Raw genomic sequence first — 72,089 nt, forward strand, 5'->3', positions numbered from 1 at the left:
GTCGACTACAACCGATTCGTCGCCCGTCTGGTATGGGAGGTAAAATTCTTTCCACCCACGAATCCCCTGTCAATGGGTTTTTCTTGTGTTGAGGCTTTGAAAACACACGTGTGCACACACCAATTGCATCGTCAGACTACCGAGTTTAGGAAAACTCGTGGAATAGTAAGCTGAACCCGGTATCGTGGGCCTGATGGGTGTTACCAGCTGAAATTCCACAAACCTCAGCCTCGTACCTTTGACCAGTCTTCGATTGTAGGTATATTTTTTTTGTGGTAACCTGAGCTTACCTCTTTTAATCAATCCTGCATTTGCACATGCACTATAGAATATGTTGAACTAGTATTGCAGTAGCCAATACAATGAATATTTGACTTATTTTCAAAATGGACGTTACAACTTTGACCATAGTGTGAATAGTGGTTGGGAACATCAACCTTTTGAAGGTTATGGCTCAAACCATGGTGAGCCCAATTACTATCCACACATGCACCGGCCATACGAGCAAGAAAATAAGGAATATTATAGCACTAGTTCCTCGTCTTTGGAAAATATAATGAAACTGTTGAAAACTAGTCCTTATTATGATCCTTCTGCTCCCATTCTTCCTCTAGAAGAGTTTCTCAAGTAGTCAACTGAGAATGCAAATAGGTTTGTGTTAGAAATGAATCAACAAACTGCACTCATGAGTGAACCTTTTACACAGGATACCATAAGGAAGTCATGTGAGTCGACTCAGAAGCTTTTGTTAGAGGCCCAGAAAAGAACTGCTCGAAATAATCTTAATTTCCAATATTAGCCTTGAGAATGTAGATAGATATTCATACAATCAAGATGACGAGGTTAGAATTGGTAACACTACTTGTTTAGATGAGGTTCGACCATTTTCATGTTATTATAACGATGATTATGATGAGGATAATGTTGATGAAGAATCTGACATATATGCATAATGATCAGGAATTTGTTACTCCAATTGAGATTTATAATGATAGTGTTATTTCTGGTTCAAATCTCGATAATTTTAATGATTATTCACCTATAAGAAAGGACGGGGATTTGACTAGAGATAACACTTCTTTAGATGATGTGGTATTTCCTTTTTATTACGAAGCCGATGATTTTTTAGATGAACGGGTTTATCCAGAGAAGGCTGTTTTAGAGTCCAAGGATTTAGAAACGATAGTCTTACACGAAGAAGATGAACTCGTAGAGCTTTTAAATATGTGTGAGGATGTATCACCTGAGTATAACCTATAAAAAGCAATTGACTATTTTCAGGATTACGATGATCTAGAAATTATGGAAATTGTAGCTAGTCTATCTAGAGACACCCAAAACTCCAAGTTTGGAGGTGATTATCATTTTCCTCGTGCCTTAGCTTTATCTCTTAGAAATATCCCTCACTTGGTACTTAATATATGTACCTCAACCATTGTACCCAATTACCTTTATATAAGCTCTCCCGAACCTAATGATGTCCAAGAATAAGTTCAGTTGTTAGAAACCCATCCTCTGATTGATGTGGTTTACCCAGGCTATGATACCGAGATTGAATTCGTTTTCTCACCAAAAAATTTTCTTCCAAATGTGGGAACGTATGAATTTGAATGTGTCAATTATTAAGTTTTGAGACTAAGACTAAGTACTTTAGGAGATTAGAATCGACACATTTGCTCAAAAATGACCACCACTCTCATTGTGGTCAACTGTGTTAGTCAAATATGATTGACTTTGAGGATCCTCAATTATTCAGGTTATTATTATGTGCTTCTAAGTTTTTCCGGACTCCACAACCTAATCATTCGGATCTTGCCTATGAGGAACGCAATCCCAAACAAATTTATTTATACCCTTTTATAGAATCTGAACCAAAACTAGATGTAGTTGTCTTAAGCAGGAAACTAGACAAGGGTGTGATATGTTTATTCATTTTCTTAGCGTGTTTCCTTTTATCTGTGATAACACTTTTTGATACAGATGGCCCACAATTGTTCCGACTATTGATTTATGATATGAGGTGATTAATTCTTTCTTATGTCTTGCTGAAGACGTTAAACTTAGAACTTCTTGGGAGGTAACCCATGCTCATGCAACACAGTAATATCCTTCCTTAACTCATTTTCATCAAATGGTAATAATTTCCCCTTTTTCATGCTTTTAATTTCATCTTTAGAACATTGAGGACAATGTTAGATTTAAGTTTGGGGTATGTGAGAAACTTTTTAGTTGCATCATTACACTCCAGAGCCTAGAAATTCGTGTCAATTAAGGATAACACTGACCAATCTAAGTGGATGAAAGCATCTTGGTTGTAGAAGTTGATGAAACCAATAATATAGTTTATTCATAAAATCACAGAGCTCAGGTGTTAGAAATAATATGGTAGTTTCGCCATATCTTGTTGAGTCCTTTTCACCTTCTGTTTTTATTTTGTTTTCTTGAAAATATGGTTCTCTAAGTGATTTGGTGGCACACACGCATCGAATTGTTACCTTTGCTAAGGTGAAATAGAGTGATTGATTTACAAAAAAAAAAAGACCATCAGACCGACCGGAATAAATTATTCAATAAAATCGACTATTGGTTCCCTTGTATATGCCAACTGAGTTGATCTATAATTAGGATTATCGGCCACTGGTTCCCTTGTATATGCCAGTTGTGTTGATATTAGTTTAGCCCAGTACCTCAGTCCATTAGGATAGGTTCATCTTGGCAGTAACCTTCATACAAATATGGGAAACATCGTTCACCTTAGTCAACATCGTAAACCATCTATGTTTTTCTCTATATCCATCTTCATAACCTATTCATGTGATTTGTTTGATTCCGAGAATGGATGTGACTATCTGAGTAGAGATTTGTGACTTATATATGAATTTTAGTATGTGAGTGCAAACTCGTGTACAACAATTAGAATTTCGCATCAAGTTACTTCCTCCTATGGTCAATGAGAGTATGCCAACCAAGGAGATTCTTCAGTGTCGTTCCAAGGTTCTAAATAGATAGTTATGGTTTGGAGTAAAGGTTTTGTGGGTATACCTCTTGTTAACCCTTCCAAGACTATAACTCGGCCACTAGGGGCACCTAGAGGTTTAAAGGCTTGTTGCACAAGCTAAGTGCAATCGACGCCTACGACAGTAAGTTAGGATTTTATTTTCTAGGTTAGGTTTGCTCGAGGACTAGAAAATAATAAGTTTGAGGGTATTTCATAGACACATAAATGTGTCTAATATGATCTCAATTGTATGTATTGTTAGGGCTCGATTTTGTATTTATTATGACTTTTTATGTCTTTGTAGGTGTTTTAGGAGAAATAAGCTTTTACGGAGAAATTGGCTCGAAAAGTGGTATTTGCACTGCCTAGGAGAAAGTACTAAAGGCACCCAGAAGATGTGTTAAAGGCACTCCAGAAGTATGTTGGAAGCACCCAGAGAATTTATAAAGGCACTCGAACAATTGATAAGGGCGTCCCGGGAATTTGGCTAAGGCCACCCCTGAATTATTATTTACACCTTGTGGTTAACAGCACCCGCATATTGGTTTCAGGGCACCCACCTTCTTCTCCCTTTTGAATATTATGTTGGCGGGAAGAACTTCTTTCACCTGTATAACTTGTTGGGTTGATTTTTATGAATATTTGATCGCACATTTTGCTGGAATTGGACTTGGAATGGATTGTTACATCAAAACACGCTTGCTAGTGGGATTTAATTCGACGAATAAGGGATTTTTCACGTTTATTTCCTAAAACAGAGACCAAGATATCTCAGGATTTCCCTGGTCTATATTTGGGCTTCACGGTGAGTTTGGAGAGTTCAAGTATATATGAGACTCGAACAACATGGCTCAAACTATGACTCCAAATCCGATTTGGAAGAAAATTTGGGACCTGAACATCCTACCTCGTATTCGTTCTTCGTGTGGAAATGCTATATTGGTATCCTACCGGTTAGCAATTTAGTGGGAAGATGTGTAATACCACGATATCCGGCAGTGGTTGGCCGACTGGAATATAAGTAACGATTTGTCGTTTCCTAACACCAAGGCCTTTTCAAACTCTGCAGTTAAGCGTGCTCAGACGGGAGTAATCCAGGGATGGGCGACCTCCTGGGAAGTTGCTGTCGGATAACCGCCGGCGATGCCCGTTGAAAAACCTCATACTACCAGATAACCGCAGTGGCTAAGTGGGGACAATATCGGTAGAAGGGACGAGTCATTACAAATGGTATCAAAGCCGACGATGGGTCATCTGTCGAGGGTGGGAAGGTACGTTGGACGGGGTTGGTCCAGGTGCTTGTCTCATGAGGAGCAGGAAACGTCAGATATCTGGGATTGAAAATATATTCCATAGCCGAGGGATCCAATTTAAGGTGGTGGTATTGTTATACCCCAATATTCGGCAGTGGTTGGCCGAATGGAATATAAGTAATGATTTGTCCTTTCATAACACCGAGGCCTTTTCAGCACAGTTGGCTCCAGAATTGGCAGAAAACTCGCCAGTTAAGCGTGCTCGGGAAAGAGTAATCCAGGTATGGGTGACCTCCTGGGAAGTTGCTTCCGGATAACCGCAGCGATGCTCGTTGAAAAACCCCCACACTGCCATATAACCGCAGTGGCTAAGTGGGAACAATATCGGTAGAAGGGACGGGTCATTACAAGATGGGTATTGTCAATAAACACCACATGTACTATGTGTGAAAATTTTATAGAAACAGATGATCATACTCTCCTAACATGCTCTTTTAGCAAGGCTATTTGGTTAAGATTGAACTATACAATATATAAGAAATTGGATAGACTCTTGGATCACAATAGGCAAACCACCCAGTTCCCAACTATTCAACAAAATCATATTTTTGCTGGCATATCTGGAAAGCTAGGTGTTTTCAAAACATACAACAGACCCCCGAGACAACCATCACTCTTACAAAAAGCCATCTCAAAACATGTACCAATCTCCCCACCCATCTTATCTGAAAATGCGGGGGTATGACAACCACACCCAACAATTCGTTTGGCAATCTGAGAGGACTTACTCCAATATAATTTCTAGAGAATCGACTAGACAGTCAGAGAAAAGTATATACAAGAGTTTATATCTCTATCTCTCAATTCAATCTGCAATCAACAAATAGAAATTTGCGAGCCCGATTGAATATAAGAGAAGTAACTTGAACGGTACCAAGACCAATGTTCAAGGATCAATCAATTTCAATCAACAACCAAAGGTTGGATTTCCTAATTGATCGATACAACGCACAACCTGTGATATTTCAATTAAATAATAAAATATAATGCGGAAAAGAAATAACACATATACCAGAATTTTGTTAACGAGGAAAACCGCAAATGCAGAAAAACCCTGGGACCAAGTCCAGCTTTGAACACCACACTGTATTAAGCTGCTACAGACACTAGCCTACTACCAATGAACTTCGGACTGGACTGTAGTTGAACCCTAATTAATCTCACACTGATTCAAGGTACAGTTGCGTTCCTTACGTATCTAATCCCAGCAGGATACTACGCACTTGATTCCCTTAGATGATCTCACCCACAACCAAGAGTTGCTACGACCCAAAGTCGAAGACTTGGTAAAAAAATCTGTCTCACACAGAAAAGTCTATTGGAATAGATAAATCTGTCTCCCACAGAAATACCTTTGAGTTTTGTTCCGTCTTTTGATAAATCAAGGTGAACATGAACCAATTGATAAATCAGTCTTGTATTCCCGAAGAACAGCCTAGTATTATCAATCACCTCACAATAATCTTAATCGATTAACAAGACAAGATATTGTGGAATCACAAACGATGAGACGAAGGTGTTTGTGACTACTTTTCTATCTTGCCTATCGGAAATATAAATCTCAAGCCAATCTTACGATTGCACTCAATTACGATAGAAGCAGCAAGATCAGATCACACAACTACAGAGAAAATAGTTGGGTCTGGCTTCACAATCCCAATGAAGTCTTTAAGTCGTTAACCTACAGGGTATCATGAGAAACCTAAGGTTAAAGGAGAATCGACTCTAGCTATGCAACTAGTAACACACAGAAGTGTGGGGATTAGGTTTCCCAGTTGCTAGAGTTCTCCTTTATATAGTTTTCAAATCAGGGTTTGTAATCGAAGTTACCTTAGTAACAAAGCATTCAATACACACTGTTAGATGAAAAACCTGATTCAACCAAGCTAATATCTTTCAACCGTTAGATCGATCTTATCTTGTTACACACAAATGAAATTTACCCTCATTTAGGTTTATGTAACCGTACCTAAACGTGTACACCATGTTGGCTCAACAATAGTTAACCGAGGTTAGCCATATGATCACTCTCATATCAACCTTATTCATCTTAACCATAACTAGTTAAAATGACTCAAATGAAACTAGTTAAAGAGTTGTTCAATTGCTACATTTTCATAGAAGTATACAAGAACACAATTGAAGCAAAATCGGTTTGATTCACTCGAATCAATTCATGAATATTATAGCCACGGTTTGCAAAGATTGCATTCCATATTATATACTCCCTCCGTTTCAAAAAGATTGTCCGGTTTGACATTGTCAGAATATTAAGGAGACCATAATATTTTACTTGACTACCCTTAGTTACTTACCAATTTTATATTAATCAAAATGCTAGCAATAAAAACTAACCTAAAGTTGTTATGAGGTTTATAAATATAAATACGAAATATAAAAGGAAAATTAAAAGATATCAAATTTATTAAGTATAAACTTTATAAGTAATTTAATTTTTGGAGCCAAATATATATTTTCTTAAAAGGAATGAAGGATATATTTGTTTCCTTAATTATACAATCTCGTTAATAGTTTAGATCGGGTCCGGTTAAAAATGAATTTACGAATTTAAAAAATTTAAGGGTATATAAGAGAGTTTATTGGAAATATATGACTATAAACAGAAGCTGGACACAATTTTTAAACTGACTAAAATGGAATAGAGGACAGTCTTTTTGAAACGGAGGGAGTAAATGTTTAAGTTCATGTACACAACCGATTTAGAACTTTAACCTTCAAGTATGCAACGGGTACGCATACCTGAAATACCCGGACCAAGATTGGGTTTCGCTAGTATGCAAACGGGTACGCGTACTTCCAATCCCAGCAGAAATATTCGGACATGAACCTTACGCAAGTACACGGACGGGTACATATACTTAGGTTCCCGGATTTCTCAAGCCAACAGGTACGCCTACGGGTACGCATACTATGGTTCCCGGACATGGATTACATATGTGCAAGAGTACACAACATGTCATATCCAATAATGGTTAAGTGTTCTAAACTCTTATTTCAATCATTGAAACTTTCTTAGAGGATGACAATAGCCGTTTTCACACACTATTAGCATCAAAGCAATTTTCAAGTTATTGAAATAATCATAACGAAACATTCCAAGTTTACACCAAATGATTGTATCACACAAACCATATAGATGTTACTCGGAAATTTTCAAATTATCATCTTTTGACTTGCGTCAAGAATATAAGATGAATTTGGTCGAAGCGAAAGCTTTCCAACATATATTCCGAGAAACATGTAAGCGAGTTATACTCAGCTCGAAATCTCAAATGTGTATAATAGAAAACTATATCATAACACGACTTATGTCTCAATATATGAGATAGAGTAGAAATAAACTTTCCAAGTGATAGATGAGTTTCAGTCTCCACATACCTTTTGTTGATGAAGTTCCACAAGCTCTCCTTAGTAGTTCTTCGTCTTCAAATGATGAACACCGTGAAGTCTAACGCTCAACTACACAATCTATGTCCTAGTCCGAGACATCTGTAAGTAGACTAGAAATCAAGACTTATAGTTTTGATCACTAACATTGAAAAACATACTTGAGATAGCAACGCATGCGAGTTCGACCGAGCAGTGCTCTAACAATCTCCCCCTTTGTCAATTTTAGTGATAAAACTATCAATACATATGGATTACAAAATAAATAAAACTTTGTAGCTTCTCATCCAAATGCTTGATCTCCTTGGCATATTCAACACGACTCGAAATCTTCGTCACTTCCAAGTAATCCATGATTCTAAACGTGTTCAACTCATCATCATAGTTGTTGAAGATCCATGGCGATAACAATGAGAAAACAGTTGCTCTCAATCATTGTTATACAATGTCATAGTATCATTACACATCATCAAAGTTCAATTGTATCACAACTTTGACAACAATACTATGGTGATATGTATCAACCCCCCTTAGTCACTACTTCATATCAACATGAAAATCACTCCCCCTTACATAATGATCCGTAAACCATATGTATTTGTAGTATGAAACTATACATTAATTCTACCCCTTTTTGTCAATATAAATTGGCAAAGGTACGAAAACTAATGGTATCCTCATGAAATTTTCATAGAAATACTTCATGACCAAAAGAGAATAACATTCCAACTTATTTAGATGCAATCATATAGCTGAAGCTAAATGCATTCACCAAGGAGTTTATAAAAATACAAGATAACCCCTATAATATTCCACAGCCGCACTCCCTACAAAGATTTTGCAATTAATCACAAGTTCAAAAAGAACTCTCCCCCATAAAATGTCATTCCCGAAAGAACAACAAGAGAAACCTTACTTTTACGATAAAAGAAGGATTTCTTTGGACATAATCAAATCACATGAAAACATGAATTTGTTTCCAAAAATCACAATTGAATTAGCCACAAAAATGATCAATTCAATTGTCCATGCTCGACATAAGAGAACTTACGGAGCAACACTGTATATGCACAAAGATGTGGATCAGGGAAAGACCAATACTACGGAATAAACAAAGATTCATTCTATTTTTCATCATTATTTGCACAATGACATATAATAGACTTAATCTGTGTAAACAAAAGTTCATCCTTTCTTCCATCAATATATGCATAATGACATGAAAGGCTTAACTTTTGTATTCAAAAGTTCATTCTATCTTTTATAAATACTTTCATATCGATATATAATAGAGATAACTTTTGAACAAGTATGAGACAGTCAAGGTTCACGGACGTAAACAACATATCCCATAAAAATTTGTAATATATGAAACCATAAAGGTTAATACTGCAAAAATCATCTTCCAAATAACTTAGAATTTAAATAAATAAATCTAAAAAATAAAAACGTTGGACATAGCTATGTGTACTCACAATAATGGGTATTCCAAACCCTAGTTATCCTTTTTTTAAAAAACAAGAATAAAATTCTCATAAGAAGTTTCCTAGACATCAAGACAAACTCGTAATGCACATAAAAGATGATTTGTCGTTAGAGGGCAGAATCAATCTTTTTCGCATGGATTTACACCAAGAATAGCTACCAAAGGCGTATAAAAATATTTTCTTAACAAAGAAGAACATACAAAGTCATTAACGACCATGCACCATAGTTCACGTAAGATGATTGTGAACATTCAAGAATCCCATAACAATGCATACTACTGCCCATTCTTGAACTTCTTTCTTTGTGATTCACCAACAACATTCTTCTAAAAGCTACAAATGAGCTTTGAAGAGTATTACTCCAAGAATCCAAGTGCCCAAGTCCAACAGAAGTGGAACAAGTGCGACGAAACGGAACAAAACACTCAAAAACAAGAGACGGGACAAAGAACAATCTTAACTCATCCAAATTCAATAATTCTCATCTCCAATTTGAAGAGAATTCAAAAAGGAAGAGAATGCAAAAAGAATGAGGTCATTCCAGTATGCATACGGGTTACCGAATATAGACGTCTACATGCCAGTATGCATACGGGTTTGCAAACGAATTTTCGTGACCTGGGGCCGTATGCAAACGTGTATGCATACTAAAATCCCTGGATTTTGATTTTAGATGATGGTATGCATACCTGATATGTGTACCATGAAGTCCAAACATCCCAAACTACTATTTTCATACCTAAACATTTAAGAACCTTAAACAAAGATCAAGTTAGGTAGAAATGAACGATAATCAAGGTACATGAAAACACAAAACTTTCTCAAGTTTATAAACATACCTTTTAGAAGAATCCAGTCGAATTCTACAACCTTACCAAACATAATCTGTGTGCCCCAATTCTCGTGCTTCCCTCACCGTATACATAACATGGCATTCCTTGGTGAGGATGCACTTACAACACAATCAAGTTGTGTTGAGGTGAACAATGTCTTGCTCACCACAAGTGACCATTGTATTATCATGAAAGAGATCTCTTTTAGAACCTTTCACATACAAATCCATATTTCCAAAGAACTTTTTAAGTTCCAACATTATGGATACTGCCTTCTCCATAGTCATGGAATTTTCTGGAAGGTCATTCTTGAAAATATGGGGGTCTAACAACCACACCCAACAATTCGTTTGGCAATCTGAGAGGACTTACTCCAATATACTTTCTAGAGAATCAACTAGACAGTCAGACTCAATCTAGAGTTAGAGTATATCAAAGAGTTTAATATCTCTGTTTCACAATGTAATCAGCAAATCAAACAGATAGAAATCCGTGAGCCTGATTATTATATGAAACAACTTGAACGGTACCAAAGACCAATGTTCAAACGTCAATCAATGTAAATCAACAACCAAAGGTTGGATATTCTAATTGATTGATCTTAACGCAAAACCCGTGATATTTCAATTATATAACAAAATATAATGCGGAAAAGAAATAACACAAAAACTATAATTTTGTTAACGAGGAAACCGCAAATACAGAAAACCCCGGGACCTAGTCCAGTTTGAACATCACACTGTATTAAGCCGCTACAGACGCTAGCCTACTACCAATTAACTTCGGACTGGACTGTAGTTGAACCCTAATCAATCTCACACTGATTCAAGGTACAGTTGTGCTCCTTACGTCTCTGATCCCAACAGGATACTACGCACTTGATTCCCTTAGTTGATCTCACCCACAACCAAGTGTTGCTACGACCCAAAGTCGAGACTTGATAAACAAATCTGTCTCACACAGAAAAGTCTATAGGATTGAATAAATCTGTCTCCCACAAAATACCCAAGAGTTTTTGTTCCGTCTTTTGATAAATCAAGGTGAACAGGAACCAATTGATAAACCAGACTTATATTCCCGAAGAACAGCCTAGTATTATGAATCACCTCACAATAATCTAAATCGTATGATGGCGAAATTAGATATTGTGGAATCACAAACTATGAGACGAAGATGTTTGTGATTACTTTTATCTTTCCTATCGGAGAACTTAATCTCGAGTCAATTATTTCAATTGTACTCAATACGATAGAATCGGGCAAGCTCAGAACACGCAACTACAAGAGAAATAGTTGGGTTTGGCTTCACAATCCCAATGAAGTCTTTGAAGTCGTTAACCTACATGGTCTCGATAGAAACCTAAGGTTAATGGAGAATCGACTCTAGTTATGCAACTAGTAACACACAGGAGGTGTCGGGATTAGGTTTCCCGGTTGCTAGAGTTCTCCTTTATATAGTTTTCAAATCAGGGTTTGGAATCCAAGTTACCTTGGTAATAAAGCATTCAATATTCACCATTAGATTAAAAACCTGATTCAACCAAGCTAATGTCTTTCAACTGTTAGATCGAACTTAGTTTGTTACACACAAATGAAATGTACCCTCGTTTAGGTTTATGTAACCGTACCTAAACGTGTACACCATGTTGGTTCACAAATAGTTAACCGAGGTTATCCATATGATTGCTCTCATATCAACCTTATTCATCTTAACCATAACTAGTTCAAATGACTCAAATGAAACTAGTTAAAGAGTCGTTTAATTTCTATATTCTCATAGAAGTATACAAGAACACAATTGAAGCAAAATCGATTTGATTCACTTGAATAAATACATGAACATTATAGCCACGGTTAGCAAAGATTGCATTCCTTATTTTTATATAAATGTTTAGGTTCATGTACAACCGATTTTAGAAAGCAACCGCTTAAGTATGCGTACGGGTATGCGTACTTAAGTAACCGAATTTGAGTTTGTTTTATTTTTCAAACTCAGCAGAAATTCACGGGCGTGAACTTTCCACCAGTATGCGTACGTGTACGCATACTTTGGTAACTGGTTTGAGTTGGTTTTGATTTCCAAACTCAGCAGAAATTCACGGACGTGAACTTCTGCCAGTATGCGGACGGGTATGCATACTTAGCCAGTCTCCATCAACCATTTAGTACACACACAAGTATGTATACATTTGGTTCCCGGTTTTGGACTTATACACAAATGTGCGAACACACTATATGCTTATATACAAAGATGGTTACATGATTCTAAGCTCTTTATTTCAATCATTGAAACATTCTTAGAGGATGACAATAGCCATTTTCACACACTATTAGCATCAAAGCAATTTTCAAGATATTGAAATAATCATTATCGAAACATTCCAAGTCTACACCAAATGATTGTATCACACAAACTATGTAAGATGTTATTCGGAAATTTTCTCATGATATAAGATGAACTTGGTCGAAGCGAAAGCTTGCAAACACATATTTCGAGAAATATGTAAGTGAGATAAACTCATCTCGAAATCTCAAATGTGTATATAGAAAACTATATCATAATACGACTTATGTCTCAATATAGGATATATAGTAGAAATAGACTTTCCAAGTGATAGATGAGTGACTTTCCAAGTGATAGATGAGTTCAAGTCTCCACATACCTTTTGTCGATGAAGTTCCACAAGCTCCCCTAAGTAGTTCTTCGTCTTCAAATGATGAACGACGTGAAAACTAAGCTCAACTACACAATCTATGTTCTAGTCCGAGACATCTATAGATAGGCTAGAAATCAAGATTTATAGTTTTGATCACTAACATTGACAAACATGCTTGAGATAGCAACGCATGCGAGTTCGACCGAGTAGTACTTTAACATTATCCTCAATAAAAACCCAAGCAATGAACAATTAGCCCAAACACACACCATGATCAATAGACAAACTCAAACCATGTTATGTTACATCTTGTGGTACCACATGTTATCTATTGCCATTGTGGTCATTATTCTAACAGATGAATGAGGATTCTGCAGGGGACAAAGGGCCTTCCACTTTGAAGTGAGCTCTCTAGAAGAAAGCAACACTCTGGGAGTGATTACAGCAATGAAGTGGCATCAACAACAAAGGAACAAGATTTTTAACATGGAGATCGAAGACAGTAAGTCGATAAAAAAGCTTAACCTCAAATGGAGAACCCTCAAGAAGCAACGAAGTCTGAGCACATTGATGAAAATGTGGATTTATTTTGTTATTTTAGACGTTTTAATTGTAATTTCCTAAGGCAAGTGTGGAGCCAAACCTTATTTATATTGCTAAGTCATATGCCCCAACCTCTGAAAATGGTGGCACCTTTTTATCTGAGATAAATTGTAATATGCTCAGGCAAAACAATGCTACTCAGACCTGTAAACTGAGCAGCTAGTCTTTTTATGCACACTTTGTTTCAAGAAAAAAAAACTAAAAGTTTATCAAGTTAACGGAACCGATTAAATATTGTTTATATATCTCAACAAATGAGTGTGATGTTGCTAAATATACAATGCTTATACAAGCAATGCTTGAGTAGTGCGTGAAAAAAAATTATATAAAAATGGTCAATGATTAGCTTAAACTAAGAATCGGAAAGAACATGCACAATAAGAGTGTGGTTACGTTTCTTAAAAAAAGTAAAAAAATAATAATTATGATGGGTTACTTTCCCATATGTTATGAACATGGTTGAGTATTGTGTAACTTTATTCATTATCCTCCCTTAAGTTCCAGTCCCAATGCCTTACCTAAGTTGTCAATTTCTATAACGGCTCTATTTTCCGAGTCGTTAGATATTAATGGTTATTTTTTATGCAGGAAATTTCTCTATATATGAAATAATTCACTTTCATACTACATATAGTCGTTAATTACTTGGACCCAGTAGGTAATGAACTGTTAATAGCATCTCCAAATGCCCGTGATAAAAATCGTACGTGAAATTTTTTTTTTGAAATCTTTTTTTAAAAGAATTTGTACATATAGTAAATATAGGACTCCATGACTAATAAACCATTTCCAACAGTATTGAGGTTTAACCCTTAGAAAATCATATGTGATGAAATTTTAATTCTTTAAATTGTTTTTTAATTAATTATTAAAAATAAAAAATATGACATGAAAGTCATTCCGAAGGTCAAGATAAGACTTTCTTCAAAACCTTCAAAATTAGTATTTCATCCCTCCTGTTTTATAGGACCTTCTGCTGGAGATGTATTTCATTAAAATGAAGGTTTAAAATCTTATGTGTCACTGAAAAATAAATCTTCCATCTTCTCTTGGAAATGCTCTAAGCTAATAAGAACAAACTAATAATAGTAAAGACAAAAGATAACTTAGAGAAATAGAAACTTCATTCATGGGAGAGAAGTGGGAAGTCCTTAGCTCAGAGGATAAGGTTCCATATTAACATGGATCATAAAGACGTACCTCCATGATTTGGTGCTTCTCGAGCCTATGGTAAATTACTACTTAATATAGGCCTTGAGGCTCGCTGTCACTATACTTGTTTAATAGGCCTCTATATATGTACGTCAAGTATATTATCCATATTTTATCTTTTTTAGCTTGATGCGAGGAGTAAGGTAATAACTGAGTTACATTTCTAGAAAATGGAGTATTTTGTTTTTGTATCTCCGGTGCCTTTTGATCTTTAGTACGTTGTTTTCGCCCTCTCTATTAGAACACTGCTCGGTCGAACTCGCATGCGTTGTTATCTCAAGCATGTTTGTCAATATTAGTGTTCAAAACTATAAGTCTTGATTTCTAGTCTACTATAGCTAAGTCTCGGATTAGGATAGAAAGTGTAGTTGAGCTCAAGAACTCCATGACAATCATCATGCAAGACGAAGAACTACTCAATGAACTGGTGGAACTTCATCGACTAAAAGGTATGTGGAGACTTGAACTTATCTATCACTCAAAAGTCTACCTACTCTATCTCCTATTTTGAGACAAAAGTCGTTTTGCTATATAGACTTTGATTATATACATTTGCTATTTCAAGCCGAGTTTATCTCGCCTATCTATTTATCGAAATACGTGTTGGTAAGCTTTCGCTTTGGTCAAGTTGATCTTTACCTAGTGACGAAAGTCATATTATGTTTCAATCACTTTGAAAATTGCTTTGACGAAAAATAGTTTGTGAATAACAACTATACAACGTCCCTTAAGAATGTTTCAATGATTGAAATGAGAGTTTAGATTATATAACCATTGTTGGATATAAGCATTGTATGGTAACACATATATGTATAAGTCCTTATTCCTTGAACCAAAGTATGTGTACTTTTTTGATCAGGAAAACCGGAACAAGAGCTGTGAACTCAGTCCGCGAACCTAGTCCGCGAACTGGCGGAAGTTCTCATCCCGAGTATATCTGCTGGAGTTTGTGAACTCCTTCCGGGAACTTAAGTCCGCGAACTAAGTCCGCGTACTTGAGTTGGTTATATCTAAAGACGATTATTTGTGAACTTATATTTATATTAACTAAGGAATGCAATTTGCAAACCGCGGCTATAAAGTTCATGAATCGATTCGAGTGAATTAAATCGTTTTTGCTTCAATTGTGTCTTGTATACTTCTATAATATTTATACAATTGAACAACTCTCTAACTAGTTCATTTGAGTCATGTGAACTAGTTATGGTGAAGAAGAATATGGTTGATATGAAAGTGCTCATATGTCTAACCATTTGGTTAACTATTGTTGAACCAACAAATGTACATGTTTGGGTACGGTTACACAAACCTAAAATCGCGCATTTCATTTGTGTGTAACAAGCTAAGTTCTCGATCCAACGGTTAAAAGATATTAGCTTGAATCTAATCAGGTTTTCATCTAACGGTGAATATTGAATGCTTTGTTACAAGCTAACATTGATTGCAAATCCTGATTTGAAAGATTATATAAGGGAGAACTCTAGCAACTGGGAAACCTAATCCCCACACCTCCTGTGTGATACTAGTTGTATAAGCTAAAGTCGATTCTCCTTTAACCTTAGGTTTCTTATCGAGACCCTGTAGGTTAACGACTTGAAGACTTCATTGGGATTGTGAAGCCAGACCGATACTACTTTCTTGTAGTTGTGTGACCTGATCTTGTTGATTTTATCGTGTTGAGTACTGATGAGTGCTAAAAAGTGCATATTTCTATATATTTTTATTGGCATTTAACTCATCCTTTGTGCATTAAATTATACATTTTACCCCATATTCTGTATTTTCCTTGTTTTCAAGATTAAATATTTTTATTAACTAATTTTGCATTTTTAGGTAATAAATAAAGTTGGATGAATTGCGGAGCGGAAAAGAGCAGAAAAGTAGTGAAAGGCCGGGAGGAATTACGCAAATATCTCAACCCAAGCCCGCCTCGGTTCTCAGCCGTCAGATCGAAGCATTTCAGCATCCTACGGTCGCTCCATTATCGCACATCAAACTCCGAAGTCCTCGCTTCATATCGCAGCGCCCATCTCAATCTTGAGCCGTCCTTTTTGCTGCATTTCCTCATCCTACGGTCTCTCCAATATCTTCCCATCTCACCGTTGGATCCACCTACCATCTTCACATCCGACGCGTTTCCTCGCAAATCATCACCCCTTTCCACACCCGCTCAACACCCTAACTTCCAAACCCATCGACCTCAAGCCAAACACTCCCTTCTCCCCAAACTGTCGACCTCTTCTTCCCTTCCCCAAACTTCCTCTTTTCCATCACCTGCAACTCCTTCACCATCATGCCCCGACATTACCAGACCTCGAGCTCCATCACCACCTTCTTCCCCGACCATCACAGAAACACATCAACCCTAGATGCTACAAACAAGAAAGGCAGAGCTAGAGTTCAGTTACAGTGGAGAGAAGACCAACTTGGAGCGTTGTTCGAGTTGACAGGAGCAAGTGGAAGCATGGGTCAGCGCTCAATTGCAGAGGAGACAACGAATTCATAGGGTACGGTGAGTTTTCCCCAATTTCCCAAAAACCCTAATTTTATCAAATTTGGGGAAAATGCTTGTAAACCCTAATTGAATGTTTTGGGTATAAATAGAGATGAAGGGTGAATGTCAGAATCATCTCTGGACTAGCCAGTGAACATTGTAGTAGTTTTATTTCCAATTTCAAATTCAGTTATTTGAGTTCAGTAAAAATTTGAAGTTATGTGTCAATTATCTGTTAAGATGTATGATATTAGTAACATGTTAGTTATGAGCTAAGTTACATTAGCTAAGGTTTAGATGAAACCTTAGTACACAGTTAGGTGGTGGAATGTTAGGTTATAACTCATGTAAGTTGAACTGATTGAGGAATGGAGGAAATTAGTGTCCAACTTTGCTTGTGATTGATTGTGCTGTTAAAAGACAGTCAATGCTAGGAGTAAAACAGTTGAACTAGCTTATTATTCTTCCATTCCATCTATGTATGCCCTGGAACATAGGCAGGCTTGAACCTTCACCTAGCTCCATTAGGGATAGGGATTTAACCTAGAACTACACTATCTGGCTAGGTCACTAGGTGGATTCAGAACCTTAGTTTAGTCCACAAACTCACTTCACTGTCACTTGAAATTCTCTGTTTTTGGTTTTTGCCCAGCTACTTGTTTCTTCACTGTTTTGCTTAAATTGTGCAACTTAAACCTTGTTGTGCACTAGTTATAGTGCACTGTCCTCCTCTGCCTTGCACTGTTGTGCTTGAAATCACCCTGCAGTTTGCTTACTTTCCTGTTTTAGTTTGAACTCTTAGTTTCATGATAGGTTGTATTTAGTTACAATTTATCTCCCTTGCTCTTGGCTACTTGCCTTGGTTCGTAGCTTAGCTACCATCACTACACACCACATCCCTGTGGACTTCCCCTTACTCATCCCTTTACTATAACTTGGCTCTATATACTTGTAGGTTTTTTGTGCGCTTTCGTTTTCGCACCAAGTTTTTGGCGCCGCTGCCGGGGATGTGCGCTGAGTAGTGCTTGTCCCTGCTGCTGGCTACCTCCTTCTCTGGCTTCAGCCTTGCTTACCTACCTTGCCTGCCAACTCCCTTTTTAACCTGCTGTAACTTAAGCAGATACCTGTTCTGTGCTTTGCTGTTGCATCACCCTTGCTGCTGTGTGCTACTGCTGCTGTGCTGTGTAGCTGGTGCTGGTGCTGCTGCTGTCTGCTTCTAGCTGCTGCTGTTCTGCTTTGCTGCAAAGCTTTGCTGCTGCTTGTGCTACCAACCTCTACCTTCTTCTCCTGAGCCAGTGCTGCTATTCCAGCTTGGTGAGCTGAACCAAGGTGCTGTGGGCTGCAGTGAAGCTGAGTTAGATACAAGCCCAACTGGGTTGATGCAAAGAAAAGCTAAGGATGATCCAATCCCAACTGGGCTAGTGCAACAAAGGGAATAAAAGCCCAACTGGGCTTCCCTCCAAAACCAAGTAAGCCTAACCCATGAGTTAACCCAACTGGGCCTCATTAAAATTCATTTGGGCTTGTAATAATTTATTCAATTAATTTGGGCTTGTAATAATTTTTATTTGTTTTTTTCTTTTCTTTTTCTTTTATGGGCTTGTAATATTTTTTACTGTTGTTATTTTTCTTTCTTTTGTGGATGTGTGACAATTTATATTAAGCTTCAAATTCGTGTGCCAAAATTAACCCAAATTAGGCTTAGTTCAAACCCAACTCAACCAAAGTTCCCAAACCCAATTTTAACCAAAACCCATCTTAAAACCAAAATACCCATTTTTGAAAACCAAAAATTCCACTCCTTAAAACCAAATTCCACTTAACCCTTTCAAAACCAAATCTTCATAATCCTTATGGGCCCTGTTTTCTCCATTATCTGTGGGCTTGTTATTTCATGAGTGGGATATGATTGTAACCTTTAGAGACCAATCAAATAGACTAGTTAGAGTAAATCAAATAGACCCAATTGACATACCCACAACTTCTGAGGAAAACACACCGGACCAATCTGAAACAATGGGAGAACACCGTACCCTCAAGGATTATATGTACCCAACTAGAGCAAGTCAACCCTCTTGCATTGTCCTACCCGAGGCTAATGGCCACTATGAGCTGAAATCGAGCACAATACAAATGCTCCCTATTTTTAGAGGTGTTGAAAATGAAAACCCTTACCACCATGTGAGAGAATTCGAGGAAATTTGTGGAACTCTGCGTTTCACTCAAATGACCGGCGAAACCCTAAAGTTAAGGCTCTTTCCTTTCTCCCTGAAAGATAAGGCAAAAGCCTGGTTGTATGCTTTACAGCCACAATCCATCATGACATGGGATGACCTCACAAAGGTGTTTTTCAAAAAATTCTTCCCAAACCACAAGACTGCGACAATTCGTCAAAGTCTGAATAGCTTTGTGCAATTAAAGGGTGAGACCTTAGCTAGATACCTGGAGAGATTCAATGAATTATTGCTCCAATGTCCCCATCATGGTTTTGAAAAATGGAGACTTGTGCAAATTTTGTATGAGGGTCTAGATGTGTCCACCCGAACAACGGTTGAGTCGATGTGCAATGGTCTTTTCGTAGACAAAACTGCTGATGCGTCTTGGGACTTTTTAATTGAGGTAGCTGAGAAGACGCAACAGTGGGAATCCATTCGTGAACCCAGAAAGACTACACCTGTAGCTAAGGTTCTTAGGATTGAGTCAGATTTTGAGGGAAATGCAACGATGGCATCGTTAGTTAGGAGAATAGAAGAGTTAGAACTACATAAAAATGCAAAACCTTCCACCACTACTCTCCGAGAACATGTCGAAATGTCTGTATGTGCTGCTTGCCATGATCCCAACCATCAACTCAATAGTTGCCCAGATTTACTTGCAGTCCAGGAAGCTAGACTTGAGCAAGCACATGCGATGTTTCAAAAACCAGAGCATAACCCTTATTCACAGACCTACAATCCAGGATGGAGGAACCACCCCAACTTTTCATGGTCCAAAGGCCCCACTCAAGGAGGACCATATCAACCCACCCAAAGCTATCAAAACAATCAGGGATATCAATACCCTAGGAACCCTCAACAACAATCATATCCTCAACAAAATACCGACAAGAGATTATCCAACATAGAGGAGATTGTCCAGAGTCTGGTGCAAAGTCAGAAAAATCTAGATCAAAAGATGGGTCAAATGTGTGATTCAATAAGTGAGAGAGAAAAGGGTAAACTTCCTAGCCAACCCCAACAAAATCCAAAGAGGATATTTCAAGCAGGCACATCATCTTGCGAAGAAACCTCACCCGATCAAGTCCATTCCATCACCACTCTCCGAAGTGGTAAGATTGTTGAGAACAACGTAGGCATGCCACAAACAAGTGAATCCGAGCCAAACTTAGCACTGCCTACACCACCTAAGGAAACCTCCAGTTTAGATAAAGAGTCCGAGCACATTAGTGAAGCTGACAATCCCACTGCTAGGAATGTCCCTCTACCTCCTAATGCTCCTGTTGCTCCATATCCTCAGAGGTTAGTTCGCCAACAGATAAGCACCCACTACAATGAGATGTTAGAACTGTTCAAAAGAGTCAACATCAACATTCCTTTTCTTGAGGCAATTAAGCAAATCCCTGCATATGCCAAATTCCTCAAAGACTTTTGTACTCAAAAACGCAAGATTAATGTACACAAACGTGCTTTCTTAGCTGAACAAGTGAGTTCCATCATTTTGAACAAAACCCCACCTAAGTTTAGGGACCCAGGTTGTCCAACAATTTCTTGCACTATAGGAAACCACATGGTTGATAAAGCTTTATTAGATCTAGGTGCAAGTGTGAACCTCCTGCCATATTCTGTTTATGCGCAGTTAGGTTTTGGAGAGTTGAAGCCAACACCCATAACTCTCCAATTGGCGGACCGATCTGTCAAAATCCCTCGAGGTGTGATTGAGGATGTTTTGATTAAGGTTGATAAGTTCTACTTTCCTGTAGACTTTATTGTCTTAGATACTCAACCTGTACAAAACCCGGATAGCCACATTCCTGTCATTTTAGGGCGTCCTTTCCTGGCGACGTCTAATGCGATCATCAATTGCCGTAATGGAGTGTTGAAGCTGTCTTTTGGAAACATGACTGTAGAGCTGAATGTGTTTAATGTTAGTCAACAACATGTGAATCTTGATGATGAGGATGTACATGAGGTCAATATGATTGAGAGTTTGATACAAGACTCATTGACTAGCATGATGTCAGTCGAACCCTTGCAAGCATGTCTGGAATAAGTTGACTTGGAGTTGTATGATGATGAATACCTTGGTGAAGTCCAATCTTTGCTCGAATCTGTACCTCATATGGACATCACTGAATGGCAGACTAAAGTGGAACAACTCCCACTTTCTGAGAAGTCTGTCATATCTTCGGATGAGTCTCCTAAGGCCAAGCAGGAATTGAAACCTTTACCTGATACTTTGAAGTATGCTTTTCTAGGTCCTTCTGATACTTTACCTATTATCATTTCTTCCCAATTAAACATAGAACATGAAAACAAGATTTTAGAAGTACTGGAGGAGCAGAAAGAGGATGGACCATCTCAGATCTCAAAGGAATTAGTCCCACCATTTGCATGCACCACATTAACCTTGAAGAGAATGCCAAACCATCGAGGGAAATGCAAAGGAGACTTAATCCTAACATGAGAGAAGTTGTTAAGAGTGAGATCTTGAAGCTGCTTGATGCGGGTATCATATATCCGATTTCAGATAGTAGATGGGTTAGTCCCATTCAAGTTGTGCCTAAAAAGTCAGGCATTACTGTAGTTCGGAACGAAAAGAATGAGTTAGTCCCTTCACGTACAACCACAGGATGGCGAGTATGTATCGACTACAGGAAGTTGAACACAGTAACAAGAAAAGATCACTTCCCCCTTCCCTTCATAGACCAAATTCTAGAACGTGTGTCTGGACACAATCACTACTGTTTTCTAGATGGCTTTTCCGGTTATAACCAAATCCACATTGCACCGGAAGATCAGGAAAAAACTACATTCACGTGTCCATTTGGGACATTTGCTTTTAGACGTATGCCCTTCGGGCTGTGTAATGCACCTGCTACTTTTCAGCGTTGCATGATGAGCATTTTTCAGACATGATAGATAGTTTTCTCGAGATCTTTATGGATGATTTCTCTGTGTTTGGTTCTTCTTTTGACGAATGTTTGGACCATCTAGTCCTTGTCCTATCAAGATGTAAGCAAAAGAATCTGATTTTAAACTGGGAAAAATGCCACTTCATGGTGAACTCCGGCATAGTTCTAGGACACGTCGTATCGGAAAAAGGAATTGAAGTAGATAAAGCTAAAGTCGACCTCATTCAAAATTTACCCCAACCCCACTCTGTGAAGGGGATTCGATCATTTTTAGGTCACGCCGGATTCTACCGGCGATTCATCAAAAACTTTAGCCAAATCTCTCGCCCTTTGTGTAACCTACTTGCCAAAGATGTTGTCTTTAACTTTGATGCTGCGTGTGTGAAGGCGTGGGAAGAACTCAAGACTCTCCTTACCTCAGCTCCTATTGTCCAACCACCCAACTGGGAGCTACCGTTCGAGCTCATGTGTGATGCCTCTGATTATGCCGTTGGTGCTGTTTTAGGACAACGTGTTGATAGACTACCATGTGTGATATACTATGCTAGCAAAACCCTTAATGATGCCCAACTCAATTATTCAACTACCGAGAAGGAATTGCTTGCTGTCGTTTTCGCATTAGACAAGTTTAGATCTTATCTCATAGGATCTAAGATCATCATATACACTGACCATGCGGCTTTGAAGTACCTTCTTTCCAAGAAGGATGCTAAAGCTCGCCTTATTCGATGGATACTCTTATTACAGGAATTCGATCTCGAAATCCGTGATAAGAAAGGTTGTGAGAACGTAGTTGCTGATCATTTGTCTAGATTAACCATTGAGTCTATTGATGAGTCTATACTAATCAGAGAATCATTTCCTGATGAGCAATTGATGTCTGTGTCAGACCTTCCTTGGTTTGCCGACATTGTTAACTACCTTGCTGCAGGTAGAATGCCTTCACATTGGTCTAGACAAGACCGTTCTAAGTTCTTGGCTGAAGTTAAACATTTCCTTTGGGACGACCCATATTTGTTTAAGTACTGCCAGGACCAAATCATTCGGAGATGTGTCCCCAACAATGAACAGAGAGAAGTGATATCTTTCTGTCATAACCAAGCATGTGGAGGCCATTTCAGTGCCAAGAAAACCGCTGCAAAGATTCTGCAGTGTGGGTTCTATTCGCCATCATTGTTCAAAGACTGCCATGATCACTGTGTGGCTTGTGAACGCTGTCAAAATCTAGGAAGTATTTCGAGGAGAAACATTATGCCATTGAACCCTATTTTGATAGTGGAACTTTTTGATGTTTGGGGGATCGACTTCATGGGTCCATTCCCTATTTCTGACGGTAGGTTGTATATCCTAGTCGCAGTTGATTACGTTTCTAAGTGGGTAGAAGCCATCGCAACCAGAACAAACGACCACAAGGTGGTACTTTCATTTATAAAGGAAAACATATTTGCACGTTTTGGTACCCCTAGAGCTATCATCAGTGACGGCGGTTCACATTTCTGTAACAAGTACTTTGAGTCTTTAGTACGCAAGTATGGCATAACTCACAAGGTTGCAACTCCGTACCACCCTCAGACGAGTGGACAAGTAGAAGTGTCTAATATGGAAATCAAGCACATTCTAGAGAAGACGGTTAACCCGTCCCGGAAAGATTGGTCATTACGACTGAATGATGCTTTGTGGGCCTATAGAACAACTTATAAGACACCGATTGGCATGTCCCCCTATCGTCTAGTGTATGGAAAGACGTGCCATCTTCCTGTGGAATTAGAACATCGTGCTTACTGGGCAATCAAGAAGCTTAACTTCTCTCTGGACGAGGCTGGTATTCAAAGGAAACTCCAACTCAACGAGTTGGAAGAATTGAGAAATGAGGCTTATGACAGTGCCATGCTGTACAAGCAGAAGATGAAGATGTTTCATGACAAGCGGATTCTCCGCAAGTCATTCATGCCTGGTCAGAAAGTTTTGTTGTATAACTCCCGGTTGCATCTTTTTCCGGGAAAACTGCGTTCCAGATGGACGGGCCCATTCTTAGTACGCACAGTTTTCCCTCATGGGGCTGTGGAACTGGAAGATGTCGCCAACAGAAACATTTTCAAAGTCAACGGGCAGAGATTAAAGCCATTCCTTGAACCAATCCCACTCGACATTGAAACAACCAACCTGGAGGACCCCGTCTATGTGGACTAAGCTGATCCACCCTTGTACATAAATCAGGTTAAACATTCCATGCTCTTTCTTTTCTTGTGATTTTTGTTTCTTCATGTACAATTTTTCTTTCCTTTCTAAAACATTGAGGACACTGTTTATTTTAGGTTTGGGGGTAGATTTAGGAACCCTGATAACATGCTATAATAGGAAAACAAACCTCTTTCTTTTTGACATAATCCCGTCTAAACCAAATTTATCCCAAGAAACCAAACCCATTAAAACCAAAGAGTTTTATATAAAAAAAAAATTATTAAAAATTGAAAAAAAACATAAAAATGGAGCTCATTTACCTTGAAATGTTGACTCTTGTGCAAATATGTAATTATTAGGAGTCTTAGTCTAGATATTTAGGCAACCTGATTCTAGCACAATTCACATAGTGATAAGAAACTTGCACGCGCACGATCTACCAATACATGTATAGCCTCGATCTTCAAGGTGTTTGATAGGAAGTCACGATTGCCAATCACTTTAGAATACTGAACGAAACTTGACTAGCTTGTTCTTTGGTTGGTTGGGATAGAAGGTGGAGGTTACATTAAGAAAGACAACCATCGAATTTAACTGGGTGCATCAAAAAGGGCTACCTCTTGCAAAGTGTCATGTAATCTTTTGTTTCCTTTTGTATATGTATCAAAAGTGTTTCCTAGTTAAAAAAAAAAAAAAAAAAAAAAAAAAAAAGAAAAAAAAAAGAATGAAAAAAATGAAAAAATCAATCAAGTATTTATCAATTCCATCCTCTCTTGTTCCAAAAATAAAAGAGAGTAGTCAATATAAATAAGAGTCATGTAAAGAGTCATTTTGTTGTTTCATTGTAATAAGCAAGGAGGGTGTATGCCATTGATGTACAACGCGAGTAATTGTGAAACACCTCCTACTCATTCACAATTCTCGTAAAGTCCGGACAACTAGCTAGATTTCGACCTTGGTTCTTAGCCTGAGAAACTATCTCTTGGTGATTAGTAGTCATAACATCCGATCTTTCTTTACACATGTGTAGATACACTTTACACTCTTATCACATGTCTTTATTTATTATCAGTGCTAGGATTGTGCCTTGGATAGCTAGATTGACATCTCCATTTTGCTGTGAGCTTAAACTGACTTGCACATGTCACATTTGATGGAATCTGAGCTTATATTTTGTCCTAGAACTTTGTAGGTACGTTCTAAGCAAACCTTCACGAGACTTCAACTCGTCCACTAGGTACACTTAGTGGTTTAAAAGGCTTATTGCATTCGCTAAATGCAATCGAGAGACCAGCGACAGTGGTATAGGTAGGATTTCCTTAGTTTTGTTTTACTTGAGGACAAGTAAAATTCAGGTTTGGGGGTATTTGATGAGTGCTAAAAAGTGCATATTTCTATATATTTTTATTGGCATTTAACTCATCCTTTGTGCATTAAATTATATATTTTACCCCATATTCTGTATTTTCCTTGTTTTCAAGATTAAATATTTTTATTAATTAATTTTGCATTTTTAGGTAATAAATAAAGTTGGATGAATTGCGGAGCGGAAAAGAGCAGAAAAGTAGTGAAAGGCCGGGAGGAATTACGCAAATATCTCAACCCAAGCCCGCCTCGGTTCTCAGCCGTCAGATCGAAGCATTTCAGCATCCTACGGTCACTCCATTATCGCACATCAAACTCCGAAGTCCTCGCTTCACATCGCAGCGCCCATCTCAATCTTGAGCCGTCCTTTTTGCTGCATTTCCTCATCCTACGGTCTCTCCAATATCTTCCCATCTCACAGTTGGATCCACCTACCATCTTCACATCCGACGCGTTTCCTCGCAAATCATCACCCCTTGCCACACCCGCTCAACACCCTAACTTCCAAACCCATCGACCTCAAGCCAAACACTCCCTTCTCCCCAAACTGTCGACCTCTTCTTCCCTTCCCCAAACTTCCTCTTTTCCATCACCTGCAACTCCTTCACCATCATGCCCCGACATTACCAGACCTCGAGCTCCATCACCACCTTCTTCCCCGACCATCACAGAAACACATCAACCCTAGATGCTACAAACAAGAAAGGCAGAGCTAGAGTTCAGTTACAGTGGAGAGAAGACCAACTTGGAGCGTTGTTCGAGTTGACAGGAGCAAGTGGAAGCATGGGTCAGCGCTCAATTGCAGAGGAGACAACGAATTCATAGGGTACGGTGAGTTTTCCCCAATTTCCCAAAAACCCTAATTTTATCAAATTTGGGGAAAATGCTTGTAAACCCTAATTGAATGTTTTGGGTATAAATAGAGATGAAGGGTGAATGTCAGAATCATCTCTGGACTATCCAGTGAACATTGTAGTAGTTTTATTTCCAATTTCAAATTCAGTTATTTGAGTTCAGTAAAAATTTGAAGTTATGTGTCAATTATCTGTTAAGATGTATGATATTAGTAACATGTTAGTTATGAGCTAAGTTACATTAGCTAAGGTTTAGATGAAACCTTAGTACACAGTTAGGTGGTGGAATGTTAGGTTATAACTTATGTAAGTTGAACTGATTGAGGAATGGAGGAAATTAGTGTCCAACTTTGCTTGTGATTGATTGTGCTGTTAAAAGACAGTCAATGCTAGGAGTAAAACAGTTGAACTAGCTTATTATTCTTCCATTCCATCTATGTATGCCCTGGAACATAGGCAGGCTTGAACCTTCACCTAGCTCCATTAGGGATAGGGATTTAACCTAGAACTACACTATCTGGCTAGGTCACTAGGTGGATTCAGAACCTTAGTTTAGTCCACAAACTCACTTCACTGTCACTTGAAATTCTCTGTTTTTGGTTTTTGCCCAGCTACTTGTTTCTTCACTGTTTTGCTTAAATTGTGCAACTTAAACCTTGCTGTGCACTAGTTATAGTGCACTGTCCTCCTCTGCCTTGCACTGTTGTGCTTGAAATCACCCTGCAATTTGCTTACTTCCTGTTTTAGTTTGAACTCTTAGTTTCATGATAGGTTGAATTTAGTTACAATTTATCTCCCTTGCTCTTGGCTACTTGCCTTGGTTCGTAGCTTAGATACCATCACTACACACCACATCCCTGTGGACTTCCCCTTACTCATCCCTTTACTATAACTTGGCCCTATATACTTGTAGGTTTTGTGTGCGCTTTCGTTTTCACACCAAGTACAATCGTAACGATTGGCTTAAGATTAATATCTCCGATAGGAAAGATATAAAAGTAGTCACAAACATCTTTGTCTCATCGTTTTTGATTCCACAATATCTTCTTTCGCCGCGTCGATTAAGATTATTGTGAGGTGATTGATAATACTAGGTTGTTCTTCGGGAATATAAGTCTGGTTTATCAATTGGTTCCTTTGCACCTTGATTTATCAAAAGACGTAACAAAAAATTGTAGGTATTTTTGTGGGAGACAGATTTATCTATTATCGTAGACTTTTCTGTGTGATACAGATTTTTTTATTAAAGTCTTCGACTTTGGGTCGTAGCAACTCTTAGTTGTGGGTGAGATCAGCTAAGGGAATCAAGTGCGTAGTATCCTGCTGGGATCAGAGACGTAAGGAGCACAATTGTACCTCAGATCAGTGTGAGATTGATTTGGGTTCAACTACAGTCCAGACCGAAGTTAGTTTGTAGTAGGCTAGTGTCTGTAGCGGCTTAATACAGTGTGTGTTCAATCTGGACTGGGTCCCGGGGTTTTTCTGCATTTGCGGTTTCCTCGTTAACAAAATTCTGGTGTCTGTGTTATTTCTTTTTCGCATTATATTTTGTTATATAATTGAAATATCACAGGTTGTGCGTTACGATCAATCAATTAGAATGTCCAACCTTTGGTTGCTGATTTACATTGATTGACACTTGAACATTGGTCTTTGGTACCGTTCAAGTTATTTCACATAATAATCAGGCTCACAGATTTCTATCTGTTCGATTTGCTGATTACATTGTGAAATAGAGATATTAGAACTCTTTGATATACTTTATTAAGATTGAGTCTAGTTGATTCTCTTGAAAGTATATTGGAGTTTGTCCATACAAATTGCTAATCGAAATATTGAGTGAGGTTGTTGTACCACCGCTTTTTCACTCTCCATTGATTGATTTTGGATGCTTCGAATATTTTTTGTTCATATATCCTGGAAATACTTAAATCATATTATTCCCCTTATTCCTCAATTTATAATTTATCTTTTTCTTTTCCAAAAGTATTTTTTCATTTTCTTTTAATTCTGGCTTATTTTGTTCACTATTCTTCTACCATGGATTTCATTGTCGTTGCTCCATCTTTATCTCGAGCTACTCATAATTTTATCAAGATATTTTTTTTTGTCTGTTTGAATATATCGATGACTTGTTCTGACTATTTATATGTTGTTCTGATTGATGTTTGGTGGTACTTCCTTCCCTTTTTTTTGTAGATGTGGAATATTATGTTGTCGACATCATTTTTTGTTTCAGTCTTGTTGGTGGCGAACATGTTTATCCAAATGTATATGGTGATTTTTCGATCAATGGAAAAATGGTTATTTTATAACCACGGGAAAAATAGCCATTTTGAAAATTATCTAACTTAGCTCAAGATCAATTACCCAGCCAAGGAAATAATTGAACCTTATGAGTGTGGTTCAATTTCGAAGACAAATGAAGAAATATAAGTTCAAGATGGGTGTTGAGCTCTGCTACCCTTGTTGAGCACTAATATGCCTGATGAGCCTTGCTTCCCCTGTTGAGCCCTTGCATATCCTGTTGAGGCTTGCCACCCTGCTAAGCCCTTCTACCCTTACGAAGCTTCGTTTCCTTAGTAAGCCCCACTATACCTTGCCGAGCCTCATTAACATGCTGAGTCTCTTTACACGAATCCTTATGGATAGTTATACAACCACCACGTTCATTAAATTAAGCTCGAGGCTTTACATCCATACATACGTCCGAAGCCAGAACATTAAGTTCATGATATCTGAGATTTATTCGAACTTTTCAAGAGTGTTCCTGGCTATTTTACCCTCAAAGCTCATCAACTTGACTAGGAGGACCTTTACAGGGATTTAGGGTTTATGCTTTCTTCTATGATAAATATCCAGTCTTCTTCCAGTCATAGACGAAAGCTGTATTGTTCCGTCATAGAATAACGACGTTGCATTCGCTCTTCGCTCGATGGACGTACTAGGTTGATGCTCGACCCTTCCTTGCTCTTATAATTGGACAAGAGATTGTCAGGCTCCTCTAACTGGACAAGCAACATCATACCTTATCTTCTCTACATATTCAGTCATGTCTCTGCTCATCTAATTAATAGACGGCAATCCTAGGTTAATGCTTGACCTCTATTAGGTCATAACCTCTCTACAAAGTCGGCCTTATCTTTCTTTTATCTAAAAAAACTATTATAGCAAGGTCATGCATGACCTTAACCAAGCTTGTGCTCTCCTCATGACACACACGGTTATAACAAGCCTCTTTAATTAAGATCTCCACATGACTTAGGCTTTCTCGGAGAATACTACCATGTCATGCGACATATCATACATAAAAGTTAATTACGTCGTACATGGGGGGGTGGGGGGTAAACTCATAGTTTTTTCCTTAAGGTCTACGACGTGTGTGAGTATCATCCTACTCACAAATGGGATGATCGGTCACCAGAGATCAGATTTACATGATAAAATCAACCCTTGATATATTCTTAGTTATTCCTGAGGTTAAGGAGGAGGTGCTTATATTCCTCATCCATATCTCGCCGACTAGATATTAAAGTTTTTCAAAGGTATAAATAAACCGACCAGCTCTCGGTCATTCTTAACACATCAACAATATCAGAATAATAGTTCTCTGCAACCTCTCTCTCTCTTATAGCTTCTTCATCTGCAATATCAGTAACCAAGAACTCTAGTTTTACCTCTCTTATATTTCCTCCCTACAAAAAATCTTATCTCTTCATTTGTGATTGAAGAAAACCGTGAACGACCATTATCTTAGTTTAGACAATGTCTGTTCATATCAACCTTCCGCACTTATACCATATATTTTAACTCTTTAAACCTAACCATTTTTCATCATCTACACCGTAACATATGTGAGTCCTCAATTTTTCCCACCATGGGAAACTTCCTTCCTATCTATCTTAGATTATGATGTTCAGATCTCTGTTAATGACTTTTGTTTTTACGTCTTTTGTTTTTCTTCATTTGTTGGCATATGTTGTTTCTCGTTTCTCGCAGGCTGGGCTGGATAACAATCGTTCTTGTTTAGCCAAGGAGGTTTCCAAGATTAACAAGAAGCTTAAGTCTTTGGAAATCGCGCTTAATGTTTTATAGTCCCTCAAGATCCATTGCATGACCGCATGGGCTGCTGCGAAGGCATCTGTCGCGGACCTTCGGGCTGTCATTTTTGAGCTTCATGGTGTTATTGCCTTTATGTCTCGTCGTGTGTTGAACGTTGCTCGTGGCACCTTTGTAGAGCAATATATTGAGTTCTCAAAGTTTATGAACCGTACCATTAGATGAGTATTCCTTGAAGTATAATGACAATTTTATGATTAAATTATTGATACATTCAAATGATTGTTTAGTTTCCTTATATTATCATCATCATACACGTTAACTGATTATTCATTCCTAGATCATCGTGACATCATTCCAGTAATATACTCATGTTTTGTATAATGATCCATGGCTCGTAAGTTTTTCTTTTTATTTTCTTTTCATGCTTGCATTTACTTTACGCTAAAACAGGAATAATATTGTTAACGACGAACTTAGTAATTCTAATTTTTATATCGTTACCCATTTTACTCGGGGGAGCTTGCAATGGATGGCTCTGTTGCCCATATTTCCCTTTTCCAGTTTCCTTATATTGAAGGTGTCATGACTCATAAACCACAATGAACGGTTCTGGAGTTATGAAGGAAAAAATCATGACCAAAGAAATTTTAGTTAAAAATCCTCATCTTATGAAATTTTTTATTATTTTGATCTGGAATTTGGATGCTTGAACTCATAACAATAATGGCATAAGGCTCTTTGTTCATGAAATAAAGAACTATCTATTCCAGATGTAAAAAAAAATAGTTTAAAAGCGATAATGTGCTTTTGCTTCTTCCTTTATCTTAAATGAAAAATTATCCTTGGCAACATGATTCAATCTTTATCATATCTTTGAATTTTAATCCTCACTAAGCTACTTTTTAGACCATCAAATACGTTTCATAGCACAGAGACACTTATTGTTTTGTATTTTATTTTTGCTGATTTTCTTAATTAATTTTCAATTTTTTGGGGTTGTTCTTAAATTTGTGTTAGAATCATACCGATAAACAGAACAACATAAGATGTATTAAAATAACTAGAAAAAAAGATGAAGTGGTGGAAGACAAAGTTACTTGTTCTATAAGTTGTCCTTTAAAAAAAATGGGACATATTAAAATAATAATAATAAAAAAAATATCCAAGATTTGATAAACAGATCCCCAAAATATCGAAAATATATCGCTTGATCAAACCTCAAAAGTGTAATGCTAATGGCCAACAAAGCACTTATGTTCAAGATACAACTGCCTGATGTAACATATGCATATCACATCATATATTACCTATTCAAATATTTTGGCAGCAAGATGAAAAGAAATGTAAACACATATTTCACATTGTAAGAAGAAGCAAGAAAATCGAGAAGAGATCAAGAAACGAGAAAATCGAGAAGAGAGCATAGGATAATATTCTAGTTGTAAGGTAAATAGAAAGGGAATTCAACTTGGGTTTTATAAGCAAAGGAAATAAGTGTGAATTTTTACATGTGGGTCATATACTCCCCCGTAAGACAAAACGGTAAGAAAATAAAGTATTGATTAATATTTTATTTTAAAAAAATCAAAAAAGGTTTGTCCAAAAAACAAGATCTAGTATACTCCCAAGACCGCACAACAATTTGTATGCTTCCGTGCAGAGCATCACATTTATATGAAAGAGTGTTTATCACGTTGGTAATTGCTAAGTCATCTTCTTCGTATAAGGGTATCGTTTAAAACCTTGGATTGCTAGAATTTTAATAGTAAGGAAAACTATTTTAGTGATCTCAATTTAGAGTCCCACCAAGACCACAAAGTACTGCATCAAAAATCTATTCTCGACATCTCGTAGTTAAGGTGATTTGTTTGGTTGTTTTCGTCCGGCCTTCATTTTTAATGAATTTTTGACTGCTCCGTGAGAGCATTTGTATAAATCGATCCTTAGCTATTGTTTTTACACGCTTCAAAAAGAAAAAGAAATCTTTTTTACTGTTTTTACATCTACATGGAATATGGCTTGCAGGGTCTAAATCTGTAGGGGTCTCATTTTACTTCAGGAGTGTAGTAATCCAGTGGTGACTGGTGAGACATATTTTTTCTTATATGAATTTTAATACACCACAAACAAAATAGCATCCCATTAGTCATTGGCAGATATCAGAACTCGTTTTTGGTTGCAAAACTAACAATATCTGAACTGATTAAAATGGGTGAAAAGCGAAATAGTTTCCGACAAACACCGTATTTTGGCGTTTTGATTATTGGCTTAAATGCATTAATAAGAACTATTATTTTAATATATTCTTAGTTGTTCTTACATTAGTTGAGTCATGAAACGATTGTTGCAAACATACTTGTAGCAGTATTTGTGAATAATCTTGATACATGAAATCTGCAATTTCAACTATACACTCACCCGTATAAATATATAATGGTGAAGAGGGGAATGATTCTACCATGGATTGAGGGAAAATGCTTTTAATCCCCCAACAATCCTCCCCACAACCTTCCCCACACTCACATAACAAGTAATAGTGGCCCCCTACTATTTTCTGGGATGGGCACAAAGCAAAATATAAAGTGTAGATGATATCATCATCCCTTTCATACCGGACATCCCGATAAATTAATCATTAAACTTTATTCATATTTAAAATGCTTTTCTTAATTTACTTTAATAACATTTATAGGCGTTGCAACATCAAGAACATAAAAATAGTTGATGCATTAGCGAAGTCCCTTGGTGGTTTACATCCTGTTTGTTTTCTCCTGACTCACCTGATTCGTCTGGATCTAACTGAAATCATCTAACTTATCTGGATCTGACTCAATAAGTTTGTTTTTTGAGTCAGATCCGACTCATCTAACTCAAAAATATGAGTCAGTGGTCTGTTTCCATGAGTCAGGGGTATTTTATTACCCGACTCAAATGGGTCTGAGACATGGGTTAAGTCTGACTCAATTGACGAGTCAAGTCTGACTCAATTGACGAGTCAAATCTGACTCAAAAAATAAAAAAAAAGAACAGTCTGACATCTGAATCGGACCGAGTCAGATCCAGACCCGAGTCAGTAAAAAACAAACAAGCAATTTTAGCCGACTGGGTGCTGATTCCTCCTATTATACAAGTACTTCAAAATGAATATCTGAACATATAACAAACATCACCAACCCTAATTAAGAATTTACACTCTTAATATTTGTTGATTCAGTCACACCCAAAGTACAAACACCAACACAGGTAGGGTTCAGTCACTTCAGTCATCAATGGCATCAAATTCCTTCAGCGAAGTAATTTTATGCAGAAAAGGACATGGGAAAAATTGTACAGTACAAATATTTTATATGATCAAGTAAATATGCAAAATTACATATAAAAACAGAGAAAAATTATTAAGTGCAAGGGAAGCCAAAAGACATAATGTTTGTGGCGTTCTCTGTTGCCTTTTAAGGCAAGATAATAACAAGAGAATAGTCATACAGGTGAGAGAGCAGCAGTGTAAGATCCATTGGAGTACTTGAGACCACTTAATGTAGCAGAGCGCAAATAAGGGACTATTACGGCTTCAGAAACACCAAATGGACAATCAATTTTAGGTAGGTCCGATTCATTTGGTTCAATGTCGCAATTACTGGAAACCGAATCAAATGCCACATTCAAGCCAACTGCAGCAGGTTCATCCGTAAAGCTGCAATGAAACATTAAAAGCCACTGCCATAAGGAATAATTCAATTTTGCAATACAATGTAATCAGAAGAAGCAGGGAACCTGAATTTCGGATACACCGGTAGTGTGTATCATGGTCAAGTTCTTTGACGAATTAGGTCTCATGCTTGAAAGAACTACAGATAGATGGAAGCTTATTATTCTGTATTTTACCTTGCCCCAAAGCTCCTCCCATCTGCGCCCATAGATGCACATAACCCACTGATAGTCCATGGAGGAATAATCGTATCCTTTATCTCAATACTATAACAGACTCCAGCGACTGAGCCTTCAGCGGTAACATCTTCCAAAGAGGATCCACTTAGACAGGAAACAACTGCATCGACTGTCTTCAGTTCCCTGCATTTCACCTAAAAAAGGAGACCACGACAACACCAAAAGGAGTACTGAATACATGAAAGAAGTGACATAAAGTTAATGTTTTCTCTAACGCATCAGCTATTAATCAAATTCCACATGAACTGCATCCAGTGAAGTAATTTGTACAGACTACCAACCTCTGGAGCAAAAAGAGAAGCACTTTGGAAAGGCACTGGTGAATAAAGTACAGGAACATCAACACCATTCAAAGAAATCAAGAAGGACCTGACAGCACCAATGAACAACAAACTTAAATGTTGATGCTTATTTTAATTGCCACAAATACGAGAAACGTCAGGACAGGCTTGTGGTAATGATATAATAATAAATAAGGAAGCTTCAGAACTGCAACATAACTGTGTTGTGTGATATTACCTATAGTTTAACAGAAACTCGTATAATCCATGTACGTCCTTTTCAGAAAATGCAAGCAGAGATTGAGAGTTATTGTCTACGCCAGACATGGAGTTCAGATGGCGGGTCTGCACTACATAGTGAGATGTCAGAAAGCTATATTAGATGGAATAGATTGAAGAAGCATTCTTTCACCAAAGAGATTTTGTGAACAAACATTTGATCTAAGCAGATGATCTAACCATCTAATCCACCACATGCTCGAAATATGGAATGGATGGTAGAACCTTTAGCTATCTAGATCATGTGAAGGTCAACAAGCAAAATCTTGATGGGAACCACAAAAATATTATCGCCAACTCAATCTGGCAGATGCGGAAGAGAGGCCTTCTACCAGTCCACTTGCCCAGACATGAGTAGTAACCATAAGGAAAACACACAGATAGTAAAGGTAAGAAGCCCAGAGTAAGACCTGTCCAACGTTATGTTTTCCAATCTCCGAGAGTTCAACAAGATCTTCCATTGTAGCCTGCTCTACTTCAGAAAGGCAAAGAGGCATGGAGAAAGAGATATCCTAGTAAGATAAAAGAAAACAAGCAAAGAACATTAATTATCAGTAGAAGCATCAAAGAAGTGAAAATATAGCATAACGTCTGTTGCATAATACAAAAACTGCATACAACAGCATCAAGTAAGCTTTTAATTCAAGGTGAGTTCAATGAATATAATTTACTTAACAAGCACTACCGTGGAGAAAACACCCGGAAAAGAGAAACAATTAGAAAGAGTATAACGTAACACTACTTACATGCTCTTTTAACAACGACCGTAAGCCTGTAGTGGACCGAGACATAAACGCATTGCAGGAGCGTTCTGTTTTCCCTTGGATGTGGCCAGCAGTGAACATCACCACAAACTGTGAAGTGAACACTTAGAAGTTGAAAAAAGACATCCAGATGTCAGTGACTAAGTTTTATATGCAGGACATATTAAATGTGAATGAGAATGAAAGCAGTAAATTTGTGAATTTTAAAATTCACTGATGCGGACACATTATTCTGAGAAGAATTAGAAGAAAAAAATTTGACTCCAAATCACCAAGTCCGACAACCAAAATTTATGGACTGTTTCTTGATTAAGGATACGCCAGTTTGACGTAAGTCTCCAATACAAAGTGCAAGAAAGATACACTCCCTTGCACCTACAAGTTGATACTTCTTAGTCATGGTGCATCTAGAATCTAGCCAATTCTTACATAAAAGGGGTTGTTCTGTTAAAGCAAGTAAAGCCATTTCAAACTAGACATCCAATAATTCCGGTTGGACAACACAAAATATATTTGCTACTGGAGTCTGAAGAAGAATCTGTAGTAGAGACTCCGAAAAGAATGTGCTGATAATGTGCTGCAATGTACTTTATCTAATTGCAGAAGATCAAACAATTACCATAGAAAATGTTGCACAAGCTCTTTCGTAGCATGTAATAGAGACTCCGAAAAGAATCCTCCCAAGCCATTTGTCGCTTTGATAAGAAATCGAGTTCTGCCAATGCAAACATCATTCAATTTATAAAGATTACTCATAGTTATGGGCTTCTTGAATCTAAGCCCATCAATAGAAAATTTAGCAGGCAAACCTCCACGTGAAGACGTCAAGTTCAAGGCTGATATGACAGAAGGTGGAAGCGAAGATTGAGGAAACACCCAAGAATGTAAGGCTTTGGAAAACAACACTTCAGCCGCAGTAGTGGATCCTGATGTGTTGCAATGACTCTGATTCCCAGAAGATCCAATTTGAGGCATGAACTGGGTAATACCGTAAAAAGTACTATTTGTAATTAACCTGTGACACCTACAAGATACATGCAAAATGATGGTGTTAGCTAATGAACTTAACAAGCCGAAACGGGCATATAACATTGGCCAGATTCATGGAACAAAAGCACGAGAGATTAGGGAGCTTTACCATACTCACCAGTTCACAGAAGACGAAGAGACCAAGCGCAAGCTAGATTTCAGTGTGAGATCAATAGGGGTTTTATGACCAGAAATCTGGAAGTTCGAACGAAATCTTCCTGAATTTGCAACCTGAATGTTGTTAAGTTGATCCAAAGACTCGGAAAGAGATTTTGATGTTGTTGGAGCATCACGACCTAGTCCTTTTAGCACTGAATTCTATTTAAATCATTAATTAGATCATATTATTAAATGGAGATGGAGATACTCCTTACATCATTGTAATATAAATATAATCACCTTCACTTACCATGTCGAGAGTAAGTTGACCACATGAATTCTCATTGCCCTTCGAAAGCACAGCAACATTCAGGAACGTGTTCTGGCTGCATTTATCAGTTGTGTGTCTGCTTTGGCCCTTGATTTTATTGTCTTTGGAAGTTGGCGCTGAAGCCACTGAATCATTGGGACTAAAAAAGTTGGAGAAAACAAATCAGTACATAAAAGAAAATCTAATTGTCTATCAGTACAAAACAATCCTTAAAAAAATATAAATAGGTAAGTAAGTTTACCATGAAACTTGAGGTAGACTCTTATCATCCAAATCAGACCTAAATGGGGGACTTTTCGAATTGTTATTCTGCCCACGTGAATAATTATCCTGCTTGTAACAAAAATGGTCCCGTTTATATACTCTTCAAGAGAATCTAAGAGTTGAAACATGAAACTCTACGCTATAAATCTGGTCAAGGAAAGTTAGCAACCTTAACATTTCCAGTATGCTTTCTTGTGATGTTAGATTTTCTAGCAGGGTACACTTCATCCAAGCGCGTATCCACATATTTTGTGTTTCTAAGTGCTTCCAAATTCTTAACGCCATGAACCGTCCCACTGGAGCTCCTACCCAAGAAGCAACAATGAAAGCACTCAAACCAAATGTAAAATTAATAAACAAGTATGGTAGAATTCAATACACATGAAGAATATGGAATGAGTAAATACTTACTTCTCTGTTCCAACAAAATGACCATCCGACCCATTTCCAACCTCCATACTACATTTTCGCTTCAATTGCTCGCTCTACCAAAAAATTAGACCCCCCAAATAAAAAACTTTACAACTGAACAGGTTACTATGAGTAAATGCAAAAGAAAAATCATAATCATAGCACCCAATATAATCATAAACACTAAGATACCAATTCTTGAAAACGGTAAACCTAAAATCGAGAATAAGAAGGGTTAGAAACTTACCCTAAGTTCTGATGGTGTTTTCCTTTTAATCGGAGCAGATCCAGCTTGAAGTTTGGAAGCATCTCCTCCTCCAACTCCAAAAGGATGAGTATTTGAGGTCAAGGAACCAGGCATAGCCACCTTTGCCATCCTCACTCACTATTCTAAATTCACATTAACCCTCAATCTCTTCTTCTTCTTCCTGTTCAGTCAAAGATTTCTCAGTAGCAAAAAAAAAAAAGACCAACATTTTTTGACTCCGAAATTCCGGAACCTAGTGAAACCCTAGCGAAAAGAAACTTCACCAACTATCATTAGGTTACGCCAACATCGATTTCTCGAATAAGTATAAATATTGCATAGATGTATAAAATATAAGAAACCAGAAAAATACCTAAAGAAAGATTGAAGATCTATTATTGAAGCAAACCCTAAGAGAAATCCCTTTAAATCGCTGTAAAAACCCAGACTTGATTTGCCCCTATAGAAAAGCGATTGGGCTTCTGTGAAGGGCAAGAAAGAGAGAGAATGGGTTTTTTGTGGAGTTTAAATGCGGGAAACTAATAAGTTAAATTAGATTTTGGTTCTCCAAAATTTCGATTTCAAGTGTAACTTGAGTTTTCCCTCCTTTCTTGATGCCGTTAGTTTATACTACTAGTTAACGACCGTTAGGTAGCAGTACCATTGAAATAACAACAAAGTTTTCGGGTGGTAGTGCATTGAAATAACAACAAAATAAGATTTCATTCATTTTTAACTCCTTTAAAATTCTAAGCTCCCTAAACTCCAAGTTGAAACGGTGACCGTCATCAACTCACAGAATTACTCCGTTTCACTTTTGATCGAAGGTGAGAAAAATAAGATTTTTCCTCGCAAAATAAAGAAATTTGTTTATTTATCCCGGAAAAAGAAAACGAAAAAAAATCGAAAGAAACAAAAAAACTCTTCTTCTTCCTTCTTCACCCCTATTCACCGCAAAAAAGAATTCTCTTTTCTTCTCCGTCATTTCTTCTTCTCGATTCTCTCTGTTTTTTCTGCTATTGGTTTTATTGTGCAGGTGCGGTTTTTGAAGAAGAGATAAATAACTAAATCCAGTTCTGTATTGGTAAACCCTAACTCTTGAGAAGCTGAAATATAACCCTAACCCTAACTAAATATGTGGAATCGGAGTTGAAATTGATATGGGTTTGTTGAGATAAGGGTTATGGAGAACTAAGATTGATGATTAAGTTAAGAGAACTGAAGAATTTCAGAAACTAGGGCTTGGTTTTGGGAAGAGCAGCTGAAACTGATTCTTATTAATTCGTTTCCTAGCCCTGATCTTCAAACGACTTCAACAAATAAAGATGTGCAAGAGCATCATCCTTCTGACATTTTATATCGATTTGATTTCTTTTAATTTTTCTTTGTACTCCTTTCTGTGAAAACCCTGTCTTAACTCTATGCCAGGTATTTGCCATTGATTTTTTCCAGACCACAGGATTTGGAAGTGCAAATAGACCTTTTTTTCGATGATTACACAAATTATTCAGGTAGAATTCAATTTCCAATACAGCAAAAAAACCTAAATTTTGTTTTTTGATTTGTTGTTTTTAAGAAAACCCCAAATTAGGGTTCTTACATGCCAAATTTGGGGCTTTGTTTATAATGTTTTAGATTCATGAATATTGCTTGAATGAGTTTACAGTAATTTCATTGAATTTGTTGGTTTAGAGTTGAACTTCTGATCTCTTTCTTTCTCATCGTATATTGTGATCAATGCCCCCGGTTGATTGATAGCTAACCTTAGAATTTTCTGAGAACTCTAGACCTAGGAATTTTTCTTCTGTTTTGCTCAATGTTGTATCTAATAATATCAAGCAGTTTCTGGATTAATGTGAAGGTCTAATACATTTAATCCATAAATTCTTACCTATCAAGGCTTATTGCATATTACCAGGATGTAGGTGGTGATGAGTGACGCAGCTGGATGTCATGGCACCATTAACATGGATATGATCTTTAAGATGATGGACTGAATAAGATATGGTAAGATTTACTCCAGGTGATAATGCATTGATATGGATTTGCTATTGATTTTTTTTTTCTTTGTAATACTTGAACCGTGAAACAAACGCGCAGGTTCGGTTTAGTTGTTGTTTGGTTTTCAAGCCACAGCAAAAGCCCCTTCCCGCGGTTCACAGCTACCACCATCAGCAACACAACACCTTCTTAGGCTAATACCACCAGTACCTTGCATTCGCAACACCATCCATCACATGCAGCTGCGTATCCTTTTGTTGTATTTTTTGTGCAGGTAGAGATTAATAGTTTAAGTGAAGAGTTAATTTTTTGATGTGAAAGTAGAGATTTTTAAGTTAAGTGAAGAGTTAATTCTGTTGAATGACCATATATGGATAAGTATATATATTGTATTGAACTCGGGACTGTGGTTATATGGAAATTAGGTGTTAACAAGTTAAATGTTCCATTTCAGGTGCACAAATTGAAGAAACGATATCGAGAATCCAGTGAGAACATAGATATTGATGAACTTCAGGTTTCTTAATTCTATCCAATTTTAATTTCTATGTCACAATTAAATCTGGTACTTTTAGTTTTTAACCGATATCGAAATATTCATGGGATATCTGCGCTACAAAACAGTACATAAGAAGTTGATTATTGATCAAATTTATAGACCTCATATCAACAAACAGAAAAGATAATGGCTGCTCCTTCTGACCAGTTCACATGAATATGAGTCATGTTCCTTGAGTTTCCTGTATAACTATGTTTCTTGATTACAAACAAACTCTTTCTATCTTACAGCTTTCTCTTTCCCTGTTGCCTTTCAATCTGGAATGGATGTGAACTAAAACCCGATGAGACAACATAGACGTGTTAAAGTAAAGAAGAAGAAATAATCTAAACTTGCTAGAGAATGGTGGAGGGAAGCGAATTCTACTGGTGGTAGTTAGGAGGATGAGATAATTGGTGCAGAGATGAAGGTATGAATGTTGGTATTAAAAAGAAGAAGAAAATGGGTTGGAGTAGAAAGTAGTACAGGGAGATGGAAGTATTAGTCGAGATTGGGCAAGTGGATTAATCCATAAAAGTGGCTTGAGGTATTAAATGCACAGTGTGTTACATCGTTTCTGAATATGGTTGTGGGGTGGACTTTTAGAGAAATGTGGTGTCATAGGCCCAGCTATATGGCCTGTTCACCTATTTCAACAACATTTTTTTCTGTTAATTTCTAAGTTTTTATTTTAAGAGCCTGTAAGGACTATAAAACCTTATGTCCTGCACTTATTTCACTTTCTAACTATGTTATGGAATCTTTTCTTTCAGGGGGATTTTGCCGGAATACATTTTGGATTGTCGATGGAGTTCAACATTAAGGCATTCTTGACTATTTATTTGGTATCATTGGTTTTACAGGTAATTTACGCTTTTCTTTAGCACCATGCATATTGTTGTCTCATTTTTTGCATCTCTATGAACTACTGAGATTCTCAATTGTCTTTTTTGACAGTTCTTCCGATGAATATTGCTTTGGCGCCTTGATATACGTATTAGAGGCTGTGAATGTAAAGGATTTTATTAGTCTGTATCACCTGCTATTTGGTGGGCAGGCACTAAGAAACTTTTCTATATTTGGATTTGTATGATTTGGTTCATGTTTTCGCAGTTACGGTCTATGACTCATTTTTTGCTGGTGTTATTTTTACCTTGGCTACTGCTGATAATCCCGGCTTCTTAATTTTTCATGGACATTAGAGTTGTCAGTAGTTGCGAGTGCAAGTTGAATCAATGGCAACATCGTGTTCGGGATCAGGATGTGAGGTGACGATAAAATTTCAGGTTGAGACTGAGTTGGAGTGTGAGAATCAAGATACTATGTGATTCTGGAAACTTCGGTTTTGGGCGTGACTTCCTGGTGCATAAGAGTTTCCAGTATTACATCGCTTCTTGGTTGCTCATATTAGATGAATACTAAGTCCCCGAGCCTCATGTTGAAATGTTTGTCTACCAGGTTTGCCAATTTGATTAGATGTATGTGTGTTCTCATGGCGATGTGAAACTCCCATTCCAGAGATATCATAACTCCTAATATCACTTCCCATGGAGTATTGTTCATGAAAATTGAGGAAAGAGAAACAGAAGGTGAAAACTTCGACAATCTGAGATGAGCATCCATACGAAGGTGTCCATACTAAGGTCATCAAAGACAATGATAGGGAAGAGAAGTAATTTAGGAAAATTTCTTCTCCTTGACATCTGGAGAAGAATGACAAACCAGTTGATCTAAGGTGTCCAAGGGATGGATTATGTGCCTGAGCTGGTGATTTAAATGATGCACTTGCATTTTTGTTCACTTAATCTTTTGATCTCCGTGAAAGGTATGTGCTAACTCTTTTAATGCAGATGGATAATGCTTTAATTGATGATCGGTGGATCAGTCAGACTGTTTCTAAGCTGTGGTCTCAATACAGGCGTAAAGAGCATCAAACTGGTAAAGGTATGACCTTGAAGGAAAACTCATTTTGTAGCTCATAATGTACAGTTGCTCTTAACTTGCAATAATAGTGGGCCATATGCTTAAAGTAACTTTAGTTCATTGTCCCTTGGGTTACTTATTAATTATACGTTCTGGACAATGCAATTGATGATTTTCCAACTGAAATTCTTTTGGGGTTGAACATGTACGCGAAGTTGATCAAATAATGTGATTTTTTTGTTGTCAAATTGAAGGTTGAGATACCACTGCCGACTTTGATGGTGTTGTAGATAATAAAAGTAACATAGACCTCATGCAATGATTTTTCGTAGGGGGATGTTGAATGTGGATGAGCTTCTGAACCTCCAACTGTTATCCATGACAAGTTGAAGGAAGATTGAACTGATGCGCTACAAGTATGGTACTATAAATGTTAGGTTAAATTTTTATGCGTGTGTTGATCGAAATTCTACAGGGAAGGAGCTGTGTTCTAGCATAAGAATCAAATTAAACTCATCCCATCATCACCAGCTTCAGTCTGGACCTATTGAGCAATAAAGATGAACTTAAAAGTGTGTCTGTTACTTAGAAATATGAAGTCCTAGATCTGCCAAGTCTGTTGCTGGACTGGAATTTTTTCTCATGTAATGCAGGAAGCATTTTGGAGGAAGTATGAATGGAAGTTAATGAATTTTCTTGAGTTTTGGACAAGTGTTGTATGTGCATAGAGTTCTGAACCTGACTTCCGGCCCCGGCTTATCCCTTTGCTCAATCACATTGTTGCTCCTTTGGGTACTTTGATTCCTGGATTTTTACTGACGATGAACAACCATCTAGATCAAAGCGTACTACGGAGTCCGGTGATGATGTCCACGCGGTTTCTGGAATTGATGCACAGTTGCTCATTAAGAAATGCACACACTATGAAATTTGAATAACACATTAGTAGTTTGTTCTTTTCCCTGTTTTTATAACTTCCGAGGTAGTTCAATTAGTTAGGACAGCCAATATGTTAGAATGCCATGTTTCTTAATGCTTGCACTGTGAAGTGGAACTATCATTCATGTATTGCAGTCCAATTATTCTGCCAGTTCTACAATGTTATGCATTGTTTCCCTATTTAATAGGTTCTACATATTTGTTTAGTTCTTCAAATACGAATTGAAATAGGCTCTACATCACAAGAATCTGCATTATTTTGTGTGTGATGGGAGTTTATCAGATAGTAATGAATGAACTGAATCTAATCAATGGACCAAACCAATGGGCCACCAGTCATAAATTTAGTAAGTTATACCACTATTAACTATTTTTCTATTCTTTTTCTTCTATATTTGAAAACCTCACACCATACGTCATGTGCTTCTCTGGGGAACTGGATTTCACCCATTGACAGACTTACACCTTCACAAAATAGTGAAGACGAGCCACACCGAATAAAAAACCCCAAACGACGGGGCGAGGCGAAGCCGAGTCACACTAACTAACCGAGTCACACCAAATCAAAATAGTATAGCGACGGGGCGGAGAGAAGCTGAAGCTGAGCCACACCTAATCAAAAATGTATCGCGACAGGAAGGGGCGAAGTCGTGCAACAACAAATCAAAAACGTGTCGGGACGGGGCGAGGCGAAGCCGAGCCACACCTAATCAAAAATGTGTCGCAAAGGGTAGGGGCGAAGCCCCACGACACCTAATAAAAAATACGCAACGGGGTGGGCGAAGCCGGGTAACATCAAATCAAAAATGCATCTGGACGGAGCGAGGCAAGGCGAAGCCGAAGCCGAGCCACACCTAATCAAAAAGGCATCACGACGGGCGGGGCGAAACCGTACAACACCAAATCAAAAATGCATCACGACGAGGCGAGGCAAGGCGAAGCCGAACCACACCTAATCAAAAATGTATCGTGATGGGATGGGGCAAAACCCCACGATACCTCATAAAAATTACACAACGGGGCGAGACGAAGGCACATCACACCAAATCAAAAATATGCTAAAAGGGAAAAAATGCCCGAACGTGGCACGAGTACAAAATCTAGTTTCTTTTTATAACTAGTAAATAAAGTTTTGAGTAAACATCAATAAAGATGGTCAAAGGCCATAAAATAATATAAATGGAATTCAACCCTTTTATGGGCACCAGGATACAAGTTAAAAAAGAATAAAATAATAATCGTTTACTTTCGATGTGGTAATTCTATTTTGACATTTGAAATTTATTGGAAATCTGATTTGTTTTTTTCTAAGATGGTTAGTTTCATTGTTACCCTTTGAACTTTATATTTCTTTAATCCAAGAGAAGTTAAAACAAAGAAGTTAATTTTCTTTTATTCGTGTTATTCTTGTTGACCCTACTTTAAGATCTGTACGACCGTGATTCAGTCTTTTCTCATATCCTTTTCTTCCTCTCTTCTCTGTTTCCAGAGACTAATGGAAGTTGGAACCCATTAAAATCTAAGCATAAAAACCTTAAATCAGTCTTGTCACAATCAAATTCCACCCGTACGGTTACCTCAGATCAAAATTAATAACACGACGTTAACTAATTTTAAGGTTATAATCACCCAAATCATAGTTGATAAAACCCTAACGAAAATTAAATAATCATCTTTTTTGTAAAAGACGTGTCCATATGCATACTTGTATATTGAAATTACGGCAACCAGGAGGATGACGAAATCAAAGATTTATTGAAATTATATTGATATTGTATGTATGAGTGATATTTTGATTATCTTTTTTAAGTTATTTTAATCACTAATATAGTAAATAATGGATTCCATAAAAAATCATGTGATGTTTGCTGACTTCATAAGTAGTCCAAAGGGTGTTTTTTATAGCACACTTGAACCCATTCATATAAACATGAATGAATTTATTTCATATGCGGCGTTGAGATTACAAATACAACATAAATGAAGAAAATTTGGTACTTGAGAACAGAAGTCAAGAAATAGTAGGCGTCCAATTTCAACTTTCGGACTTTCTGGAAAAGTTAGTGACCAAAGGGTATTACAAATCTTAAAAATGGACTTTCTGGAAAAGTTAGCAGAGAAATAAATTAACATTGTTACCGACTGTTAAAGTAGTCTTGCACCAATATCGATATAGTACTCTAAAAATAGATTAGTTTTACACAATTTGATATTTGTAGTACTGTGCAGGATATCTACATTAATAAAAACTGGATCTCTATCCTCTCGGTAGAAAAATGTCAGTCACCCTTAAATGGTCGTCGCTGGTTTCTCTATAATTATACTTTTTTGTTAACTCGACTAAGTTACATGGGATTAGCGTCACCACCACTATAGCTATACTTTTTATGTGAGACCTATTTGGACCCTTGGAAATTAGAACTAACTTACGTTATTTGTAACCCAAATGAAGATAGAATGTTAATGAGTCTAGAAAAATGAATCAAATTAAGGCATGCTTGGCTGCGATTCGTATACACATATATTTTAGTTACCGAATGAGTAAAGTAGGATTTCTTATCTCAAAAATAAAAATAAAAGTAGAATTTCTTATACTTGTTTCGTCTATACTACAAAGTGCATCGACTCTAATTGATTCACCTGGTTGGTTGTGTAGTAGGTTGTGTAGCAGGATTTTTCAATCTAACAGTAGTACGCTATCTATTTGTAATACCGGTGTGCTAATTGTAAGATTTGGAACCTATGGTTCACTAACTTTTCCAGCCGTCTCTTCTTCTTCAACTCAAAAAAAAAAGAAACGATTATTAGTTTATGCGTTTCTGCCGATAAAAATCTCTTACAAATGGAATTCAACTCTTTTATAACCCTTTTTGGCAAAATAAAACAAGAAAGCCAGAAGAAAATCATTCCACTAAGAACCACTTTTATCAGTAACAATCTGCCAGCATAAGATAATCTCTTAGACTTCCAACACTTAGCTCTTTTTATAACTTTTGAAATTAATGGGTGGCAGTCTTGATAAGAAAGTCTAGAAGTAATGAGAGGGGCTCCAAGATATCTCACTGGGAGATTTCCAGTACTTCAGTCTAGACAAGATATGATTTGACTAATCTCCAATGGATTAACTGCAGAAGAATATAAAGTTGTCTTATTTTTATTAACCTCAAGCCCAGATAAGTTACTAAAAACATCAAGAACATATTTAAGAGAAGAAGCAGCAGGGAGAGAACCTTTGAAAAAAACCAATACATCATCCGCGAAACAAAGACGGGTGAGCTTAGTGAGTTTACACCTCGGATGAAGACCATAATTACCAATGTCCACTTGGTGTTGGAGAGAAATACTAAGAATTTCCATCACAATGACAAACAATATATGGGGATAATGGGAACCCCTGCCGAGGGCCCCTACCAGACGAGAAATATCCATATGGAGATCTGTAATGACCCGTCCCTCCACCGATACTCTCCCCACTTAGCCACTGCGGTTATCCGGCAGTGTGGGGTTTTCAACGGGCGTCGCTGCGGTAATCCAACAACAACTTCCCGGGAGGTCACTCATCCCTGGATTGCTCCCGCCCGAGCACGCTTAATTGCAAAGTTTTCTGCCAACTCTGGAGTCAATTTTGCTGAAAAGGCCTCGGTATAATGTAGACGTTTCTTGCCTCTTGTTAGGCCAGTATCTAGCTGGACGACCTAGCATACTCTCCCACCCGAGCACAAGTGAACCATCCCTAGTTGTATCCCAACTAACACTTATATTGTTCCCACTTACCCACTGCGGTTATCCAGGAGTGTGGGATTTCTAATGACACTACTGCGGTTATCCAGCAGCAGCTTCCCTAGAGGTCACCCATCTTGTGACTAATCCCGGCCGAGCACGCTTAACTGAGAAGTTTTTCCCACAACTCAGTCAAGTGAACCCATCAGGCCTCGGTGTTAGGAAATGACAAACCATTACTTATATATCATTCGGCCAACCGCTGCCGAATATCGGGGTATTACAAGATCCATTTACAAGGACAGCGAACTTCGTAGAAGAAATGCAAGCATAAATCCAAGAAATAAAAATATCAGGAAAGCACAACCTCTTCAAAAATAACTAAATGGCATCCCAACTCACCGTGTCATAAGACATTCTAATATCAATTTTTAGAGAACATCTGGGTGTGCCCTTTTCCCTGTGATAGTCTCTAACAATTCAATGGGCAAGAAGAATATTTACCTGAATTGATCTACCCGAAATGAAAGTTGATTGGTTAGCACACACTAGATCTCTTAAAATATACTTCATTCTGATTGCCAAAATTTTAGTTATACATTTATAAATGACATTACAACAAGTAGTTGAACGAAGTTCAGTTATGATAGTTAGATTATCAACTTTTGGAACCTAAGGTTAAAAATGTATTGCTTACCTCCCCAAGAAGCTTGAATTTAGTGGAGACGTTTTGAATAGCATTAATAAAATCAGCTTCAATGATGAACCAACACTCTTTGAGAAAATGGCTTGTAAACCCATCTGGACTTGGGGCTTTACTAGAGCCAATACAATATATAGCATGAACAATCTCATCTCTAGTGATAGGGGAAATGAGCCCGGTTGTATCATCTTCATTGATAACCTTAGAAAACTTAATGAAGTCAGCATCAGATTCATGAGTACTGGGAGAAGCAGTACCTTGAAATAAATTAGAAAAGAAAGAAGTACACTTAAGGGCAATCTCCTTGTCTTCATCCAAAATAGTACCATATGCAATTCTTAAAGATAAGATGTTGTTCTTGCATCCTCTCTCTTGTAAGGAACTATGAAAAAATTTAGTACTGGAATCACCTAGGTCCATCCATTGGACCCTAGATTGTTTCTTTAACATGGACTCCTCATGTCCAGCAAGTCTAGCATAACTCCTCATAGCCTTTTATCAAAATTAGCCACACTAGCACTTAAAGGGTATTCTTGAACAACATCTTGAGCATTAAACATCTCCCTTTTAGCCTCCACCACAGATTGAGACATATTACCAAACCTCTCTCTTCCTAATACAATCAACTTCTGTTTCACATTCTTGAGCTTAGAAACAAGAACGGACATGGGATTACCATTCACCTTCTCACCCCAGACTTCTCTCACAATATCCAGAAAACCAGGCACATCGGAGTAGTTGAAAAAACGGAAAGGTGGAGGACTATGAAAACGCTTCTCATACACAGAAATTACCATAGAAGAATGATCGAAAATTCCATGAGCTAAAAATCAACTTTTGATTTAGTAAAAACAGAAACCCGCTCAATATTCACCTGAACTGTGTCAATTTTCGAGACTACTCTACCAGGGCCAACTTGTTTATTCGACCAAGTATAGAAATCACCCAAAAAAGGAAGATCAAACAATTGAGACTCCTCAATACAAAAAACAGAGTCATTCATATAAGAGACATGAGTATTGCTATGACCATCAACTCTCTCATTGAAGTTCAAAATTTCATTACATTCCCCTAACACTACCCAAGGCTTATTACAACTACTAGCAAAAGCAATTAACTCATTCCATAAAGCACGCCGCCGAGTACTATCATTATCCCCATAGACGAAAGTTGCAACAAATTTAAAATTCCTACAAGTCGTAATTTCCAGAAAGATTTCCTGAGAAGCATGGTGTAGGAGAGTAACTGACATTTCCAGAGGGTTCCAACCCACCCAAATTCTTCTTGAGCTATCATTATCATAGTTGTCCAGAAAACACCAATTCTTGTTAATAGAGAACCTAACTGTATCCTTATTTTGAGCCTGAACATGAATTTCTACTATACCTATACCAAGGATAACTTATTTAAACTAATAAATCTACCTACTTCATGCTTTTTTAGAGGGTCATTCAACCCTCTAATGTTCCAGCATCCCACTTTAAACATTATTTAAGATAGCAAGAGGCCTCTTAGCAGGCATGAATTTCTTAAGATCCACTCCCTTAGGAGCTAGACTAGATAAAACTGAAGAACTACTCCCTTTAGATAAAAATTTACCTTTAGTAACTCCAACAGATAAAGCTTTTTATGCTCAGAAGCAACACCAGATGAACTATTAACTCCAGAAGCAATGATTGAATCCAATATCTTACCCGAATTTTCCACCACTTGAGGATGTAACTCCTTATCTATCTCAAGCAAGACATCAAACTTATTTATAGTAGGTATAGTAACACTATGTTCCTCCTCCATAAACATATTTTCCTTATTACCCTCTGGAGAGATAACCCATTCTTCCATAAGGTCATGTTTAAAAAGTTGCACCAGTTTCCTTTGAAGTATCAATAATAAGTTTAGGATTTGTCCTCCTAGAGCCCTTCACCACCCAAGCTTGCTGAGTTCCAACAACATTAGTCTGTTTAGGCACCTTCACACCAACTTCCTTAATTTGGTTTGACCCATGGACATTTATCAGCAACATGACCAAAGAATTACAAGAAGTACACTTAGGAGCCTTCCATGGATACTCCACATCAATATCCACCACATGTTTCCATTCATAGAAAACTGGAACTGATGAAGGGTACTCACAAGAAACATCAATTTCAATCAAAACCCTAGCATAACTCTTCCTAGCTTTAGTAGCTGTAAGTTTATCCATCATTATTGGTTTACCAATTACACTAGCAATCTTAGATAAAGCTTTATAGTTCCACATATATAAAGGAACCTTCCTAAGATTGACCCAAACAAGAACTGATTTCATCTCTGCAATTTCTTGCTCAATGAGAGGATTCCAAGGTCGCACAAAAAATAATTGCTGAGAAATATAAACATGACCATACTCAAGAGCTGCAATACGATTAGATTCATCATCAAACTCAAATACATAAAGAGACTCACCATGGACCGTCATATGCATTAAACCCTTAGTTTGCCAAGCCCTCTGCAAAGTATTCTTCACTAGCATATAAGGTAATTTCCGACCAACAACAGTTCCAATAACTAACTCTTTACAATGATCAAGGTCTTCTTCAACATTATCAAAAACAATATCAACTACTTTCATACCTCCAGCTGATCCATGATCTTCAAAATCCAAAGAAGAATCGGGGATTGATTCCTTCTTCTTAGTAAAAAACTCCGACCAACAATCTTCGAACTAAAAACCCAAGAAATTTTAGAACGAGAACCTCCCAAAGCATCTCCCTCTACATGTTGGGAGGAAATATGTAGAGACGGACCCCCCTTTGGAATTAAAAGACCCTCCATCATCATCCATGATGAAAAATCAACCAGAAATCAATCAGAAACGAAAAGAGATCAAAACCCTAATCACCTTGACTTTCGGTCAAAATCACCAGGACAAAGTCAAGATTCACTTTTTTGTGCTAAAACTTTACAAGCTATTTCCTTTTCATTTGCAAGGGAAATTCCTATAGGAATTTGCAAATAGAAAAATTAGTTCAGCCATGTGAATAGACAAACATGGTTGTCATTATGGTAATATGTAAGCGGCTACACAAGAAGTGCGTTGTGAAGGTTAGGCCATGTGGTTGAATTTAGGATGCTAGCGAGTTTATTTCAGTCATTGGCGTGTTATATTTTCAACCGTTGGCGGTTTATCCTCCACCGCTAACGGGTAATTTTCCAAAGGTCACCACGACTCCTATTTTTTCATCAATATATACTACTCAATTTTATCCTCCAAAATCAAAACATCTTTTTATACTATCAATTTTCTCGCAGTTTCAATCACTTGAATTTTTCAACCGTGAATCATGATTTTGGTACTTCCGAGGAAGATACAAAAATATATGAAACCTTGTATGAAGAAGAGAAAAAGACATACATAGGTATTATCCTCAATTGGATGAAGAGGCAAATGAGGGTAGAAGGCGACGGAACTTTATGTTGCAGTTAGATTCAGGGATGATACCAAAGCATCTTAAAGAATTTTTCAGTAGAAGATGGACGTAGCGAGATCGACGTTTTTACCACGACAAAGATGATGCATGATTATTTTAATCATGGATGTGTGTATTCCGATGCAGATTTTCAGCGTTGATTCGGCATGGGCCGCAACGGGCTCAAAGGGTTGTTGTTGAGCTTTGTCAAGTACAATCTTTATTTAATTATCAGTATGATGCACGGCATGACGAGGCTTTAGTCCCAGGCAAAAGATCACTACGACCCTCCGTATATTATGTTATGGGGTGCTACCGTATTCCACATATATGTACATCCGAATGGAAAAACAATCATATTTAGGTATCAAAAAATGTTAAGTGAAACGGTATTCGGCCAATTTGGTCCAATTTTCCAACGAAAACCCACTCATATAAATGTTGATAGAATCACCGTCAAAACAAAACTAGGGGTTTTCAATGAATGCTAGGTAGCTTTAATTGAATACATAGAGAGTTATTGCTTGATCACAACGTGGCGATCGTTTGTCTTGGTAGCTATTACTTCAACCCACTTAGACACATAGTCAACAACTAATAAGATGTAAAAGTTTCCATAGGAATAAAAAAAGGACCCATAAAATTTATACCCCACGCATCAAATATTTTTATTATTAGTATAGGACTAAGTGGCATCATATTACATCGGGTCATCTTTCCTAACTTTTGACATCTATCACAACTTCGACACAATAGGTGGGAGTCCTTAAACAGTGTTGGCCAATAAAGACCGGACTGCAAAACCTTCGCTGCTGTTTTCTTAGAACTAAAGTGAAAAAGCGTGGGTACAACAACCTCACCCAATATTTCGATTAGCAATCTGTATGGACTAACTCTAATATACTTTCAAGAGAATCAACTAGACTCAATCTTAATAAAGTATATCAAAAAGTTATATCTCTCTTTCTCGATTCAATTCTTACTCAAGCAAATAGTAATCTGCGAGTCTAATTGAATATGAAAGAAATCACTTGAATGGTACCAAAGACCAATGTTCAAGTATCAATCAATTTCAATCAACAACCAAAGGTCGGATTTCCAATTGATTGATTCTAACACACACCCTGTGATATTTCAATTATATAACAAAATATAATGCGGAATAGAAATAACACAGACACCAGAATTTTGTTAACGAGGAAGCCGCAAATGCAGAAAAACCCCGGGACCTAGTCCAGATTGAACGCACACTGTATTAATCCGCTACAGACACTAGCCTACTACAAACTAACTTCGGTCTGGACTGTAGTTGAACCCCAATCGATCTCACACTGATCCAAGGTACATTTATGCTCCTACGTCTCTGATCCCAGCAGGATACTACGCACTTGATTCCCTTAGCTGATCTCACCCATAACTAAGAGTTGCTACGACCCAAAGTCGAAGACTTTAATAAACAAATCTGTATCACACAGAAAAGTCTACAGGAATAGATAAATCTATCTCCCACAGAAATACCTACAAGTTTTTGTTCCGTCTTTTGATAAATCAAGGTGAACATGAACCAATTGATAAACCAGACTTATATTCCCGAAGAACAGCCTAGTATTATCAATCACCTCACAATAATCTCAATCGACGCGGCAAAAGAAGATATTGTGAAATCACAAACGATGAGATGAAGATGTTTGTGACTAATTTTATATCTTGCCTATCGAAGATATTAATCTCAAGTCAATCGTTACGATTGTACTCAAAACGATAGAATATGCAAGATCAGATCACACAACTACGAGAAAGTTGTTAGATCATAGCTCGGTCGACCTCGCATGCGTTGCTATCTCAAGCATGTTTGTCAATGTTAGTGATCAAAACTATGATTCTTGATTTCTAGCCTACATAGCTAAGTCTCGGACTAGGATAGAAAAGTGTAGTTGAGCTCAAGGACTTCATGGCAATTCATCATACAATGACGAAGATCTACTCAAGGAACCGTGGAACTTCATGAACAAAAAGGTATGTGGAGACTTGAACTTATCTATCACTCAAAAATCTATCTCTTTTATCTCCTACTTCTTATGAGACAAAAGTCGTATGCCATATAGACTGGATCATACACATTTGATATTTCGAGCCGAGTATATCTCGCCTATCTATATCTTGAAATCATGTGTTGGTAAAGCGTTTCGCTTTGATCAAGTTTATCTTCACCTAGTGACGAAAGTCATGAAAAGTTTCAATTACTTTGAGAATTGCTCTGACGCGAAACGGTCTGTGAATAACGGCTATATAACGTCCTCTGAGAATGTCTCAATGATTGGAATGAGATTTTAGATTACATAACCATGTATTCCTTAATCCGAAGGTTTTGAACTTTGTTGATGGAGAGAAACCGGAGGAATTGGCTTTGCTAAGTCCGCGAACTCAGTCCGCGAACTGACGGAAGTTCTTGTACCGAGAATTTCTACTGGGATTTTCCAAAAACTCGTTTGCGTGTAAGTCCGCGAACTTAGTCTGCGAACTAGCGAAAGTCTCTTTGCCGAGATTTTCTGCTGAGTTTGGAAAACTCCGCCGGTTGTCTTAAGTCCGCAAACTTGTTTGTGAGCTTAAGAGGTTATGATCTAAAGATGTGCTCTGAACATGAAACTTAAATTACTAAGGAATGCTTTATGCAAACCGTGGCTACGAAGTTCATGAGACGATTCAATCGAATCGAATCATCTTTGTTTCAATTGTGTCTTGTGTAGTTACGTAAGATCTCATAGAAATTGAACAACTCTTTAACTAGTTCATTTGAGTCAATTGAACTAGTTATGGTGAAGAAGAACAATGTTAATATGAAATGCTCATATGGTTAACATTTTGGGTTATTATGTTGAACCAACATACACGTACACGTTTGGGCATGAAACCCAGTAAACGTCTACCCAAGTGTGTGTGACAAGCTAAGTTTTCGATCTAACGGTTGAGAAATATTAGCTTGAATCTAAATCAGGTTTTCATCTAACGGTGAATATAGATTGCTTTGTAACTAAGGCAAAACCCTGATTTGAAGGCTATATAAAGGAGACATCTAGCATTGTGCAAAACTAATCCTCACACGTCTATGTGATACTAGTGCGCTCGCTAGAGTCGATTCTCCTTTAACCTTTGATTTTCTTCTCTAAAACCAGGTTAAAGATTTAAAGACTTCATTAGGATTGTGAAGCCAGACCGTAGTTGTGTGATCTGATCTTGCATCTTCTATCGTACGAGTACAATCTTTGATTGGCTTGAGATCGTGAGAGTTCTCCGATAGGCAAGATAAAGAAGTCACAAACATCTTCGTCTCACTGTTTGTGATTCCTCGACAAACCGCCTGTGTAGTCATGAAGGATTGTAGAGAGGTGATTGATTAATCTAGGTTGTTCTTCGGGAATATAAGAACGAATTATCAATTGGTTCCTGTTCACCTTGATTTCATATCTTAAAACGGAACAAAACCTAGGGTTTATCTGTGGGAAACAGATTTATCCTTTGATAGACTTTTCTGTATGAGACAGATTTGTTTATTATCAAGTCTGCGATTTTGGGTTGCAGCAACTCTTAGTTGTGGGTGACATCAACTAAGGGAATCAAGTGCGCAGTATCCTGCTGGGATCAGAGGCGTAGGAGTACAACTGTACCTTGGATCGGTGGGAGACTTATTGGGGTTCAACTATAGTCCAGTCCGAAGTTAGCTTGGAGTAGGCTAGTGTATGTAGCGGCTTAATACAGTGTGTATTCAATCTGGACTAGGTCCCGGGGGTTTTCTGCATTTGCGTTTTCCTCGTTAACAAAATTTCTGGTGTCTGTGTTATTTCTTTTCCGCATTATATTTTATATAATTGAAATAATACAGGTTGTGCGTTCATGATCATCAATTGGAAATCCAACCTTTGGTTGTTGATTGATATTGATTGATCCTTGGACATTGGTCTTTGGTACCGTCCAAGTTATTCCTTGTGTTTGATAAAGACTCGCTATTGATTTGAGCTTAAAAAAAAATCAAATCAAGAGAGAGATATTAACTCCTTAAGATACTTCTATCTAGATTGAGTCTGACTGTCTAGTTGATTCTTTAGCAAAGTATTTCGGAGTTAGTCCATACAGATTGCTAAGCGAAATATTGTGTGGTGTTGTTAGACCCCCCGCCTTTTCAATTGGTATCAGAGCTGGCAAACACGTTAAAGACCTCATCAGTCTGTGTTTGTAGCGATCTGACTTCTTGGACAAAGGTGTTATCTCTGTAAACGTACCACCAGTATTCGATGGCTCAAACTACCTATGGTGGAAAGTTGTTATGCGCACATTTCTTCAGTCGCGTGACTTCCAATCATGGATCCATGTTGTGAATGACTATGAAACTCCCATTGTTATGGAAAGAGATGCATTTGTACCTGAATATTTTTTTATGTATGATGCTACCGAGTTAATTGCTGCAAGGCAAAACTCCGACGGGCTGAACGCCATCTTGCATGCTATTACCCCAAATCCTCGACATCATGTGGCCTCATGCACCACATCTAAAGAAGCTTGGGATACTTTGGAAAGCGTATTTGAAGGTAACCCCAGTGAAAAGGAAGCTACTTCAAAACCTTAATTTCGAATGGGAAGACCTTTATATGGCAGAAGAAGAATCGTTTGACAATTTTTATCACAAACTGTCTGAAATTGTTAATGCATCATGTGCATTGGGTAAGACCATTCCTGAAAAGGAAATTGTGATGAAAATCCTCCGATCGTTGCCATCCAGATACGAATCCAAAAGATATGCCATCGTTGAGGGAAATAACCTTAGTACTCTTTCGCGAAACACACTTTTCGGAAAACTTAGGATTTTCGATCGCGAATACATGTCAATAAAATGACCATCAATTGTCTAGCAATCATGTCACTTCTCCTGATTGTAAGACCTGTCGTCCTAAATTGACAAATGAGAAAAGTGAGAATTGCTTTATTTCTACGTTGTCTCTGTTTATACAGAAACTTAAGAAAATACTCAGACGTAGCAAAAGAAAGTCTCAAAAAGAAACTCCGTTAGTCAATGTAAAGGATAAGAATATCCAGAAAAGTTGTACTAAGGAAACTGGTCTTACGTGCTATAAAAGTGTTCAAGTCACTTCGAAAGATCCAGAAACAGAGGTAAGAGAGCTAACTAAAGCATGGATGAATACTCTTGATTATTGTCCTGAGGAAATCTATGATTGCTCTCACAGTATTTTTGCTGAAAATCATTCTCATGATTCATTCATGACATGTCCATTTGTGTCTCATGAGTTGGGTCAACAAACCTCTCCCGACTGTGTGTTGAACTCCAGGAGTTTCTCGGAAAAGGATCTAACAAATCTCTCTGTTCATTTGAGTTTATCTAAGGATCATCTTAGCACGATAAATCAAAAAAAATCATGCATGGCTAAACGTTGTATGCTGCAAAAGAAAAGGAAGTCTACCTTTCATCAAAAGGTGTTTTCAAAAACGGTGCAGGATTTGCAAAGTTCTGCAGTCAAGTTTTTTAAAACTGTGATTACAATGGATAGGAAAGTTCTTCATAACTCTCCTTTGAATAAGCAGAAACCTAGTGGATGAATGGTTTCTTTCGTTGCAAAGATTATCCCAGTCCAACCTTGGATTGGAGGCCTTATGCTCAGTAATCTTGTTGAAAAATGATTCTTGTGTTCTCTTCCTCTTATACAAGAATCATGATATACAAGAGGACTGTAATATAATCTTGTTATTTTCTGTTTGTGCTTTTACCAGGTCTTGTTCGTGAACAGCTTCAGCTTTTTGGATAACCAACTTCTGTCAGGGTTTGGTAAAAAGGGTGTTTCTGGGAACTCTACACCTGTATTTCTTTTTAAAGCTCTACCTCTTCAACACTCTCATTTCATCTTCTCTATCATGTCCTCCTATAGTCTTTCAAGTAAAGAAAGTGATGTATGGACGGTTCTATTTCCTTCTAAGAAGGTTCGTTTCGATTTTGGCTTCACAATCCCAATGAAGTCTTTAATTCGTTAACTTGGTTTTTAAGAAGAAACCTAAGGTCAAAGGAGAATCGACTCCATCTAATATAACTAGTATCACACAGGAGGTGTGGGGATTAGGTTTCCCAGTTGCTAGAGTTCTCCCTTATATAGTCTTTCAAATCAGGGTTTGCAATCAATGTTAGCTTGGTAACAAAACATTCAATATTCACCGTTAGATAAAAACCTGATTAGATTCAAGCTAATAACTTTCAACCGTTGGATCGAAAACTTTGCTTGTTACACACATTGAAATGCACGATTTTAGGTTTGTGTAATACCCAAACATGTACATTTGTTGGTTCAAAAATAGTTAACCAAATGGTTATCCATATGAGCACTTTCATATCAACCATATTCTTCTTCACCATTGTAGATGGGGAAAAACGATTTGCTGGTTTTTACGGAATTGAGGAGATGACCGTGCGGAGGAGACTCTTTGAACCGAGCAAATGCTCAACCTCACACAGATGCACTGCAAGAAGGGAGTGCTTTAATTCCGAGAGATCAATCTGTAGGACTCCAGCCTAAACCAAGACAATGGCCGTTCCATAGTCAATTCGGTCACAAGAGAGGATGGGATGATCTGTAGAAGGAAAGCTGAGAAATGTGTGAGATCAATGGTGATCGAGATTGTAGGTGTATTGTGTATTCTACGTAAGAAAGTTCTGAATGATTGAATTTACTCAATTGAGAGTGATTGCTCGAACGATGAGTTCGTGTAGACGAAAGATAGTCTGTATGAACTTGTCGAGAAATTCTTGTCTATTTAAATCATGATTCAGAGGCCTTTTATATTGCTGAATTAAAAACACCACGATCCCATGAAGTGTGACAGTAGTTGGAGTCAAAGAGTGGGGAAGTGGGAAATCATGTCAAAACCAGTTGCTCAACGTGCGGAGACTTGGTTAATTTTCCACCCACTACTTTGCTATCTCCTCCAACTGACTGCATGACTTGCTAAAATTCTCGTCGTGTGTTTGAACACACGTTTCGTAGACCGCCAGATCAAAACCCTAGTTAATATCCCCCCATGTGACAAGAATGATGTCTTGTGATTGTGGAGTCAGTTGCTGACTTTATGGGACGATGAGTCCTTGTATTGCTGAGTTGAACATAATTTGCAAATGTTCTGAGACTCATGAATCAAATACGTCTGTTGAGACGAAGTATAATAAACGTTGATAACCTAAGACGAGCAAACTGTGTTGCTGAATTGATGAATATTTATAGTTGAACCAATATTCCTTAATCTGAGCAAATATTGCTAGCATGAGCAAATATTTCCCATCTGAGCGAATGTTGCTCATTTGATGAATTGTTGGTAACATGACCAAATAAAATATTAATTTAAGATACTGGCTGCTGGGCCGAGCATAATAAATAAAAGTGTTGATCACGGGATCAACATAAAATTATTAGTATTTGAATCTGCTCAGAATTATGTTTTGCAGAGCTCTGGATTCAAAAACCTAATTTTTGATTAATTGATGATTTATTGAAAATCAATAAAGTGAGGAGGGTACCGGCTACATGGGACGATGAGTCGACCATGTAACGCCCAGATGCTCGAATGAGCAGAATACCAAAGTCTCTTGAAGACCAGTTGGTGAAAGAATGATTAAATGCTGGTTTAATCATTTATTAAAATAATGCTCGTGTGAGCGTTAGGTAATAAAACCTAGTTAAGGAGAGATGAGGGATCGACCAAGAGGGAATGAAAGAGGCCCTTGGTGGTCGTGGGACCAGCTGATGGTCATTTGAGCAAACCCATAATTGTTTGAAAAGAGTTTGGACCTAATATGAGCAATTGAGCAAATTAGGTCAAAATTATTAAAACATGTTGGACCAGTTATTTGCAAGCCTTAAGGACACCCTCAGTCGGTCAAGGGGATGTGCCCGTGTCACCATAATGTCTGTGTCTCAGTCCTGAGAGTTTCGATATTTTTCGGTGCGCATTTGAGCAACATTTTGAGAAAATATGAAGGATCCAGGGTTTTGCTGAAACTAGGAAAAATTCATGAGATGATGAAAAATAATTAATAAAATAGGGGATTGTAAAGTGTGGGACCAGCCATGGCTAGGGCATGACCGTCCAGCTAGCAAGCTCGGTCCCGCAACACTTTTTCCCAATTTTATGTAATTTTCTGTATTTTCTCTGAATTGAGGGAAATTCCATGAAACTGAAGAATTTCATGAGATTAAGGAATTTCCATGAGATTAGGGAAATAATAATAATAATAAAATAGGGAGTGATGAAGTGTGGGACCGGCAATGGCCAGGGCATGGCCGGCCGGCCAACAGGCACTCTTCCCAATTTTATTATATTTTTCATGATTTTAGGGAAGTATCATAAAATCAAGAGGTTTGTTGAAACCAATGTATTTTGTTGAAATTAAGGAGTTTTCATGGAATGAGGAAAACAAAACAAATAATAATAATAATAAAATAAGGGGCGTGTGGGACCGGGTAGGGCATGACCGACCGGCTAAAGCCCGGTCCCACGAGTTTCCCCAATTTTATAATATTTTTCATGGGTTTAGGGAAAAATCATGAAATCAGGGAATTTTCATGGAATGAGGGAAATAATAAAATAATAAAGAACCATGAGGTGTGGGACCGGCCACGGCTAGGGCATGGCCGGCCGGATGTGAGCTTGGTCCCGTGACACCTTCCCTAATTTTATTATTTCTTTGACATAAGGAAATACCATGAGACTAGGGAATTTCCTTGAGACGAAGGAGATTTGCTCAAATGAAAGGATTTTCATGAGATCAGGGAAAAATAATAAAACATGATAAAATATAAAATAGGGCGTGAGACTGGTCACGGCATGACTGGCTGGCTGATGAGCCCAGTCCCCTGACGCCTTTGCTAATATTTTTTTATTATTATTTTTCTTCCTATTTTTCATAGGTTCATCATTCCTTCGTGTTTTGAAATGCTCGTTTGCGCATTCAGACGCTGGTTTGTGTATTATTGCTAAGTACACTTGCACCATTTTAATCAGGGCTTACCCGGTAGCTGCTCAGATGCCTGTATGTTGAATATTTATTACTAACCCATGGAATTCTGCTGGGAAGAACCATAAATTGAAGTAATGAAATATTCGAAGAATCGTAGAATATTGTTGAATATTCAGTTAACGATTAGAGATAATTAATTAATGGCTCTATACTAGCAGGCATGCTGTCTAGGAGCATTAATTATCTGAGAATTGAGCTATATGAACTTGCTGGAGTTTCATATTTCTCTTATATAGTCAGGGAAAACCTGGTTGCATCCTGAAGACGTTGTTGCTCTATACTAGCAGACATGTTATCTAGGAGCCGTCCAATCTTTCGATTCTATATAGAAATAATTACTGAAATTGCTAAGTATTCATGAGATGTTCCGTTATCTCAACTGAGAGACTACACATCTACATATACTCTGAGAGACAGCCTTCTTAGTCAGAGATTTATGGCATGAGCTTTCACGCTTTAATGAAAGACATGAGTCTCAATACTCGTCCGATTGCCGGATCAGGAGCATGTATTAGGGTTTTACAACTTTAACCCTTGTCGAAAATCCACCATCTACATTAAGTCCCCTGATTAGTGAGGGACAATCATGTTCCTCAGTCAGCACTGAATGGTGATTTTCCAGTTACAGACAAAATAAGTAATTGAACTTAGTCATAAGATAAGACGTTACCGGATTTCGACTGAATGAGCAAACCATGGTTTGAGCGAAAAACCAAGTGGCATAATAGAGCGTCATCCAACGAGCATAAATTGGTGTAGAACCGCTGATTTGATGACGGAACCTTGGTCGGTTTAGGATTCACGGATCCAGGCCCAAGAAAGGAATCCGTTTTAGCGCGGACGTTCGTTCGTTCGTTAGTTTAAGAAACAAACAAAATAGACCTGAGTCTAATGATAAAATTTTTGTCTATGAGCTTTCACGAAAAACAAAAAATTATTTTTTAAATATGTGAGATTTCACAAAGTGGAATAAACTCTCGTTTCAAAGGTGGATGCTCATACGAGAGATTTTTTTTGAACAAACGTGCGTCTGTTAGTAATAAAATTTTATTTATGAGCTTTCATGAAATTTTTTATCTTCGAGCTTTCAGAAATATTTGAAAATATACTCTCGCTTCAAAGACAGATGCTCGCGCGAGGGAGCAAATACATATATATGTATATTTTCAAACTTACATGAGTTTCAAGTTAAATATATATATTTTGTAAAACCAATGTTTTGATTTTGGACAACTGTTGAAAGTAGACAATTATACATGGTGAAATAATGTCTGTATGTAAGTTTTCACAATTGTAGAATGGACGTCTGTCCAATTTTTGAATAACCAGTGGATGTTGAAATTCACGTGAGTTTTTCACGGTTTTATGAATATCAAGTCATGATTTTGAATAATAAATTTTGCTCGTCTTTGCAGGTTTGAAGGAACGAGCAAGTTTTCGAAATTCTGACGTTATAATCACTACAGCTAGTGAAATCGTAAATAGGTAAGAGTTGGATTGTTACCATTTTGTTACATGTTTGTCATTGGTATATCCATGGCTCCATGTCTTTCGTCTCATATAGTGGTGACTTCTGGTTACAACCACTCTTCTGGCCCTTCCGGGGAACGCTCCATAAATATCAAGTCAAAGATGAAGACTTCTGCAGATGTTCATGCCGAGGAGAATCAACCTTTCAGAGACGCTAGAAAGATGATCATTGTATGTCTTTCGATCATCTGGGAGTCGTCCGTGGTGGAATCAACGCTTTCTTAGCCTTAGCGGATGCAGAAGAGAAGCAAGGACGAGATGAGTTATTACTGAAAAGCAAAGCTGAAGATGAAAGGCTTGCAGCTTATCAGCAAAACGCCGCCGACTTTAGCAAATGAGACTAGCGGCTGAAGATGAAGTCTGATCTCGTGCGGAAGGCGTAGCTTCTGATTCAGATGTAGATGAATGAAGAATTTCGTCATAATTCGTCATCAGAAAATTCAGAAGTCAGGTCTTCATTGAAAATGCTGTAGAATCTTCGTTCGATGTCGGATTTTCGTGATCTACCTATGTTTCTTCATCCTCAGAAAATTCCCAATCTTTATCACAGAAGATTTTTGAGTTTTGAGCATGTTTAGGGCCTGAAAAAGGCGAAACAGTAAACTTCCAGGAGATTTTCAGAACTTTTTCAGATTGTATGTTGTCCAATGTTTTGGCCACATCTCCTTGCTCGTTTCTTCAATGTCTGTGAATTTTGGATATGTTGTAGAGGACATCCATAGGAATATAATGGTATATTACACATCCCTAGATTCTTCACAAATTGCTCCCATCTCGTCGGTTTGTACATGACAGTGTAAAATCATCTCAGACGAGCTTGCTGTAAAACACCCATGTTGTGTCTTTATACCATTCGCTTGTGTCTTGAATGGTTGATGAAGGATTTTGATGTAATTGATTCAATTGAGATCATGACCCCTTAATTGATACATGAGCATGGTGCTTGCAGTGCCATCTTGTTTCTGTCAGTCGTAGAAACATCACTTCCGAAACCCTGGTCACGGGACCACTACTGAGGTTGCTCTCAAAAGGGGGTGATTTAATGACCTTGATTGCATGTCTCGGTGGAAGCATTCCTTTCATGATGAAGGACCAACACATGAGAGTCTGGTGTCACGAGTCTTGGACTGTGAAACTGATAGCCATGATCAGTGGACCGTCAGTCCCCAGTATCTTGTTAAATCTCTCTTCTTTTTTTCCTTCTTCTGGCAAGACTTAGATAGAGGACCCAGGTAGAAAAATTGATGTAAAGACCTAGGTGGTCGAATTTGGAGGTACCTTGATGAAGGACTTAGCGGAATGACCTGGTGGACACCGATCGACTGTGGAAGTTATGAATCTTGTCTAAGAATTGCTGGTTGCATGTTGTATGCTCTGGAAACTGTGGGAACCTCATACGACGTCGTAATTCGATGCTTGACCCCAATTTTTGAATCTAAGATACTGAGTTATCACATGAGAAAAGAATCACTCAATTTGGAGTTGTAGAGGTCAGCCAACGAAGCATGCACATTTGTAATTTGTAATCCCGTACAAATTTTTCAGATTTCGTAGACCTAACGGTAAAGGCCGTATCTTTTAGCTTGTATGTCCGATTGATGCGCCCTTTTGGTATGTTGTATCAGAGATATAGACGAACATCTTTTGTTGAGGAAACATTGTCCCATTCCTCACCCATTGGTACTTTTTTGTAAACCCATGGCGTGAAATGTGTTGTATCTCTTTTGTGGAGGCGATGAGATCATCTTGTAGAAGATTTTGGTTTGTGCCCGTCTGTCGTGTAAGCTTTGAAAAGGCGTTCATGTTTTCAGGTCTAAACATTTTGACATGAATCCTTAGGGCTTGAAGAAGTACGATCCATAGAGTAACGCTTCAGAGAATGGATAGTTGATGAAGCCGGATGTTGCGCCTGAGACTGATGAGATCACAATTGAATTTCCTCCAGAAATTCTTGTTGATGCTGATACCATGAATGGGGTACTTCCACATGTCCTTGTTGATGCCGATACTATGGTTGAAGTTGCTCCAAAGACCGAAAATGATAGTCTTTGTTCTTCCATCTAGTGAGTCTTTACATGCACGAACTAGTTGGTGAGTTGAGCATTCCTAAGATGAAGATGTTCTAGGATTTCAACCCAAATTCTCCTGAATATGACTTTAATGTAAAGTGGCTTCGTCAGGGAATCGATGTTGTTGTGGCAGATAACATCGGCAGTCTCCATTCTGGATGTGAGAAGAAAAGTTCCTTGGTCGCGCAAGGCTTGTGATGTAGAGAGGTTACGTTGATGAAGTTTCATGGAATCATATCAGATTTCAAATTCCAATAAGATCAAGTCCCCAGTTTATGTTGAAGGAGTTTGTGCCATCCATGAATTAATGATATTGCATCTGCTTCAAAAGTCTTATCATGGGATAATGAAGAATTAGCGAAAGCAATTTAGTTACACTTTGATTGCGCTGGTGTTGAATCAGTGTGTCATCGTCGAGATATTTGCGCTGAAGCTAGATGCGCCGCTATAGGAGGTGTACTCTTTGATTGGGAGTACAATTTGAAGGCTTCTTAGATGCTTGAGCATTGAAGCGTCATATCCCTTGAGCATGTCTTAGGTTTGATCGTTTGGGTCCCAACTATCTTCTGTTGATGCAACATTCCTTTAGTCGCGGTAGTGGTATTCAACACTTGTGCAGACATCAGAGCTTTCTGATTTCGTGGCACACATGAACACTCCTGCAAAGCTATGTGGAATGCCCAAATTGTTCTTTGTCGTGCTTGAATATCATCCCGGTAATGGATGTCTCAGTTAGATGCTCGATTCGGAGAAATGTCAGATTCTACCACTTGGTAAAATATCGCTGAAGTGAGACTACCCACTTATAGCGTCTTGCAATATCAGAGATGCTAGCAGAGTTCAGTCCCCATGCTAGAATAGCATGTGAGGAAATAAATGACATAGACATGGGAGGAATGAGACTTGCCTGAGTGCAGGACCTTTTGATGAATGTCTATGCATCTTTTGCAGGTTCTTGTTTCAACCTTGTCAAAGTTCGAAATTCCTCCAAGTGCTCTAATGATGGAACGTCCGCCAAATCTTCTGGATCAGAACTTTCTTCGTTGGAGAGATGTGTAACCAAAGGCGCTTTTTTCAGCGTGGATCCACGCTCGTCGGAAGGACATGTCATATCCTGGATCTTCCTGATTATGTGAAACTTGGTCTCTGTCCAGGTTGAACTTATGTTCACCTTGAGAGTGATGTAGCCATAAGTATTTCCGAGCGTTCCTTCAAGGTCTCTGATTGATATGGGAGAATGAGTAGCTTCTCATCGAGTGATTCCTATGGATCCTATGGTATTCAGTAGAATTTTTTTGATGGCGGTGCCATCATCGATCAACGTTCTTCCAAATTCGTTTCTTCTGAGATTGACTGTGGTAAGCAGTCCCCAATCGTACATCTCTTGGTCTGTAGCTGGAGGCTCAAGAAGTATTTCCGGAATGGACTTCTTGACACGATGTGGTTCAGTGCTGTGAACATGTCTCTCCTTTGTGCCTTCGACAGATAGAGCAATTCATGTTCGACCAAGGATTGAAATGCCTCTTTAATAGGTTGTTCAGAGAGTGTAAAGATTCTGATTGGGAGAGGATTCTTGTGTACTCCTTCAGTCCCCAGTTGAAGCTCTTCTGATTCAACCTTCTCCCTGAATATGCGCTTCAAAACTCTGCAGTTGCTTGTGGGATGATTGACGAACCTGTGGAAGCGGCAGTAACGAGGACTTTCCAAGTCTTCTTCATTTGGTTCTTTCTTGACATATGACAACTTGATTTCACTATCTTGGATCCAGACATCCAGAAGTTCGATCACCTCTTCAATGGAAAATGGAAAGTCAGGTGCTTCTTGATCAAGAACTCCTGTGCGTTGGTCAGAGGCTTGTGCATCTTGTTTATCCTTCCTTTATGCTTTTGAAGGGGCTGAGGTATGCTTGCGCGGCAGTTCGGCTTTCCGTTTGCTCCCTTCTGCAACAGCATTTGTGGAAGGATGGAGGTTGTACTTCTTGTTAATCAGACGTTTGCTACCTCGAGTGTCTCGCGGTTCTTCATCCTTTGTAGCTTTTGTTCTTTCCAGTAAAGCGGGTGCAGTAGTTGCCGATCTCTTCGCCGCTTCATGAAGCTCTGAGAAGGTCTGGAAATGAATATTTTCCAATAAAGCTTTGTAGACCGGGATCATGCCATTGATGCACAAGTCTACCAGTTGTTGCTCCGTGATATTTGGATCATGATAGTCCAGGGCCTGGACTCTGAATCTGTTCACGTAGTCATTGGGATGTTCTTTGCTCCTCTGAAACATTCTTTCAAGATCAGAGAGAGTTATTTGCTCTGACACAAAGAAGTACTTTCTGTAGAAGGCGTTAATCATTTCTCCCCAATTGTTGATAGTTCCTGGTGCGATGTTGTTGTACCAGGTGTATGCCCTGCCTTTCAAGGATTTTGAAAATTCTTTGAGGCGAACAACATGGTTATGTTCATGTTCACCCAAGGCTTCTAGGAACCGAGAAACATGTTCCCAAGCATTGCCTGTTCCGTCATACAAAGTGAAGGTTGGAGAGGTATAACCTTTTGGAAGAGGAATCCTTTGCGTAGCAGCAGGGTACAGAGGCTGGTGACGATGGACAAGTGATGTCTTGTCTTTTCCACGGTTCTCTAAAAGGAGTTACAAATCTTCCCGAGTAATGAAATTTGATGATTCCTTTGCTTATGGATCGTCTGCAGCTTTGCAGACTTCGCTGTCATCCACTGTATGAATTGGAACTACTTCAGGATCAGCATCTGAGGATGTTTCTTTTCCTTTTCCTTGAGTCTCTGACATCTTGTCAGTAAGAGTTTTGAGATAATTGCACATCTCCTTCTGTGTAGCAGCCATGTCAGTATGATTCTTATCAAGGGTTTCCTGCACTTTTATGAGATCGCCTATGGTAGGCGAATTTTCTCTGACTTCCTCGGGCTGCCGGCCGAAGAGGAGACGTGCTCCAGAATTGGTCTGACGACCACCCCATCGTTGGAAGCAGGAATGGTTTCTGGAATATGATCGCTAGTGTTGTTGCTAGTGCTAGCATCATTTGTGTTAGGGTCTGCGATCGTACGTGACCTAAGATCAACCATCTTGTGAAATCTTGAGATTGCAACCGAGAGATTAATCTCCCACTGTGGTCGCCAATCTGTAGATGGGGAAAAACGATTTGCTGGTTTTTAAGGAATTGAGGAGATGACCGTGCGGAGGAGACTCCTTGAACCGAGAAAATACTCAACCTCACACAGATGCACTGCAAGAAGGGACTTCTTTAAGTTTTAGAGATCAATCTGTAGGACTCCGGCCTAAACCAAGAAAATGGTCGTTCCAGAGTCAATTCGGTCACAAGAGAGGATGGGCTGATCTGTATGAGGGAAGCTGAGAAATGTGTGAGATCAATGGTGATCGAGATTGTAGGTGTATTGTGTATTATGCGTAAGAAGTTCTGAATGATTTAATTTACTCAGTTGAGAGTATTACTCGAACGATGAGTTCGTGTAGACGAAAGATAGTCTGTATGAACTTGTCGAGAAATTCTTGTATATTTCAATCATGATTCAGAGGCCTTTTATATTGCTGAATTGAAAACACCATGATCCCATGAAGTGTGACAGTTGCTGGAGTCAAAGAGTTGGGAAGTGGGAAATCATGTCAAAGCCAGTTGCTCAACGTGCGGAGACTTGGTTAATTTTCCACCCACTACTTTGCTAGATCCTCCAACTGACTACACGACTTGCTCACATTCTCGTCGTGTGTTTGAACACACGTGCCGTAGACCGCCAGACCAAAACCCTAGTTAATATCCCCCCAAGTGACACGACTGATGTCTCGTGATTGTGGAGTCAATTGCTGACTTTATGGGACGATGAGTCCTTGTATTGCTGAGTTGAACATAATTTGCAAATGTTCTGAGACTCATGAATCAAATACGTCTGTTGAGACGAAGTATAATAAACGTTGATAACCTAAGACGAGCAAACTGTGTTGCTGAATTGATGAATATTTATAGTTGAACCAATATTCCTTAATCTGAGCAAATATTGCTAGTATGAGCATATATTTCTCATCTGAGCGAATGTTGCTCATTTGATGAATTGTTGGTAACAGGACCAAATAAAATATTAATTTAAGATACTAGCTGCTGGGCCGAGCATAATAAATAAAAGTGTTGATCACGGGATCAACATAAAATTATTAGTATTTGAATCTTCTCAGAATTATGTTTTGCAGAGCTCTGGATTCAAAACCCTAATTTTTGATTAATTGATGATTTATTGAAAATCAACAAAGAGAGGCAGGGACCGGCTACATGGGACGATGATTCGACCATGTAATGCCCAGATGCTCGAATGAGAAAAATAACAAAGTCTCTTGAAGACCAGTTGGTGAAAGAATGATTAAATGCTGGTTTAATCATTTATTAAAATAATGCTCGTGTGAGCGTTAGGTAATAAAACCTAGTTATGGAGAGATGAGGTATCGACCAAGAGGGCATGAGACCGTCCCTTGGTGGTCGTGGGACCAGCTGATGGTCATTTGAGCAAACCCATAATTGTTTGAAAAGAGTTTGGACCTAATATGAGTAATTGAGCAAATTAGGTCAAAATTATTAAAACATGTGGGACCAGCTATTTGCAAGCCTTAAGGCCACGCTCGGTCGGTCAAGGGGATGTGCCCGTGTCACCATAATGTCCGTGTCTCAGTCCTGAGAGTTTCGATATTTTCCGGTGCGCATTTGAGCAACATTTTGAGAAAATATGAAGGATCCAGGGTTTTGCTGAAACTAGGAAAAATTCATGAGATGATGAAAAATAATTAATAAAATAGGGGATTGCAACGTGTGGGACCGTCCATGACTAGGGCATGACCGACCAGCTAGCAAGCTCGGTCCCGCAACACTTTTTCCCAATGTTATGTAATTTTCTGTATTTTCTCTGAATTGAGGGAAATTCCATGAAACTGAAGAATTTCATGAGATTAAGGAATTTCCATGAGATTAGGGAAATAATAATAATAATAAAATAGGGAGTGATGAAGTGTGGGACCAGCAATGGCCAGGGCATGGCCAGCCGGCCAACAGGCACAGTCCCAAGGCACTCTTCCCAATTTTATTATATTTTTCATGATTTTAGGGAAGTATCATAAAATCAAGAGGTTTGTTGAAACCAAGGTATTTTGTTGAAATCAAGGAGTTTTCATGGAATGAGGAAAACAAAACAAATAATAATAATAAAATAAGGAGCGTGTGGGACCGGGTAGGGCATGACCGGCCGGCTAGAGCCCAGTCTCACGAGTTTCCCCAATTTTATAATATTTTTCATGGGTTTAGGGAAAAATCATGAAATCAGGGAATTTTCATGGAATGAGGGAAATAATAAAATAATAAGGAACCATGAGGTGTGGGATCGGCCACGGCTAGGGCATGGCTGGCCGGCTGGTGAGCTTGGTCCCGTGACACCTTCCCTAATTTTATTATTTCTTTGACATAAGGAAATACCATGAGACTAGGGAATTTCTTTGAGACGAAGAAGATTTGCTCAAATGAAAGGATTTTCATGAGATCAGGGAAAAATAATAAAACATGATAAAATATAAAATAGGGCGTGGGACTGGTCATGGCGTGACTGGCTAGCTGGTGAACCCAGTGCCCTGACGCCTTTGCTAATATTTTATTATTATTATTTTTATTCCTATTTTGCATAGGTTCATCATTCCTTCGTGTTTTGAAATGCTCGTTTGCGCATTCAGACGCTGGTTTGTGTATTATTGCTAAGTACACTTGCACCATTTTAATCAGGGCTTACTCGGTAGCTGCTCAGATGCCTGTATGTTGAATATTTATTACTAACCCATGGAATTCTGATGGGAAGAACCATAAATTGAAGTAATGAAATATTCGAAGAATCGTAGAATATTGTTGAATATTCAGTTAAGGATTAGAGATAATTAATTAATGGCTCTATACTAGCAGGCATGCTGTCTGAGAGCATTAATTATCTAAGAATTGAGCAATATGAACTTGCTGGAGTGTCATATTTCTCTTATATAGTCAGGGAAAACCTGGTTGCATCCTGAAGACGTTGTTGCTCTATACTAGCAGGCATGCTGTCTAGGAGCCGTCCAATCTTTCGATTCTATATAGAAATAATTACTGAAATTGCTCAGTATTCATGAGAGGTGCAGTTGTCTCAGCTGAGAGACTACACATCTACATATACTCTGAGCGACAGCCTTCTAAGTACGAGATTTATCGCATGAGATTTCACGCTTTAATAAGAGACATGAGTCTCAATACTCGTCCGATATCGGATCAGGAGCATGTATAATTAGGGTTTTACAACTTTAACCCTTGTCGAAAATCCACCATCTATAACCATAACTAGTTGTTTATGGGTGAAAACTATTTCTGCCTGTTTTGGTAATTTGGGGTGTGTGAATGGGAAATGAATCTAAACCCTAAACAAATGCACTGCACGAGAGTGCTTGTGATTCGAGAAATCAATCTGTACAACTCCATCCTAAACCAAGAAATGGCCGTTCCAGACTTGCTTCGGTCACAAAGTGAAGGATATGGGGTTGATCTTAGGGAGGGAAGCGAAGAAGGTGTTGAGATTATGGAGGTGTTGGATGTGTATGACTTGTATCGGAAAGCTGAACTGGCTTGCAGAATGTAAGCTATCAGTTCTGGTATTTGGATACGGTTGTATACACACTTGGTTTCTGTTGTATTGCTTTGTCTTGTAAATAGGGAGGAGAACCTATTTATACAAGTCATTGAGCCTAACCCACGTCTCTCATGGGAAGTGGATAAAGTGGAGTGATGGAGTAGTGGAGTTGCGTGTGTTAGTGTCACACGATCAGTCTTGCCCACTTCTTCCATCATCACTAAACGTCCATGTCTTCCTGACACGTTCTTGTGATGGCGCATTGTGCGCTGCACGCTGTAAACCGCCAGACCAATACCCCAGTAAGTATCCCCCAGTTTGTGACATGTTTGATGTCTCGAATGTGTGGATCGTGGGACCCACAAAAGGTAGCATGTGATGCTAGATTAAATAACTAAGTTATTTAGGAAGTCGATACTTGTGAAGTATCGTGTGTACTTTATGCAGGTAATGCATCGAATATATTCAGCATGTGTGAAGCATCGCTGTTTTAAGGCTTAACGGAGTAAGTCGCGGATTTAAGCATCTTAAAATAGCATCACGTCCAGCCATCTTCGAGTGATCGTTTGGAGGCTGTACAGGTAAGTCCTGACTTGGCCGATCACTTTGTGTGGAAGAGTGGTGGACGGTGATCGTGGTGATGCCTCATTGGTCGCCTAACTCCTGTCTTAGGCTGTCCGTCCAAGCTGGTGAAGTTGGACGGACGAGATGGCTTGCGACCCACATCTGCGACCGTCGGATTAGGGTTTAGGAGGTGCTCGAACACCAACCTTTAGCTTGGTCGAACCCAAGCATGGGACACGTTTTTGGAAGGTCCGATTTGGCATGCGTGTAGACGACATGCTGGCGTAGGTGTATGTACCTCACTGTCCCATGGAGACGCGATCTAAGCCACTCAATTTGTCTGGCAAAGAGGAGTGGTTGAGATCGATTTGCGACAGAAATCCCATGCCGCAAAGGAATTGAAGACCGCACGTCGTGCCTACTTCGGTCTTGGCTGATCAGTCAGGCATGCAGTAGGAAAGCCAGCGTACACGTCCGTACCTCACTGTCCCGTGAAGACGTGATCTAAGCCACTCAATTTGTCCGGCAAAGTTGAGTGGTCGAGATCGATTTGCAGTTGAAAACGCGCGTCCATGCCTAGTTTGGGCGCAAGAATCGAGACGACCAACCATAGTTGGTCTTGACCAATTAGTCATATATGTAGGCGGGCCCACGATGATTGTGTTGACATGCTCTGGGCCCTT

At 38.2% G+C, this 72,089-nt stretch overlaps 1 protein-coding gene and 1 long non-coding RNA gene across 10 annotated transcripts; one reads left to right on the forward strand and one right to left on the reverse strand.

The window, feature by feature from the left end:
* Positions 1-33,870: 33,870 nt before the first annotated feature.
* On the reverse strand, positions 33,871-38,911 carry LOC113316985 (protein downstream neighbor of Son-like). The gene is made up of 15 exons (XM_026565142.1): positions 38,621-38,911; positions 38,248-38,428; positions 38,001-38,074; positions 37,759-37,894; positions 37,567-37,655; positions 37,305-37,464; positions 37,014-37,213; positions 36,676-36,890; positions 36,486-36,581; positions 35,849-35,970; positions 35,513-35,614; positions 35,062-35,168; positions 34,824-34,911; positions 34,480-34,676; positions 33,871-34,288 (listed from the first exon to the last, which is right to left on the reverse strand). The coding sequence occupies exons 2-15, from the start codon at positions 38,374-38,376 to the stop codon at positions 34,075-34,077; spliced, it is 1,929 nt and encodes a 642-aa protein (XP_026420927.1). The 5' UTR covers positions 38,377-38,428; positions 38,621-38,911; the 3' UTR covers positions 33,871-34,074.
* A 137-nt stretch (positions 38,912-39,048) lies between these two features.
* LOC113316986 lies at positions 39,049-43,818 on the forward strand. 9 transcript variants are annotated; one of them, XR_003343157.1, is made up of 9 exons: positions 39,049-39,758; positions 40,166-40,254; positions 40,348-40,522; positions 40,703-40,765; positions 41,038-41,333; positions 41,560-41,649; positions 41,744-42,730; positions 42,964-43,125; positions 43,363-43,818. It is a non-coding gene; the product is annotated as an uncharacterized LOC113316986 (long non-coding RNA). The 9 variants fall into 9 exon arrangements; XR_003343163.1 differs by having other exon boundaries at positions 43,042-43,125; XR_003343165.1 differs by having other exon boundaries at positions 41,744-42,553; positions 42,637-42,730; positions 42,964-43,818.
* Positions 43,819-72,089: the final 28,271 nt, after the last annotated feature.

This window comes from Papaver somniferum, chromosome 10, assembly GCF_003573695.1.
Source record: "Papaver somniferum cultivar HN1 chromosome 10, ASM357369v1, whole genome shotgun sequence".
NCBI lineage: Eukaryota > Viridiplantae > Streptophyta > Magnoliopsida > Ranunculales > Papaveraceae > Papaver > Papaver somniferum.

What these genes read in the sequence shown, in the direction of transcription:
- LOC113316985 (XM_026565142.1), bottom strand. Translation starts at nt 38,376, where the DNA reads ATGGCAAAGGTGGCTATGCCTGGTTCCTTGACCTCAAATACTCATCCT. An exon ending in TCTTCGTCTTCTGTGAACTG is followed by an intron (nt 36,891 to 37,013) that starts GTGAGTATGGTA and finishes TGTATCTTGTAG; the next exon opens with GTGTCACAGGTTAATTACAA. An exon ending in CTTCTCTTTTTGCTCCAGAG is followed by an intron (nt 34,677 to 34,823) that starts GTTGGTAGTCTG and finishes CTCCTTTTTTAG; the next exon opens with GTGAAATGCAGGGAACTGAA.